The sequence below is a fragment of the Salvia miltiorrhiza genome, chromosome 3 (genome assembly GCF_028751815.1).
Source record: "Salvia miltiorrhiza cultivar Shanhuang (shh) chromosome 3, IMPLAD_Smil_shh, whole genome shotgun sequence".
Taxonomy (NCBI): Eukaryota; Viridiplantae; Streptophyta; class Magnoliopsida; order Lamiales; family Lamiaceae; genus Salvia; species Salvia miltiorrhiza.
In genome coordinates, this window is record NC_080389.1 from 20508193 (window position 1) to 20579492 (window position 71300).

Below are 71300 nucleotides of genomic sequence, written 5' to 3' on the forward strand. Positions count from 1 at the left end.
TTGTGAATTAAATTTTGGCTGTGAATTCGACTGATTGTGAATTCACAAACAAAAAATTATAGTTGTGAATTTGATTGGTTGTCACAACCTGATGAGGAGTAATATGTGCAGAGTAGAGAAAGGATACAAATCAGAGGAATCATCCTCACCAGAGGAATGGCTCTTGCTAGAGAAGTCACCCTCGTCAGAGAAGTCGTCTTTGACAGAGAAATCATCATCGTCAGAGAAGCCATCCACGCCAGAGAAGTCCTTCACGCCAGAGAAGTCCTTCACACCAGAGAAGTCCTCCACACCAGAGAGATCACCTCCATCAGAGGGATCGCCAGAAACGCGGAAGACTTCCCGCGTTTAGATGAAATTCCTGATATACCCTTCGACCACGCCAAATGCATGCGTTTACACCAATTTTACCATTTTATCCTTCCCTGTATTCTATAAATAGGCTGGGCACTCGTATTTTGTAAGGAGGCTATCTCACATCTTTGAATATAACAGCTATTTTCTCTCTCGTGCAAGATCTCCGATCACTTTACTTCGTCTTCTTCAGTCAATCGCACTAGGTATAGCTTACATTTTTCACTTGGTAGTTTAGGTGTTGGTTCCGTGAAATACCACAACCAGTGTGAATTCACAACCAAAAAATTTTAGTTGTGAATTCACACTGGTTGTAAATTGCGGGATTTTTTAAAGGGGTGATGTTTAAAGGATAAAATGAAGTGAATATTTTTTTATTTATTTTTAATGTGAAGGGTATTTTGGTAACACTGGCCATTTTTTTATATTTTTTATCTTAGTGGAAAATTTTTAATTTTACAATATGAAAGTGGCCATTTTAAAAATCCAGTCTATTATTATATATTGTGTTAATTTTATTTCATTCCTTAAAAATACCAACCATATGAATCCTATATTCCATTCCATTCCATTGCTATTGTCATTCCATTCCAAAATCCATTACATTCCCTTCTAATTCCATTCCTACATAACAGCCATCACCTTAGTGTTTTAAGTGTGTAGGTACGAAAGTATAAAATTAATAAAATGGGAGATGAAAGGTGATAAAGTAGAAGAGAGATGTGATGGGAATTGATTTGGACGAATCTACTGTAGGTTGTAAACAAGAGAACTCTGCTGTGAATGGAGAAGAAGGCTTGGGGGAAGAAGGCTTGGGAGTTATTTTGAGTGGCTAAGTAGGCGTGTTTGCCTATTGTATTAGGCGTGTTTTACTTTTCCATTTTATTTTCTTTTATTTCTTTTATTGTTTGGGAAGGAAGAAAACTTAGTATTTGTACTGCTGAAACTTGTGGAGGCGGGCAAGTAATGAATCATCTAATTCTCGTCTCTCTCTTCTCTCTATCTTCTCTCCTCCTTCAAATCTAAATTCTTGCTTTTCATCTTGCTGTTTACATTTATTATCCAGAACAATACCAAAAAATAGTTATATTCAAGTGGGCCCATTACAATTGGTATCCAGAGCACAGGTTTTGATTCATCTTAGCAATTCTTGGGCTATCATGGCGGACGGCACTCGACTGAAGGAATTACAGGAAGCGCAGAAAAGAATGGATCAGATCCTGCACACAGAAACAATGAAGAGAACAGCTGCTGAGGAAATGATCCATGAACAGATCTCCAATATCGATCAAAAGGTGGAAAACAAGATGCTGGGAATAGATTAAAAAATGTGAGCATCTATCAAATACTCTTGCTGAAATTAAACTACAGCTGTTGAATTTGAATAAGGGAGGCGGTGATCGGTCTATATTGGGTGGATTTCCCTTCTCTGAAAAAACAACAGGTAGTGGATCTAAATCTTCCTCTTTCACTTCCAAATTTAAGAATGATTACTCACAAAATGGGACGGGAAATTCTTTACATAAGGTTGATTTCCCAAAATTCGATGGATCTAATCCTAGATCATGGATTATCAAGTGTAATAGCTATTTCAAACTCACATCTGCCTTGAGTGATGAACATATGGTTCAAATGGCTATACACAATTTTGAGGGAAAAGCCCTACAATGGTTTCAAAACTTTGGTAATGAAAACATTATGGATGTCTCTTGGGATCAATTTCTGCAGGTGGTTTCAGCTAGGTTTGAGGATTTGAATGAGGGTAAGATTATTATGGAATTTAAAAATCTCAAGCAAACTGGTGCCTATATGGACTATGTGGAGAAGTTTGAGGAATTAAGGTCTTGTTTACTGCTCAGCAATGATATGAATTATTCAGAGGAATATTTTGTAGCAAACTTCATCAGTGGCCTTACTGATGAGATGCAAGACTTTATGCTGTTATTTAAACCCAAGTCATTACAAGAAGCTATTGAGATTGGGCAGAGGCAACTCTTTACCTTGGAAGCACTAGCTAAGAGGGTCAGACCTACCCCTAAAGTCTTCCAAAATCAGGGTACTGGGTACAAAAGGCCAGAGGGTACTGTGTTACATAAGCCAAATCCTTCTACTAACACTAGAACACATGTGAAGCTATTAACTAGTGCTGAGATGGCAGCTCATAGAGAGAAGGGCCTGTGCTATAATTGTGATGAGCCTTATGTTGTGGGGCATAAGTGCAAACACAGGGTTTTCTATGCCACTATGGATGAAGATCAGGAGCTATGCCATATCCAAAACAATGATGATGAAGTGGAGTTTATTAACGGGGAGCATGAACCTGTAGAAGAAATTCACATGACCTTGAATGCTATAATTGGAACTACCAACTCAAAAACAATGAGGGTGATTGGTGAAACTGGAGGAAGGCAGTTGAGGATTCTCTTGGATACAGGTAGCACCCTAAGCTTCCTACAAGAGGGAGTAGCTAATGAGCTAGGTGTTCCAGTGGAGAATGAACGGCCTATTCTGGTTAAGGTAGCTAATGGACAGAATTTAACTAGTACTAAAATAGCTCCAGACTTCACTTGGGAGGTGCAGGGCCACCAATTTACCTTCTCACCCAGAATTTTGGGAAATGAGGGGTATGATCTCATTTTAGGGAGTGATTGGTTGGAGTATTGTACACCTATTGGGCTGGACTACAAAGGGATGACATTCTCAGTTTTTTCAGGAGGCAGAAAGGTCAAACTTAAAGCTATAACAGATTCAGCCCAATTCCATCTCATTAACTGTCGAGGCTTATTCCAATTACTACACTACCATGTTGATGAGGTAGAAGAGATGTACCTGGTGGAATCTGAATCTGTAGCAGTTGATACAAAAGTACCAACCAGACTCACCAAACTTTTGGAAGAATTCCAGGATATTTTTGAAGAGCCACAAGAACTTCCACCTGCAAGGGAAGTTGAACATCAAATACTATTGAAACCTGGTAGCATACCAAAGCATCAATATCCTTATAGGACTAACCACATTCACAATGATGAAATTGAAAAAATTGTTCAAGAGTTATTAAATACTGGGGTCATTCAACACAGCAAAAGCCCCTTTGCTTCTCCGGTTATCTTGGTCAAGAAGAAAGATGGCACTTGGAGGATGTGTGTAGATTACAGGTACCTCAACTCCCTAACAGTTAAACATGATTACCCAATACCATTGATTGATGAACTACTGGATGAATTACATGGGTCTAAGTTCTTCTCTAAACTGGAATTAAGGTCAGGGTATTTTCAGATTCTTATGAAGGCTGAAGACAGATACTTAACTGCTTTTAGTACCCATCATGGGCACTTTGAATTCTTGGTTATGCCATTTGGCTTATGTAATGCCCCAGCAACCTTTCAATCTCTCATGAATCTGGTATTTCAACCCCATTTGAGGAAATTTGTCCTGGTTTTCTTTGATGATATATTGGTATATAGCAAGTCTTGGGAGGAGCATTTACACCAGTTGGAAGTGGTTTTAACTACCCTTAGAAATAATACTCTCTTTGCTAAGAAGAGCAAGTGCCAATTTGGCCAACAAAGAGTGGAGTATCTTGGCCATGTTATCACTAAAGAGAGGGTTTCTACTGATCCTGAGAAGATTAGTAGTATGAAAGAATGGCCAATACCTACTACCCTTAAACAGTTGAGGGGGTTTTTAGGTTTGACTGGCTACTACAGAAAGTTTATTAAGGGGTATGGTTTAATCAGTAAACCACTTACGGATATGTTAAAAAAAGATAATTTCAGTTGGACAGATGAAGCGACTCAGGCTTTTACAGAGCTAAAGACAGCTATGACTACTGCTCCTGTCTTAGCCCTACCATATTTTACTCAACCTTTCATCTTGGAAACTGATGCTAGTGGCAAGGGAGTAGGGGCAGTGTTGATGCAAAATAAACGGCCTATTGCTTTTATGAGCAGAGCACTTGGCCCTAGGAATCAAGCATTATCAGTTTATGAGAGGGAGTTTCTTGCTGTGATTATGGATGTGCAGAAGTGGAGAACTTATTTGCAAGGGACTAAATTTATTATCAAAACAGATCAGCAGGCCCTTAGGCATTTATTGGATCAGAAGACTATGAATCCTATCCAACAGAAGTGGTTAACTAAACTTTTGGGACTAGATTATGAGATACAATATAAAAAAGGGGTAGACAACAAGGCAGCTGATGCTTTGTCTCGGTATCCATTGTCTAGTGTGGATTGCCATTCTCTCACAACTGCTGTTCCCATTTGGATGCAGAGAGTGAAGCAGAGTTATACTGGAGATCCCTATTTTTCTCAGTTGCTTGTCACTAAATTAGTTGATCCTAGTTCTCAACCTGAGTTTACATTGGTAGCTGGGATTATCAAATTCAAGGGAAGGGTAGTAATTGGATCTGCTACTGATTTGAGGAGAACTATACTTAGTGAGGTACATGAAACTCCTTTTGGAGGACATTCTGGTGTACAGGGAACCTACTCCAGGCTGAAGAGTTTCTTCTATTGGCCTTACATGAAGGCTGATGTTGAGTCCATGGTGAGAGAATGTGATATCTGTCAACGCAACAAGTCTGATCACTCTGCTTATCCTGGGTTACTTCAGCCACTACCCATTCCGGATAAGGTATGGACACACATTACTCTAGACTTTATTGAGGGATTACCTAAGTCAACAGGAAAAAATGTGATTCTGGTGGTTGTGGATAGACTCAGTAAATACGGGCATTTTTTAGCCCTGTCTCATCCTTTCTCTACTCAGAGTTGCAAAATTATTCTTGGATAATATCTACAAGTTACATGGACCACCTATCAGTATTGTATCTGATCGTGACAAGGTTTTCACAAGCTTATTTTGGAGGGAATTATTTAAACTCATAGGTACCCGATTGGATATGTCGATGGCGTATCATCCTCAGTCGGATGGTCAGACCGAGCGACTGAATCAGTGCTTGGAATCATACCTTCGCTGCATGGTAGGGGCTCATCCGAAACAGTGGGCTAAGTGGCTACCCTTAGCCGAATATTGGTATAATACCAATTATCATAGTGGACTTAAACTTACTCCCTATCAGGCTCTATATGGCATTCCGCCACCCTATACAACATTAGGGGCTTACCTCCATTCCACTAATCAGGAAGTGAAAGAGTGGCTATCCCAGAGACAAGAGATAATCCGTATTTTAAAAGAAAATTTATCACAAGCACAAGGTCGTATGAAGTTTTATGCGGATCAGTACAGGAGTGAACGTACCTTCGAAGTTGGGGACTTTGTGTATCTCAAGCTTCAACCTTTTCGTCAAAACTCGGTTTCCCTGCAGAAAAACTTGAAATTGGCCGCCAAATATTATGGCCCATATGTTGTCCTGGAGAAAATAGGGAAGGTCGCTTACAAATTAGGGCTCCCTAATTCATCAAAGATTCACCCAGTTTTCCATGTATCTCTATTGAAGAAGTGCTTAGCCAAGAATGTTATACCATCCACTGAACTTCCGGATGTTGATGCAGAGGGACATTTCAAGGTTTCGCCTTTCTCGATTCTCGAGCGTCGCGTGGTCAGTCGTGATGGTAAGGAGGTTCCTCAGGCTCTGGTACAATGGTCTCATGACGGTGCTGATTCTTCGAGCTGGGAGGATCTTAAATTCCTTCATCGTAAATTTCCGGATTTCGATCCTTGCGGACAAGGATCTAAAATTGGAGGGAGTATTGTGATGGGAATTGATTTGGACGATTCTGTTGTAGGTTGTAAACAAGAGAACTCTGCTGTGAATGGAGAAGAAGGCTTGGGGGAAGAAGGCTTGGGAGTTATTTTGAGTGGCTAAGTAGGCGTGTTTGCCTATTGTATTAGGCGTGTTTTACTTTTCCACTTTATTTTCCTTTATTTCTTTTATTGTTTGGGAAGGAAGAAAACTTAGTATTTGTACTGCTGAAACTTGTGGAGGAGGGCAAGTAATGAATCATCTAATTCTCGTCTCTCTCTTCTCTCTATCTTCTCTCCTCCTTCAAATCTAAATTCTTGCTTTTCATCTTGCTGTTTACATTTATTATCCAGAAAAATACCAAAAAATAGTTATATTCAAGTGGGCCCATTACAAGAGAATGTAATTAAGAATTCTTATTGTTTAGCTAATTGTTACTATTTATAGAAATGAGACAAGATCAGTGGGACAAACAAAAAAGAAATACGGGACAAGATCAATGGAATGGAGGGAATATAATTTTATACTCCCTCCGTCCACAATAAATAGTCAATTTTTATCATTCTGTGACGCTCATAAAAATTAATCAATTTCTATTTTTGAACACTTTCTATTACATGATGAACCTTTTTTTCCACTCACAATACAATTAATTATCTTTATCAACACTTCTTTTTAAATGTTATTCTTTCTCAACTCATAATAAACTAAATTATTTTTATTAAAACACGAATCGCCCCCTTCTAAGATTATTTTTTTCTAAATTAATAAAAGAGGTAATTGCCTGTAAATTCCTAACGTTTACACGGAATTGGTTTTTGCACTTTTTTTTTATTTTTCTACTTTTAAATACCTAACCTTTCATTTTTGTCTTAAATTTGTCCGGTGATCGATTTTTACTTACACCGGCGCCGAAAAATGCCACTGTGGCAGCCGAAATTGATGAGGTGGCAGCCGAAAATTAACATGGTGGCACTTTTGTGACATATGAAAAAAATATATAAAAAAATTTAAAATAAAAAATACATGTGGAAAAAAAAATTAAAAAGAAAAAGAAAAGAAAACCCCCCCCCCAATCGTCTTTCCCCCTTCCCCCACCCGGCGCCGCTCCCTGCCACCTCCACTGCCGCCACCTCTCTTTCCCCCACCCTCTGCCATCACCACCACCGCCGCCCCCTCGCCTTCCCCCACCCTCCACCGCCACTCCCAAACAGAAGCACACAATTTGAGGGAGAAGAGTCGAGCCCCCTCTGTTTTCTTCGAATCCAAGCTCTGAAATTCGGACTTTAGCGACGCGGCGCACGAAATTCAGCGTCTGAGTTTTTGAAATTATGCAATTTTATGGTGAATTCGAATTTTTGGTTTTCTAAGTTTTTGGATTTTGGATATGTTGGTCCGGGTGGCGGAGAGGGAGTTGTACTGGTGTGGAGGGAGAGAGGCGGAGGTGCCTCTGTTGACTGTTGCTGAGGTGGGTGCCGGATTTGGGGATTTAGGGCTTTGGGTTGTAGGGCTGAGATAGGGTTTGAGGGAGAGACGATGGCGGCGGCTTCGCCGTTGCTGTCGTCGAAATTTTAGAGAGGGGAGGTCGACGAGATTTGGGGAGGGGAAGGAGAAGTCCGGCGAGGTCTGGGGAAGGGGAGGGAGCGGTTGGAGTATGCCATGGCGGTGGAGCGAGATCCAGTGGAGCGAGTGGTCACGACCTGGGGTTTTTGGTCATCTGCAAAGTCTACACCAGTGGAGTGATATCCGGCCGGCGTCGAGAGGCAGGGGACGGTGAATGGCGGCGGCGGCGGCGGCAGCGGGTGGCGGGAAGGGGGAAGAAGGGGGGAGAGGTGAATTAGGTTGGGGATGATGATGATTTGGATTGTTTTTTTGTTTTTTTGTTTTTTGTTTTTTTGCCACATGTAAAAAATATATTTAGTTGTCAATTTCGGCTGCCACCTCATCAATTCCGGCTGCCACAGTGGCATTTCCGGCGCCGGTGTAAGTAAAAATCGATCACCGGATAAATTCGAGATAAAAATGAAAGGTTAGGTATTTAAAAGTAAAAAAATAAAAAATGTGCAAAAATCAATTGCCTGTAAATCAATTCCGTGTAAACGTTAGGAATTTACAGGCAATTACCCCTTAATAAAAATAATATTATCTATTAAAAGTGAATAAATATATTATCATTTAAAATAAGCAAAATATGTAAATTGTGATCCCTAAAATCATACACGACCTAACATTAATCTCATTGATACAAGGCATTCACCACTTTTATATCTTAATCTAGTTAAGTAACTACTACTCCCTCAATCTCATTACACATGTCCCACTTTTTATAAGGAAATGTCTCATGCCTTTTTTGGCAATATATTTTCTATGTATACCTAATATTTAAATAATTTCCATCAACCCACTTTATATACTAATTACACATTTTTTAATCTTCATGCCCATTTGTAATGGGACATTTGTAATGAAACAGAGGAAGTACATTTTTTTAGGATGAATTCAATCTAGAATTTTAGCTTTCACGATAATATAAAATTCCTTGCACCGCAAAAATCCGAAAGTGGTGCAAAATGATGCTTACAAGTAAAGTAAAGAAGTTAATTAGGCCAATCTATTTTCTCAAAATATTCCACTCTAAGGATAATTACAAAGCAATATTCATCGTTTCATTTTTTTTTTCTTGTTTTTGGCCTGCAAATTTTTTTCGACAATCGATAATTAACCAGTTCCGACCAAATGCCACATTGGCAATACATGCGAAAAAAGAAGAAGAAATAACTAAAGAAAACCCAAAGGACATTATCTTTATCTATCTCTGCCCAGCACGTCGAACTTTCCCACTCAAATGCCGCCACGAACCTCCCCAGCTTGAATTCCTTAAGCATCTCCCACACTTCTACGTCCCCCAATTCATATCTGCCACCATGAAATTTCGATAAACACTCATTTTGCATAGTTTTTATGGCTTATATTCTGTGAATTATGTCAAACTTATGCCCATTGTGTTATCGTTTAGTGTTTATTTCCTATCTTTTCATGATTTCACGTTTGGGTATAGTTTTGGCTACTTTGATTCAGGAATGAGTGTTTCCGGAGCATTAGAAATCAAGGGAATGTGTCTAAGGGAAGAGTTGAAAGAGAAACAAGCTCGATTATCTAAAATAGACGAAGAAAAAATGTTAAGTGTGAGAAAACGGACAAATCAACGACATGCACAGTGGATCGCCGATTTAGAGCATTATGAAGAAAGAAAACGGTGACGGCGTTCGCCGAGTAGGTCGCCGATATCCCTAGAGGAGTTTTATGCTTTGAGAATAATATCGACAGTCGCCAAGTTAAGGGTTTTTTATGCTCTGATTCTAGGGTTTGTAAATACACTACGAGAAAAATGCTGACAGAAACCAATTTCTATTAGCACAAACCACCGGTTTCGTAGCTAGCGGTTTCGTAAGGGTAGAAAAAAAAAGGCGCTGATAGAAACCGGTTAATAATCGGTGTTGTAGGTATGTAAAACACCGGTTATTAACCGGTTTCTTTTAGCGCATTTTTTAGCGGTGTGTTTTGCAATGATAGACACCACTACAAAATAAGCTAATAGAAATCGGTTTTTAACCGGTTTTGTAGGTTATTTGTGGGGGGAAAAAATTATTTTGTAGCCCCTATAAAAAGGGCTTTTAATAAAATAAAATTTAATTTATAACAAAAATAATAAACAACAAATATCAAATCACATATAATCAATTATCATCTTCATTACAACTATTTAAAATATCTTGCACCAAGTTTCAAATATCAATCTAACAATTTTTCGAAATCTAATAACAAGACATGACAATGCCGTTAAGGTTACTTGTCATCAAATTTTTAGTCTTCTAACAGTAAACAAAGATTAGACTTAACCACAGTAGTTGCTTTTCTGCTCAATTGGGTGGCCCTTGATCTGGACCGTTTTCTCTGACGACTTGTTTGATGGCTGGACATGAGTAGGAACATTCCAGTGGAAGCATCTTCTGCACAGCATTACAAGATCAAAATTAGTTCTTTTTTAGCAATGATTGAAGCAAGTAATATGAAGCAGCAATACCAGTCTCAGATTTGAAAGTCCATGCTTTATCAATGGCTGGGATGCTTGTAAATTCTTGTAGCAACTTAGACATAGAAGCATATTCTTCTTCATCCATGGCTGATTGAACTGCTATACTTCTGCAATTGTAAACCAGTTTGGAATAACTGAGCAAAAGCAATAAGTCTCTTGAAAATGTGACTTGTGGTATATGCATTGATTAATTACATTCATTTCTATGGAAAAGAAACATTGAAAGATACAGAAACAAACACAATACAACTATAGGAAATCAATTTAATTTTCATCTTAGATCTAAAGAATTTAGGAGACTGAGAGTTAAATTTACACAGCTATGCATTCAAACTAACTCAAACCAATGAAAAGAGGAATCCCACGATACTAAAAACACAACATATAACTTTCCTCATGCAATCAATGAGTCACTTAAGATGGCAAAAATGAAGTCAACTCACATTACAACAGTTTTCTCTTAGAGAGAGAGAGTATAAACCAAATCTCACCTTGTATGGTTGCTCATTTCTAGCTCTTTCTACTCTTCTTCTTTGGAGATGGAATATTCTTATTATTGCCTCTCTTTTTTTGAACAAGTCGTCAGATATTGCAAACAAATAACATCAGCATTGCAACATCGGATACTTTGCCATCACAAACACGTCGTTTCATCCATAAAGTCAGTGAATAGATCAAGAATCCAACAAAACAATATGGAAAGAGCATGTGGGGCGTGTAGTTCAAGCTCACAGTGGAAAGAGCAAAACAATATATATAATCTAATTAAAAGAAAAAGAATAACGGCTTTTTGTGAAGAGAAGTAAAAGAATATTAAAGGAAATCATTTTAAGAGTATGTAATTTAAGTAAAGAATCCAAGAGCTGGTGTTATTCTTGAGCCTACACGCAGACACAGTTTAGATAGCTAAATATCAATGTTTATGAATTAATTGTTATACTTAGATTACATGTGAAATTAATTTGACTCATTGTTTTAATTAATTTTAACCTTTTATGAAATTCTAGCTATTATTAGCCCTCTTCATCAGATTGATGAAAATATAAACTATACTAGCTTGTATCATTTCTTTATCAATTCACTTCTCTCACACCTACTTCTGACTCCATTTTTGTCCACGGATTAATCAATTCGAGTATAAAATTCAGAGACAACAAAATTTGCACAAAAGCTCGAATCAGTCAACTCTTAAGTAAATGAGACCAATATATAAATCAATATCACGCCTAAACACCCATAAAACTCATCACAAAATAGGGCTAACCATAAAGATTGAGGATGGTTCTCCGTTCTCATTTTAAATCTAGCTCGGTTCTCATTTGAACCTCTCTCTCTCTCTCTCTCTCTCTCTCTCTCTATATATATATATATATATATATATATATATATATATATGGTACGGTTATAGTGAGAACCACAATTATCGTGAGAACATAAGAACCAATAAAATTACTGCATCTGCTATACAAATTAATGCATCCGCTATTAAATTTAATGCATCCGAAAAAAATAATTTTTTTGCTCCCTTCAAGATTCGAACCCAGCACCTGCATCCATCCACCAAGATGATGCATCCACCGTAGATCTTGATGATCGAATGGCTTAAAATGATTCTCCGTTCTTATTTTATTAGTGGTTCTTATTTGAACCTCTCCCTATATATATATATATATATATATATATATATATATATATATATCATGTAGAACTCACCCCTTATCATATACTCCCTCATATTCAAAATATAAATCTTCCTAAGCCTTGACACACATATTAATAAATAAATAAATTACCTAATTTAACCCTAATTAATAACAGCTAATTAAGGTTAAATACATCTAACGAGAAAACAAACGGTGGAATTTAAAATGAATGCACTTGTTATTGAGTTGTATCTTTCTATATCCAATTAATATCTCCTTAGTAAGTGAGGTTAATTGTGATATATTATAACAAAACGACTTATATTATAAAATTAATGTAAATGACCAAAACGACATATAATTATAATAGGAGGGAGTATAGTATATATATCCCAAATAGGGCTGGGAATCGGGTCGGGTTCGGGTACCCTACCCGAAAAAATCGGGTACCCGAACCCGAAAATACCCTAAATCTACTACCCGACCCCGACCCCGAATTTGAAATCGGGTACCCTAATACCCGATTTTAAAAAAAAATCGAAATGAGGAAATACAGCAGAAAACCAAGCCATTTCCCCAATTCAAAGCAGCAGCAAATTCTAATGAAGCTAAGCAGCAAATTCAGCCGAAATTCATACAAATCAAGAAATTCATACAAATCATAGAAAATCTGTATTTAAAAAAAAAAAAAAAAAAAAAAAAAAGAAGAAGAAGAGAAGGCGTAGGCGTTGTCGGAGCTCCACTGGCAAAGCGGGCAACTCGACTGAGTTGTGAGCCACCTATCGACGCACTCGGAGTGGAAGCAATGGCGGCAGCGCGGCAACACTTTGACCTTGTCGTCGTCGCCGAATATCCCAAGGCATATGCAGCACTCGCCGTCGGACATGGACTCCCGGTGCAGCACGATGGGGATGCTGCTGATGGAGGCGGCGTCCAGCCCCTGCCGCCGGGACAGCGCCGCGTGGGGGGGACTGGGAGTGGGGGCGGCGGCTGGAGGGAGGGGGGGAGGGATTACTTAGGGGTTAGGGCTGGATTTCAAATGGGGACGGCAGATTCAATCTGCCAGATTGGGACTTAAACTTTAATTATATAATTTAAAATTTATTAATTAAAAAATCGGGTAATTCGGGTATACCCGATACCCGATTTTTTCACACCCTAAATACCCGACCCCGATCCCGAATTTTTCGGGTATAGGGTACCCGATACCCGATTACCCGATCCCGAAATTCCCACCCCTAATCCCAAATATGGATCACACAATATATGTATGTTGCGCACTAGGAACGTGACACGTGGTAGATGCCTTATGAGGCCTTATAAGGAAAAATACACGCATGAGTAAAATAAGAATAACATTTTTGAAAATTAAAAAAAAAATTATTTTTATTTTATTTTATTTATTTTTTTTTATCGAGTTTTTTTTTTTTTTGCACGACCGCTACTATAATTAAGCCTATAATTGAACACACATTATGCATAAACAACGTTGGATAGAAAAATGCATGAGACTATACGACTATATGCATATTTGTGTGTAACTTTATGTATATGCATATTTTTATTCAACTATATGCATAGATTATGTGATCCAGAAGGTGCCTTTCGCCGCTGGTCATTTGACGGGTCGCATAGTGCTATGCATATTTGTGTGTAACATTATGCATATATGTATTTATATATATGCATATTTGTGTTCAAATATATGCATAATTATGGCGGCGGCGAGCAACAACGAGAGGCACCTGAGGGGTCGCATAGTGATATGCATATTTGTGTGTAATATTATGCATATACATGCTTATTTATATGCATATTTGTATTCAACAATATGCATAATTATGCCAGCAGTGTGGGGGAAAAAATTGACAATTTTATTTTAAGTTTCAAATCTATTTCACCCTTGCATGTATTTTGTCTTTAAAGGCCTCTGCCATGTGTTTGCGTGCTTAGTGCCCCACATAGTCAAAATATGTAGTAAAAAAATACTCTAGTCTAGTGAAGATAAACTAAGTGTTTTGGGATCATCAAAACTAGGATAAGGTATTTCTATTATTTTCCCAACACTAAAATGTATGAATTCTATGTAGAACACGTATGAGTTCGCTGTGTAATTGCATGAATTGCGAAAAATTAATTTTTTTGCTACCTTTGAGATTCGAACTCAGGAGCATAAATTCATCCAATAGGATGATGAATCAACCGTAGATCTTGATGATATATGGGTTGAAAATAGTTTATATTTTATATTCTAAGATGTATTTTTATTCTAACTCACCCCTATATATATATATAAGAAGACACAACATAACTTCAAAAATTAAGATGATTGAAAAGATTGCACATCATTCCGAAAACGAACTACGAAAGAATAAAAGTTATATTATTTGGGGACTATGGATTATAAAGTGATTAAGTTGAGGCTATGAGTTATAGGATAAAATAATAAATTTATAATTATTTATTATTATTATTTTAAATAAGAGGTTATACTGAGTAAAACGAGGGCTATTATTAGAATTACCCTTTATCTAATAGGCTGAACCATTTTTTCGAAGCCCATCCACCTTTTAAAATCCAATAGCCCAATAACACATTTTTCAACTACATCTCATTTTTGTTTTACATCGACAGACTCTAAATAGAATAAACATATATTTTTCTACAAAAGATTAAATATTTACATGAGTCATGGTCATTGATAAAACCACGTAGACATAGCCTTACTTCTCCTATTTAATCACCCCACTCTTCACCTCAGCTTTCACCTCTATTTCTTTACTCATAAGAGCATCTCCAAGGGTTCCTCTATTTTAGAGGGCCCTTCACTCTATTATAGAGTTGAAATATACAGTTTTGAATTTTCATCTCCAACAATCAACTCTACATTTCCCTCTACAATAGAATATTCCTTTTTTATGTTCTTTAGTATTAAATTATTTTATCAATTCAATTATTATATATCATATATATTTATAAATAAATATATTTATATTCAATTAAATGTAATTAAAATTAAAATTGAAATATAAAATAATTTAAATTTTTTTTAGAAAAATTAATTAATAAAGTGCTATATTTAAATATTATAGAACGATTAATTTATTTCAACAACATAAAAACTGAAATTACATAATACTCTTAGAATTAAACATTACACAATACTTAACAAAGCATCAATTACATGATAAAACTAACTAATTTTCTAAATTAGAAAACTCATCCCATATATGATCGACTAATGCATCACGAAGCGCAAAGTGAGCAACTCTATCTTTGATTTTTTATAGCGTCCAAGAAAATCTTGGAAATGGTTTGTTTCATTTGGCATTGTTTCAACATCTGGAATTGGCACTTCTCTTGCAATTTCAATTGGTGCAGACAGGTCACGTTCATCCTCAACAATCATATTGTGCATAATAATACACGCTTTCATTATATTATCCAAATGTTTCTTTTGCCAGTAGCGAGCTGGATTTGCAACAATTGCAAATCGACTTTGAAGAACTCCGAATGCACGCTCCACATCTTTCCTACACGATTCATGTCTCATTGCAAAAAACTTTTTTTTCACAGAGCGTGGCTCATAAAAAGTTTGTACAAGTGTGGACCACTTGAGATATATACCATCTGCTAAATAATAGCCCACATTATACTCTTTTCCTTGTATGACATAATGTGCGGGTGGAGTGATACCTCTAGCAAGGTCACTGAAAAGATGAGATCTTTCCAACACATTAATATCATTATTGGATCCTGGCATACCAAAGAATGCATGCCATATCCAAAGGTCATAATCAGCAACTATTTCAAGAATAATTGTTGGAGAGCCACTACGACCGGCATATGAGCTTGCCCAACCTGTTGGACAATTTTTCCACTTCCAATGCATACAATCAAGACTACCTAACATTCCTGGAAATCCACGTTGTTTACCAATATAAAGTAGTCTAGCAACATCACTAGCATTAGGAGATCTTAGATATTGATCAGAAAATATTTCCACAATTGCACGACAGAATTTCTTGACACATTTAATTGCAGTGGACTCACCAATATTTATGTACTCGTCAGTAGCATCTGCTGGTACCCCGTATGCCAATATTCGAAAGGCAGCTGTTATTTTTTGCAGTGTGGACAAGCCCCATCTTCCTGTGCAATCCATGCGTTGCTCGAAAAAACCATTATGATTTTTGACAGCATCAACAATACGGAGGAATAGACTTCGAGACATTCGAAAGAGTCTACGAAACATTCCTTCGTTGAATGTTGGATTTTCAGAAAAATAGTCGTTGAAGAGACGATGAGCTGCTGCTTCTCGGTCACGATGGATTACCTTGTGACCAAGAACTGAACCTCCATGAATTTTTGTAGCATTTTTATATTCAGCCAGTTGAGCTACAATAAGATTGTTATTCAAAATATGTTGACCCATCAATTGATGTTCAACATCACACTCGTTGATTAATTGTTCAAGCTCATCATCAGATGAGCTTGAACTTGAATGAGAAAGTAGTGAAGAAGAACCAATATTATGATGATTCATATTTTGTAAAGCGCTATTTTATGAGTGGAAGAGAAGAAATAGGTGTGGTGGTTATTGAAATCGTGTGTATGTCTTAAATAAGAAAAAAATTTCCAATATACTCTTATCTGAAAATCTTAAATATTGAATCGCCACCGTCCATTCAGATTTCATTAAATCTGAATCATCCACCTTATCACTCCCCTACTATACGAAAGGATTGATTTGACAACACCATTTGGTCCTACATGATATCAATCCATGCAGCTTGTGTCCTACATTTCAATCTACAGCTGTATCATGCAGAAAAAAGATAAAGCATTTGGTCAAATAATGCAGAGAAATAATGCAGCTGGTGTCCTACATATCAAATAATGCAGCTTCAATTCAATCACCATCGTCCTCTATATATATGAGCTATTTTTTCTATTTTAGCACACAATAACCCTCTTCCTTCTTTTACCAACTTGTCTTTCATTTAGCTGTTATTTCATTTTCCATGGCTTCTTCTCGACAGCCTAATTACACAATTGATGAAGATAAACATCTTTGTCGTGTGTATTTGGAGATATCTCAAGATTCAGAAACAGGAATACACCAAAGAAAAGAAAATTTTTGGGATCGTGTTAGGGAGGTTTACAACGAGGAGAAACCCAATCCAAATATGTATACTCGAAGTTCAAGATCACTTGAAACTCGCATGCAGGTTATTTTGAGTTCGGTTTCAAAACTCAAAGGGTGTATACAACAAGTGGAATATCTAAATCCAAGTGGTTGTTCTGAAAATGATATTGTAAGTAGTAGTTATCTATTCATTTTTTATAATTATTATTTGTCTTACTCATTATAACATTTTTATTCATTATGCAGTTCACTCGTGCAAAAGAATTGATGATGCTAGACACAAAATATAAGAAAGGCTTCAAGTTCGAGCATGTGTGGTCTATTATGAAAGATTATCAAAAGTTTGATTGTCCTTCACAAAACTCTCGACAACAAATGTCTGCATCTCAGTCAGATTCACTACCACAATCTCCTATCTCACCTGATGGATTGTCTAATTTTTCTATCAATTTAAGCGATGGTAGTGGCAGTGGTTCTGGATCGTCACACCGTCCAGATGGTGTGAAAAAGACCAAAAACAAAAGAAAAAAATGTGAAGATATGTCTAATTTTTTGAAAGTAATTGAACAAGGAAATAAACGAATTGGAGATTTAATGGAAAACTCATCAACCACAAAAGAGCAAATTTTGCAACTACAAATGCAGAAGATTGAAGCAAAAAACAAAGCTACTGAAGCAAAAAAACAAGCTATTGCATTCCAAATGTGGGAATCAGATAATAAAATTCTAATGATGGACACCGACAATATTTCTGATCCTGTTCGCCGAGATTATTTCAAAAGTGAACAAGCAAAAATCATTTTTAAAAGACAACAACATTCAAGTCCATATGATGCTTTCAATATGTTTGGAGGAAATTTTCATGATTTTGGAGGATCAGGAAGCGACATTGGAGGATCTGGAAGCGATGTTGGAGGATCTGGAAGTGATCTTGGACCTTACTAGCATTTATTGTATTATTAGTTTAATGTTCTTGTATTTTTATGTGGTTGTAATTTTATGCTATTGTGTTTTTATATTGTAATTTATGTTGTCGTAATTTTATGTTAATGTGTTTTTATATTATATTTCATGTTATTGTATTTTTAAATTTTATATAATATATTTTAAATATTATATATATTTATGATAATTTAAAAATATAAATAATATAGATTTTACAAATTAAATCAAGCAAATATAAGCATTTTCTAAAGATAAACGAAAAAAACAAATATAATAAAACAACAAATAAATAAAATGAAAAACAAAAAAAAAGGAAATACCGGAATGAACAGTGCCCGCTTGATGTAGCGGGACACTGTTCACAAACTGGATTTTAGCGTGGCGGACAGGGAATTGTTGGAGATGCTCTACACGCTATTCTAGAGTTGGCCGCTATTTAAGAGGGATTGTTGGAGTTGCTCTAAGGTGGTATTTTCTTCCCATTTATTCTCCAAATTAATTGTTTCTCAACCTCTCAACGAGCTAACTCCTTGATTTTTGTTTGTTTTATATCCAACTCCTATCATCTTCGAGCAAAGCAACAACAACCAACAAAGTTTCTGCAGCATCAAATGCTCCACCTTTAACCCAAATCCAAACACTCAACTTATTCACATCATATAGATATACAACACAAGTTCATACATGTGTTATACTTTTTCCGCAGCAGACCAAAATATTTCTAGTAAGCATTCATATACTCACACAGTTTGACATTCGAACAAAGTGGCACCAAAGACATATATGGACTATTATTTACTAACAAAATGGCACCAAAAACATATACTCCTTCCGTCCCACTCCAATAGGCTCATTTTCCTTTTTGGGTAAAAAAGTTGTACTACTTAATTAGTGTGGACCACATCATTTTACTACCACTTTCCTACTAAAAAGTAAGTTTTTTTAATCTCTGTGCCCAAAAGAAGTGAGCCTATTGGAATGAGACGGAGGGAGTATTAAATGTCATTGCATTTGATAGCGTGCAGATCAGCTGCAGATTTAGGATTATCTTTATTCTATTAATTTTTGTTAGTTTCATAGTTATCTTTTATTTTTCTTAATAGTTCAATTATTTAGGGTTAAGTTATTTAGGTTGGACTCATGGGCTCCAAGTTATTTAATGGGCCTCAAGTCATTAGGTCTTTATATAGTTCTTTAGGACTTAAGGTTAATTATCTTGGGATCATTGTTTAGGGACAACAATAGCTGTGGGACAAAGATATTTTTCTCCGAGGGCCCCGCAGGAGGAATTTATATATCGTATTTTTAGTTTCTATCTTATTTGTTCACCTTTACTCTATCAATTGATCCGACCTACCCGGAGTACTGAACAACGATTGGAGAGCTTAGAGAAGGCGATTGAAGACCTGACTATCGCCGTTGGCGAGACTCAAATTTCCAAAATCACGATCGAGACCCAGTTAGATATCATATTGCAGAAGTTGTCAACCTCCGGCGTTGATCGGAATGAAGAAGCATCTGAGGACAACCACGACCCAAACACCACGAACGAACAGACTGCCACTCCTTTGCAAGTCCTCCAGAAGATAGATTTGCCAAGCTTCGATGGTGTAACACTTTGGCATGGCTGGCGCGCGCAGAGCAATACTTTTGGGTACATGAGACACTAGTGGATCAACGTCTGAAGTTAGCTTTGATTGCCATGAGCGGCCCTGCAATGTCATGAATACAATTGTTGGTGCGATATTGCCCTAAGCTGGAATGGTCTCGTTTCTCGCGAGAGCTATTGATTCGTTTCGGAGATGGAACGGCTATTAATAGATTTGAAGCGCTCATAAATACAATAGTTAGATGCAGGTAGTTCGGATCTCTGGAGGATTATATCTCAGCGTTTAAGGGACAACTTTCTCAGTTGTCGGAGTTCTCATACAAGTAGTACCTACGGTACTTCCTAGGCGGATTGAAGGAGAATATTCGAGCGCAAATATAAGACCATACGATTTTAGATTATTCAGCCGCCATTCAAATGGCCAGAAGGTAGACGGTGCAATATCACCATCATCGAATTATACATCGCGCCCAATATTATTTTGTTATGATATTAGGCCTTTTAATTGGAACAGACCAATTGAAAATTAAGGCGTCTTTCAATACATTCAGATATACAATGCATATGTCATATTTAAATTTTGAAGGTTCATTTATTTTAATGAAAAATTAGAGATATATTTTCATCTTTTTTTTTTTAATTATTATTTTCACATATTTATTATAATGGTGCATTCTCTTTGATGGAAAAAGGTAGAATACATAGATTTTCCCTCTTTTTCCAGTTTTTACACATGTTCTCTTTGTTGGAAAAAATTTCCTCGAGCAGGACGAAAATTATTCTTGGGTTGCCTCTTTTCCCATCTTTTCACTTCAATTCATGATAATATTATCACAAGTTATAAATGTGATAATATTTTTTCTTATTGTATATTTTTATGATCTTTCAATTTTACCATTAAAATTTATACAACGTATCTCTCTATATTTCTCCTTCTCTCTGTTCTTTTACTCTCTCTCTCTCTCTCTCTCTCTCTCTATATATATATATATATATATATATATATCTTTTCTCTCTCTTTATAATATTTTAATATATTTTTCCACCAAAGAGAACATGAGATAAAAAAGAGTGGGGACTTCTAAAATGGAGCCCAAAATTTTTTTAGGCTTGTAACTTTGGTCGTTTTACAAATGTAAGACATATTTTTTTGGGATCGCAATTGCATGACAAATTTGCAAAAATTTAGCATCAGTGGGATAAATTTAGCCTGAAAAAATAATTTGTCATGCAATTGCAACCCTAAAAAATTTTATCCTACATTTGCAAAACGGTCAAAGTTACAGGCCTTACAAAATGAGAGATGAGAGATTTTTTTTTTAAAATTTTAATCTTTAAATAAGTATAACTTTTACATTTCACATCAAATATTTACACAAAATATATCAAATTAAAGCTTTTATCATTTAATGTGATATGCATATTAAATATTTTATAATTACTCGAATTTCACAATTTTATAACTAAACCTTCAATTTTATTATAACTACAAAATTGTCACTCAACTTTAAAATCATTTTGAATTAATTTCAAATTGAAATCTTGGCTTTTTAATATAGTATAGATTTTGACCTAAGTGAGTGTTTTGACCCTCATTTAGTGTATATATAACCTTTCTCCACATATATTAACTTTTTATAACCCCCCCCCCCCCCCCCCGCCTCTTTTTCTTACGTGTGGGCCAAGAAATTGAACAAAGTATTTTATCTATTTAACTTGGTCAGCATTCGAGATTTAAGGGTTATTTAAAAGTTTGTTAATTTTCCTCTATGTGTAATTGCATACACATATAATTGACTCTAATGGTAAAAGTAATGTATACATTTTAAACAAATTGCTAGTTCGGATGCCACCGCCATATGTCAAAAAGTACAGCTTCTTTTTTTCTTTTTCTTTTTTAAATTTATATTTTAGACAAATTACTTCCAATTATTGTTTTCTATCATATTTTATACTCCATCCGTCCACGAAATAAGTATTCATTTGGAAACGGCACGAGTTTTAAGAAATATATTGAGTGTGGTGTTAGTGGAATAAAGGTTCCACTTTTTGAGTGTATTAATTAAAAGATTGTGTTGGGTACACTTGCTAAAAAAGGAAATGGATACTCATTTCATGGAGGGACTAAAAAGAAAATATGAATACTCATTTCGTAGACGGAAGGAGTATAAAATAGTCGAAAATATATTTAAGGAAGATAACGAACTTTAAACGTTTACATAATATATTAGGGAAGAAAATAAAATATGATGAATTAAATTAAACGAAAGCCTAAAGTTTTGTAGGCCCGTAACTTTGGTTGTTTTGTAAATGTAGGATAATTTTTTTCGGGCTTGCAATTGCAGGACAAATTACTTTATCGGGCCATTTGTACTACACATGCAGAATTTTTGAAAATTTGTCTTACAATTGCAAGTCGGAAAAAATTGTCCCATATTTGCAAAACAGTCAAAGTTACGGGCTTAAAAAACTTTGGGTTCACTATAATGTGATAAAATTTTGTCATATTTTCCCTTCTTTTCTCATGATAAACTTACTATCAAATAGAGCACACTCTAATAGAAATATATTCCATATATGATGGAATATTTTTCAGGCAGGTCATTTTCACTCATTTGCTTTTCAATGTTAGATAATATTATCTTTGGATAGTGATGTGAAAATATTTTTGAACATTTTTTCATCTTTTCATTTTTAATAAACATATGATAAAAAAAGAAAAAGATAATATTTTTTCATTTTTTTCTTATTCGCATCTTTTTTCCAATAAAATTTTTACAATCAAAGTACGCACCTTAATTGGATATTAATAAATCTTAATTAGGATTGGTTGACTAATTGAATTTACTTAATGTAGATGCACCGCATATGGGTATAAAGAAGCTTTTGTATGAAGGGTGATTCTATTGATAACCCCCATTTTATTCTTTACATTCATTATCTAAAATAATAATTTCCATTCTTTACGGTCATTATCTAAAATAATAATTAGAAATTTACCTTATATTTTATCCTATATTTAAATATGAAAGCTATAAAGAGCAAAATGGGGCTACACATAGATAACAGATTCACCCTTGTCTTAAAAAGTTAAAATGGGCTGATGTCCAGGACATGTTCATAACCCAAGCCCAAATTATAAGAACATCACTAATTCAAAAACTCAAAATAGCCCGCTAAAATTTCATCCACTATTTTCCTCCTCCTGCGCATCGAGAAAATGGGAGACCTGCTGAAGAACTCCATATTTTTTTCAGATCAACACATTTGCTACGCCGATATCCTTCCTCCTTCTGAGGTTTTTTTCTTCTCATTTCTGTAGTCATTGAATTTATATTGTGATTCTTAATTTAATTTTTTTCATACATTTTTTATGCAAATTTCAGGTTCGGCTTCGGATCGAAGTTGCAATCCTTAGTTTCCTGAGAAACCTCAGTTCCTCAACTCCGTCAGTATCAGATATACCTTTGGTTCGTAATTTGTTCAGAATTTCCTGTAAATTCCGTGTTATCTGGAGTTATAGTGTTAGTACAAATGCAAGTAGGATCCACAGAGTAAAAGGAACACAGCGAAATCAGGTCCTAATTTGCCGCAGTTTATAATATTAGTTGTAAATTTCCAAACAGATTAGCAGGAAGATGAGCAATAGCAGAGTTAGTCGAGGATTACTGACCGAAAACACGAGGATTTTTCTTTCGGATTCGTTTTCTACGAAGTCTTTGATGAATGAGAACACTGCTAATTCACTAATTAGAGGTATGATAACTAAATTGCATAGATCCATGTTCAACATTAACATTGTGTTGTTGCTGATTTAAAACATTTTTGGCTGTTAAAGTGTGGAAGGTGATGGAAATGTGTTACCAGATTCTGGGTCAAGAGAAGAAAGTAACTCAGAGGGAGTTATTTTACAAACTGCTAAGCGATTCGCCGCAATATTTCACCTCTCAATTACAGGTTAACCGGAGTATCCAAGGTCAGGGCATTTTCTCCGTTTTTCTGTCGATTTTTCCAATTTTTCGCTAATGATGATTGAATGAATCATACATAATAGAGTAAAATTGTACAAACTTAGTAGCTGGATCAAAATTCTAGTACACATTAACTTTGATTTGTTCAGTTCCTATCGTTGTTCCACAGCGGCAAAGCCTAATGAATTACTGTTGTATTTTCATGCGTTAAAAGATTTGGTAGCATTGCTGAGATGCAGCCGTTATAGCCTCGGCATCATGGCTACGAGCAGAGGAGTAGTTGCTGGGCGTCTTATACTGCAGGCATGTAGTTGTAACATTTTATGATTATGGATACAAATAAATATGCACCACATTGATGCGATATATAGTCCTAATATTGGTTTATTTAATTGGGAAGGAGCCAAATCAAGATGTTATTGACTGTTCTGTTTGTGGATCGTCTGGTTATGCCATCTCCGGAGACCTAAATTTCCTAGAAAATTTGGTGATCAAGAGCGATGCTAGATACATAATTGTGGTAGAGAAGGTACATAAATTTCCATTTTCTGCTCCTTCTCTTGCAAACAAGCTATTGAAATACCAGACACGGGGTAGCATGCCGTATTCCAGAGGCTAGCTGAAGATCGCTTGTTCAACCAAATCCCGTGCATCCTCATCACGGCAAAAGGATATCCAGACATCGGGACCAGGTACGTTGAAGTTGTGATACGCGTCTATCGAGAGGTTAATCCAATGTCGTGAAGCTCTGCATTGCCAACTAGATTTCTCTTGCACCGGATGAGCCGAGAGTTCCCTCAGCTACCGATTCTAGCCCTTGTTGACTGGTAGGCATGCCTTATAAGTTGCCTGCATGTATGGAATGTGTTTCACCATTCTGTATTTGGTTGTTTAGGAATCCAGCTGGATTGGCAATACTGTGCACCTTCAAGTTTGGAAGTGTAACAATGGGGCTGGAAGCATACCGATATGGTATTGTTACTCCATTCTGCGTTAACACCATTTGTGCCTCATTTTAGTAAACCAAGTCATTTCGTTTTAGCTTGCAATGTCAAGTGGCTCGGGTTGCGGAAGGATGACATCGAGCAACTCATACCAGAGGAATCTTTGATTCCATTGAAGCCACGAGATTATCAAATCGCCAAAAGCTTGGAGTCCTCTGAGATGTTGCAGGTAACTGGATTCTAGAGAAGCATCCGCGTGCTTTTATTGGGTTTCTTCTTTCGCCCAAGTTTGTACAAAAGCCATGTTTTTTTCACAGGATACTTACAAGGAAGAGCTAGCCGCCATGATTCAAAGTGGTCGTAGATCAGAAATAGAAGCCCTTTACTTCAATGGATATGATTTCTTGGGTAAGTATATAGGGAAGAAAATTGTACAAGCCAATTACATATGAAGGCTATGAGCTTAAAATAAGCTTCTAAACAACTTATAAGATGTAAAATAAATTCCAACAGTTTATAAACTTCTCAAAAAACAAATTCTTCAATCTCATCTTAATTGTTTAATAATTAATTATAGTAACAATCATTTAACAAATAATCCCACTACATCTAACTCACAATTATCTCTCTTAACTTATAAACTCAATTATTCAAATAATTTTAGGGTTATTAGCACCTAAATACACAAATTTTGGAGGTAGTTTGGTTTTGCACATGAACTTTAAAAGGTGTAAAAAAATACATGAACTTTAATGTTGTAACAATTTTATCACAAATTCAAATGTTAGATATTCGAACTCAATAAAAATCTTACGATTTACAAGTTTAGAAATGTTTTATACGATATCTATTAGAAATTTCCTATACGATGTCACAAATTCAATTTTTGCTCAAATTAAAGCTGACGTAGTAAGTCGAAATATCGACGTGTATTCATCGGACATTTTAAAAAACGACATCATATAGGACATCTCTAAACCCGTAAATAATTAGATTTTTATAGAATTCGAATATCTAATATTTGAATTTGTGATAAAATTGCTACAACATTAAAGTTCATGTATTTTTTTTTACACATTTCAAAGTTCATGTGCAAAACCAAACTACCCTCAAAATTGGTGTATTTAAGCTCTAATAACAACATTTAAACATATTACAAGCTCTTAAGGTATTACATCTTATAAGTAAATTAAATTCTTAATAATATATTAAAACTTATAAACTCTGTAAAATAAACTTTTAAGCCAAAATCCACCTTACTTCAGTCCCTAGTTGGAAAAATTGGCTTCGGATCCACAGTGCGAATTGATGTTTTTCTTGAGAGCAGAAAATGTAGCTGATAAGTTGGAGAGCACATGTATTACAACGCCATTCTATTAAATAAAAATGGGCACTCGTCCTACAAAAATTGTTTCACACAAAATTATAACAGAGGACAAAGTCCTCTTGTCATGGTAATAAATCTAAAAAATCCAGCGCACCTCTGCTGCTAGTCAAAGAAATAGCTGATTTAACTCTCTTTCACACGACGCTTATCCTCTCCTTATCAACTCTCCACTTGTAAAACCCGCAAGATTATGCGACTCCTAAACTTCATCGATAAATAGTGTTGCTATCTGATAGCTGACAACTATATTTATATCATTTACTCTCAACAGCAATCTACACATTGTTACAGGTAGTAATTGGATACAGATTTTATCAAGTTCTTTTCACGAGCAAGACTTTCTTCCCCTTCACGGAAAAACTATCACTGTTTTCAAGCTGAAACAGAAGAAACCAGTAAGTGGTGCTTGCTCGACAGGAATTAAAAGATAAATCGCAAAAACAAAGTTTAGCTTTGTAATGGCCAAGAGAATCACAATTCTGGAGATATAATGTTATACCTTCTGCATTAAAAAGGTGAGAGCCTCCTCTTTTAATAAGTTGGACAATGTCGAAGGTGAATGTTCATCAACAAGTGCTTTGAGCTGCTTCAGCTTCAATGACTCCCCAGGTGCCTGGAGCAAGAACCAATTTAGCAGAGTAGATGCAGATTAGGCCTAAAGAAGTTTTGCAATATAAGGGGATGATACCTGTTCGAGAAGCTGCCTACACAGCTTCTTAAGTTTTGGCCTGGGTGTGGGACCTACACCCAAATCCAAATTTTCATGTTCTCTTTTCACTCCATTATGTGAATCAGAAGAACCTTCCCCATCGCTATCACCGAAAGTAGTCTTCTTCCCTTCAAAGTAGCAGCCTGCAATTTTCTTTTTACGATCCTTGATACCAATCCCTTGTTTTCCAGATGTCTTTGTGCCCTGAAAATGTAGGTCCAGAGAATTTATTCCTAGCAATCACATATCTTGCAAAATCAACTATCAAATACTAATGGCCTCCTTAAAGTCATATGCATAATCCAACTCTGAAAGTCTTCATGAAACCAGTATGATGGATAGATGCAAGGGTGTCGATAGGCAATAAAATATTCTCTATAGAAAGGTAAAAGGCGAAATAATAATGAAATAACAAGAAAACCTCAGATGAGTTCCCAGAGACCCTCCTATAAATGCCATCTCACAGAGTAGGCCTACCCAAGCAACTATTCTGAAGACTCAATAAAGTTACCTCCCTCCTACAATTGAGACTACTTTATTTAAATAGAGCTAACTAGTGCTTATCAAAGAAATCAGCATCCACACATGTTTCAATCTCTAATGACAAAAATATGGAAACAAAAAATCAACATCACAAAATATCAGGATCTCTAATCAACTTCTGGATGCAATCTGCATCTTTCCTAAACATCTAAACATAGAAAAATGTATTCATATCATGATGCATGCAGTATTGCGTGGCTACAGAACAAGTTAGTTCATTATTTAGTTGCGTATTGAGGATAACCACTGAAATCAACATACTACCCCTTCTAAGGAAATTATTTAATTTATACATCTAATATCAATTCCTAAAAACAATCCAGTGCAGAAATATATACTTGCATATTCATTAAACATAATGGAACCATATTTTAAGGTTAGCACATTTGCAGGTCTAAGTTTCATACTCTGGGAAAGGACACTTGCAAAAATGTAATTTTATATTCGACTTTCAGATTTGTGAAAAAACACATATTTTCTAGTGTACAAAATCCTTCACTAATTCGAGGTTTATACTGAAAAAAAAAAAAACAAGAATAGGACAATTACCCAACCATTCATGATCTTATCTCTGTACTACAAAAGAATGGAGATGAACTCATGGGCCATGTTCAGTCCCCATACTTGCCAAGCAGTTCAAACACTGGAATCTTGAAGTTCAGATATTACAGAAATATCAGATCCAAACATAAGAGCATACCTGAGCAAGGTTGTAAAGATTTTCTTGATCGTCCTCATTGAACATGGTCCTCTCAAGGGACTTCTTTCTCCGAGATTCGGCACCAAGCATACCTACAAAGACAAATCCAAGTTTGTGGCCCCACCAATCAGCTGGAAGATCTTGAGTTTTTTCTGCCAAGTGATACATAAGAGATCATAACATGAGGTCTGGGAATTTAGTAGTAGGTCTATACAGGATGAGATATGCACTAGATATAATTCTTCACCAAACAACAGTAAAAGGTTGACAACCAGTCGCTTTCTTACTAGTGATATGCTTCCTGCCTTCATTATTTAAGTGAAAACATTGTTAATAAGGTAATTCCAATTTCAAAAACTACAAGCAATACAAGTTTTAACTAAGCCAACATAATAACAAGTAACATCATCCCCAAGTTTAATTAATTTCTCTGACTTCCAGCTCAAGCTGAGTTAAACTATCTGCAACTTAAGCTTGGTAAGGCTGATAAACTGAACATTAGAAGAGAATGATGCTACGCTGCCAATATACTTCATCAATATGTAATGCAAGTTTGATTTACTATATGTTCTCTACAGACAAGAAAGAAAATATGCATTTGGTCAAAGTCGATTCAGAAAGTTAATGGGAAATACCAGACTATACAGGGTATTTCACAATCATGTACTTTTCAGCACCACAGTCGGGGACTTAAATAATAAAAACAAGTATCTGGAAAGTACTGCTATACAAAACCCATACAACAATATCAGAACATTGTAAAGTGCCTTTGAAGATATTAACCAGTAACAACAGTAAGCACCATGATGTTTCCAGAGTTCTATCAAAACAGAAGGAAGCTAGAAATACTTACCTTGTTTATCTGAAACACTGGATTCAATTGACTTTTCATCCTCTGATACTTCTGGAGCATTACAGGTATCTGGAGCCTTAGACTTGTTCACCTAAGGCAATAATTTCATTTAATATGTTAGTGAGAAAGGCTAAAGCTATACTAGATAAATCGATAGAGTATAAGATGTGACATTCACTAATCATAGCTTTAGGCCATTAAGTTTATGACGTTCAAAAGGCTTTACAATGTCAAAATCAAATCTATTTAAACTTAATCAACAGTACGAATAGGAAAACTCCAGGAACTAAGAAATAAAACCAAAACGAACAAGGAAATAGGAAATGCTCATCCCAGTTTCGAGTCTTCCCACTATAAAAAGGATGCAGCAATATGCTATCTCGACATATTTTTTACAAGATAACATAATCAAACTATACTTACGAGAATTCCTTCAAGATCCTGAGAAGAATATGAACGTACAGTCTTTCCCTTCTCTCTTCTTTTATACCTGGGTATATGATATCAGCTGAATCAATATGATATCTTTTAGGTATAAAAGAAAGAAAATTGGCATTGTTCATGAGAGCCTGACCTTCCTTGAGGTCGAGTAGACTTGGCGACTGGCTCTTTTTTGTCCTTAGAAGGGCTGGGTTGTTCAACAGCTTCATTTCTATCCGTCTCACTATCTATTAAAGGCAGTGGAATCACATGTCATGTAACTAGCATTATATCCAAACCCAAACCAGTCAAATTACATTTTCAATGTACCTTCATCCTTGTTTTTTTCAACCGCTTGCTGCCAAAGTATACAATGAAGAATATTCAAGTAAAAGTCGTGATATGGGACAAATTGCATCGAATAAATACAACAAAAGAGATAAGAGGCAGAACTTACCACTTTCAGTTTCTTGAGGATACTGTCAAATTGAGTTGTATCAAAAGCCCATGCATTTGGTATCTCTGTTCCTATACCTGTATGCACCAAATCCAAAAATTGCAGAATTTTATTATAAGAATTTCTATTTATCACGCTATTACAAGAAACAAGAGGGTGAAAAAGAAGGCAACCTAAATTATCCTGTTTGTTCTTTACCCTTACATATCCTTTGATGCCTTGCTTTTCCTTTCCAAGTCCTTCGCCTTCTTCCCATCCCTGAACAACCATTACATTAAGTGCTTGTTTGGTTCAAGTAGAGGAATGCAAAGGGAATAAAATCAAATAAAGGGAGGAATGGTAACAATAATTGTAGTACTTTAATTGAATGTTTGGTTCAACAATGGAAATGAATCACTAGTAAGGGATTCCCTTTCTTTTGTTTCTCCTCTACTTTTAGGGGTAACAAATTGGGCGATTGGATTAACCTCAAATAAGGGTAATGGTTAACTCATTACCCAAACCAAACAGCAAGTAATAGATTCAATTAATTGAACCCCTTTGGAAGCTCCAAAAAAGCCCAACCAAACATGGGCTAAGCAACAAACATTCGTCAACATTTTAACCAAATTGATCAATGTAGCCACAAAGTTCTCATCTTTGCACAAAAAGATTGCTTATAGATCAGAAGTGCAACTAGATTCATCGTTCCAAGAGAGAACATGCTCTTACAACACATATAAAAGCAGAAATTAGAACTATATTTATATGTAAGAATACAGTAATTTATACTCGTGAATTTTACAATGGGAGAAATGTGGAGCAGCAATGCAGCCTAGGAAAAAAAACGGTGTAGCTCAACAAATTCAACAAAAAGCACACGTCTGAGCTGCGGAACTACAAAATTCACGTTCTTTTCCAGTTAATTTTTGTCATTTGGAGAAAATTTGATAAAGAATGCATTAACATCGATAAATTCATGATTACGAATAACATAAAATAATTAAATATAATAAGCGAATGAATAGCTAGCACGGAAGAATTACCATTTGTTTCATGAGGCGGAAGGCGGCAGAGCTCCGATAGACTCCGACGTAGAGGAGAGGAACTTCCGGCGTCGCCATATTAACGGTCAAGTCCGGTACTCTCTCCCTCCCACTGACTGACCTCGCTGCGATTTCAAAGAGTTGAGAGAGAGAGAGAGAGAGAGAGAGAGAGAGCTAGGAAGAGACGGTTCTGTGAAGCGGCGGCAGGCACCTTAAAACCCTAGAATACAGAGATCACGATTTACGGTTAGAATCACACGTTTTCACTGGATCGACGGCTGAGAACGAAACCGCAAACCGAACCGAATTGAAATTTTTTAAACCGAACCGACCGACGTAAATTTTAAAACCAACTCAATACCGAACAAATTCGGTCGGTTTAAAACCGACCAAATTGTAAACTGTAACTCTTTTTTATTTATTATTATAAATATAAATAAACATGCTTTTTATAGATTAAGTTATGCAAGAGTGTGTGCGTGTGTTGGGCTTGTAGTAAGAGATTTGTGGGTGTGTTAGGCTTGCGGTAAAAGATTAATGCTCAAGACGTGAGATTCTAGGTTCGAGTCTTTCGTCGCGTGATCTTTAAATTTTTTTTGATTTATGAAAAAAAAGAGTTCTAAACAGTACAATTTCTATAAGAAATAAAAATTCAAATAGTTTGCACCTTCTTTTACAAATAAAATCATACGATGAATATGTTTGTGGTTTTCGGTAAACAGAAACTTTTTTTTCATGCTTTTTCAACCTTTTGTTTATGAAAGTTACTCCCTCCGTCCCTGAAATGGCTTCCTCTTTGGGGACGGGACGAGTTTTAATAAAAAGTTGTAAAGTGTATTGATAGTGGAGAAAAAATGATATAATTATTATTGAAAGTTGTGAAAAGTGTTATAATTAGTATTGGGAGTGGTGAAAAGTGAAAAGTAAGAATAAATAAAATATTATTAGTGGTGGGGTAGGTTTCCAAAAATGGAAAGAAAGAAAGAGGAAGTTATTTGGGGACGTCCCAAAATGGAAAAAGAGAAAGTTATTTTAGGGACGGAGGGAGTATAAAAATTGAATATTAATTAGATTTTTTTATTTATAATCATTTAGTTATTAAATAACTACCAATTCAGATTGAACCAAAATTATAATAGAAAATAATGCATATATATGCGTTTGTACATATACAATGGTCCAATAAATCATATCATAATGAATGTAAAAACTTGGGTGCACAAATTCTCATGGGTGAGACGGGTCAACCTGCGGCTCGACCCGCACCGTCTTTTCACTCTAAACCTTAATCTCCAGTCGCTAGTTTCCCTTCTCTTTTCTCTCTATTTCTCTCATTATTTTTCCTTTTATTGTTTCCCCGCTTTTCCACCTCCTCGGATCGTCATCCCCCCTCAATCGCACCGCGACAAAGGCGCCACAGTCGCAACTCAAAAAGCTGCTCAAATTCGAGAATGGATGGCGAGGTGCTCGAACACCACATAGCTCCAGAGACTACCGCCGCTTTCGGCCTTATTAGTGCATAGCTTCCTCCGGCGCTTTTGTCGGGTAATAGTCTTCCCTTGGTCCAAGACGTGCTTGATATACTCGGTGGTGACGAGGTGGCGGTATTTGCAGTAGAAAGTGAGGTGGAAATACTTCTTCTCATATTCCCTAGGCCTGAAGGAGATGGACTGCTTGGTGATGGGTTTGGCGCGATGCTGGAGACGGCGGCAGCGCCTATGGCTGAAGAGGGTGGCAGTGGTTTGGCGCAGTGGGCTGCAAATCGGTGGGGGCACACAGCGGTGGGCAGCAGCGTGGTTATGATTTGTAAAAAAAAATTACTCCACAAAATGATTTTGGGTATATGTTTGAGGTATATTGGGATGAATACCGTGAATTACAAATACTTAAAAAAATCATTAATAAGGACAATTTTGACCCTTCATGTCTAAAATGAGTACTTTTTATATGTTTTTATTTTTGTGTGCATAATTTGTTTTTGCTATTTCAAAAAGTATATTTTTTATGATTGGCTCTTAAAGATATAGCATAAAAAGCTTAAACCTCCCAAAATTTGCTCAATATTCATAATCCTTCATACTCACTTACATGAATATATGTCAACGTACATAAATATATGGTCTAAATTTAAATCTATATACTCCATCTATCCCAGTTTTTAGTATTTATATTTTTATTTTTGGATCTCCCATATTTTTGTATCTATTTATATTTTAGTAAAGTAGGTATGACCCTTACTCTATTTTAATACTAACATAAAAGGTGGGACCCTTATTTCACTTACAATTGATAGATATGATAAATATCATAAAATAGAAGAGATAATTTCTGGAAGTATTGAAAACTTTATTGATCAACAGCCTATTTATAGGCACCAAAGCAAATAACAACAAATCTTACGGCTAATGACTAAGAATAAGGAACAAACTCTAGTGATGGACTCAACTAACAAACTCCTCTAAACTAGGAGATAAGCATAAAGAAATAACAAACGCCCGTTGGACTTGGTCTAGTATTAGCCAAGTTAGATTATTCAACAAAATTCAACAAACCCTCCCTTAAACTGATATGGCTATAGCTGTTTAAAAATAAAGAGAACGTCATCATGGAACTCGATCCTCCAGTTTGCAAACACCAAGCAATTCCCTCGGCTTGAGGAATATGGGATATTTGAGAGATTTGGTCAATATATCAGCAACTTGATCTTCACTTCTGCAATAGACAAGCTCAAGTGTCCCATTCTTTGCGAGTTCGCTCAAGAAATGATATCGCACACCGATATGTTTGCTTCTTCCATGTAGAAAAGGATTCTTAGAGAGCTTGATTGTTGAATTATTATCGCAAAATATTATAGTAGGCCCTTCCCCTTCACAATGGAGCTCTTCAAGAATTTTCTTCAACTATATTGCCTGCGAAGCACATGAAGACGTAGCAACATATTCAGCTTCAGTCGTCGACAAAGTGATGATTGGGTGCTTCTTTGATGACCATGAAATAGCTTCTGAACTCAACATAAAAACGTATCCCGAAGTGCTCCTTCTATCGTCTTGATCTCTGGCATAATTATTATCCGTAAATTCGAGTAAATCGGTTTTGTCTCCACTCTTATAGAATAACCCAAAATCTGCAGTACCTCAATATCCTTTTGGCAGCAAAAAAATGCATCTCTGTAGGGCTTTCCATGTATCTACTGATAAGACTCACATCATACATGATGTCTGGTCTCGTCCGTGTTAAGTACATCAAACTTCCCACAATTTGCTTGTACATGGTGCTATCAACTTTCTTGCCATCATGGTCTTTAGTAAGCTTTAGACTAGGGATGTCAATCGCGCCAGCCCACTCAGTTTCGGGCCAGCCCATTCGATTTCGGGTTATTTTCGGTTCGGGCTAGTCGGTTTTTTTATTTTTCGGGCTAAAATTTTTCGACCCTAACCCTAACCCACTCGGTTTCGGGCTGGCCCGTTCGGGCCCGCAAGTTTTACGATTTTTTATATGTTTTTTTTTATATATAAATAATCATATTCTTTTAATAAAAATATATCGTATTTTTTAAATCAAGACAATTCGCTTTATTTTAGATACAAAACTTAGTATTTTTTTAACATAAGTTTACATAATATCTAACTTTAATTTTGTTTTGATAAAAATTGTATATAGATTTAATATAAATGACTATCTTTCTTTGACTTTTATATCATAGATGTTTGTTATTAACCGTTGGAAAAAATCAAAACATATTCTACAAGCATCAAAATGTTATTATTGAATTAAAAAGTAAAGTATTAAAGTTTAAAAATCAATTATTAAGAATGTGTTCGGTTAATCGGGCCAACCCACTCGGTTTTCGGGCCAACCCTATCGGGCTCGGGCTATTTTCGGTTCGGGCCATTCGGGCTAAAAAATTTCAGCCCTAACCCACCTTTTTTATCGGTCTATTCGGGTCGACCCGTCGGTTTCGGGCTTTTTTGACATCCCTACTTTAGACCAGGCTCCATCAGTGTGCTAACATATAGGGATGGCAATGGGCCGGATCTGGACTGGATCCTGCTTGGTCCATATCCAGATCCATATTTTTTTTACTTTGATCCAGATCCATTGGATCCAAAAAAAATGGGATCCAGACCTAGATCCATAAGATTCACAGGGTCTCGGGTCCAGACCCAGACCCAGATCCATATTATTTTCTTTTCTAAAATAAATTCTAAGCTAATTAAACATTGAATTAAAAATCATAAAAATCATAAATTAATTGTATTCTGCCTAAAACGAAGCCATCATTAGCAACAAGAACAGCTACAACCCCTATATAGCTTACTACTAATTGTATACTCCCTCCGTCCCGCTATTAATGGCCTAGTTCTTTTGGGTACGGGTATTTAGGAGAGTTAAAGTAAGGGAAAAGGTGGGTGTGGTCCACGCAATTAGTAATTTAATTAACACTAATTGGATTGTTATTATGATTGGCAAATAAAGTGAATTTCATTAACTTTTCATTCTCTTTTTATATTTCGATTAAATTAATTTAATAAAAATCACAAATTGAATTAAAAAAATTTAATTATCAATTCATCAACAATATGAGACGGCAGATTCAACACTCATGGGAGGTGGCTGAATGCATTTAATCAACAAATGAGGTGGCAGATTCAGCAATAAAAGAAATGAATTGTTCACACATTTTCATAAAATGAGGCGGCAAATTCATTAAAATTTCAAGGAGGTTCAAATTTCCCTCTAACATCATTTCTACACAATTTCTGAAGTCTATAAAACAGAAACAGTTCAGCTTTTAAAAGGGCAGATTGACCTACTACCAAAAACAAAAGAAAATGGGGAAGAAAGATCTATCCCCCTTTGAAAAAGCATCCATTCTTCCATTTCTTCAAAAAAGCAGCAAAAATGGCAAACTGGCACGAGGCAAGATACAAGCAGCCATTCTAAAATTCTCTAGCTCGAGAAGGACGATTAATCGCTTGTGGGCTGCATCAAAGAAACAACAAGCAGCAAGTGCTATGGTTAGTTACACAAGTGGAAAAATAAATGCTCCAAGAAGAAAAAGAATTGAAATTGATTTATACTTGATAGCATCTTCAGAGTTATGCGAGAGATCAACTATTATGAGGCTTGCAAGTGGAATTCAATGCAGTAAGAGCACTGTGGACAGATGGATATGTCAAGGGTTGATCAAAGCTCACACTAGTGCTATAAAGCCGGATCTAACATCTCATAATAAGCCGTTGAGACTAAGGTTTTCACTAGAGGCATTGGAATATGATATGATTATGAGAACTTTGAGGTTCAAAAACATGCAAAACATTGTCCACAGAGATGAGAAGTGGTTTTACATTACTAAGAGCTCTCACAGATTCTATGACTCCAGGTGAGGCTGAACCTCATAGAACATGCAAGAGCGAAAAATTCATCACCAAGGTGATGTTTATATGCGCTGTGTGCAGACCAATGTTTGGCCCGGATGGAAGTATTTTATTCGATGGAAAAATAGGGATATTTTCCTTAACGGAATGGGTTCCATCTAAGAGAACAAGCAAGAATCGACAGGCTGGTACTTTGGAGCAGAAACCTGTTGCTTCCATCACTAAAGAAGTGATAAAAGAGTAGCTAATCCATAAGGTACTGCATTTAATGAACTCAACATTCTTTTCTTTACTGAACTGATTTATTGCTTTCAACTACCACAGATTATACCAGCCATCAAGGCTAAATGGCCTGCATTTGCAAGTAAAGACATCTATATTCATCAAGACAATGCTAGGCCACATATAAAGGATAACAACCCTAATTTCAGGACGACAGCCAGTTGATTAAGGCCTAATTGTTCTTATTTTGGGGGTTTGCATGTGCTTATTTTAAGTTAAATATTCTAGAAATTGGTGCGTTTATGGGTTTGTTTTATGCTTTGCAGGAGATTTTGGTTTTATAGATGGAAGAGTGTGCTTTTGGAGATTTTTTGTCAGAATAGCGTATTCTGGCGCAAGCCAGAGCAGAGTTGAAAAGCCACATGACAGAGCAGAGCTCACATCGTCAGACCAGAACTCATATCTCCAGAGCTGAACTTCCCGAGTCAGAGCTAAAACTCTCCAGAGCAAAATAAACTCGACAGAGCATAACAGAATTACAGAGCTGACTTTCAGCTCTGCCTTCATCGGCGTTCCAGAGCGTACTTATCCAGAGTGTACTTTTCCAAAGCTGGAGCACCAAATCTGCTTACGTTGCCAGAGCTACGATTTCTCGCCAGAGCTAAGGTTACTTGCAGAGCACGATCCAGCTGGACTTACCTTTGAATGCACGATTCTATTTCCTTAAGAGTCCAGTTTTGCAAGGCGAGTTTGATGATAATTAGGGTTGGAAGGAAGTCTATAAAAGGGGCTTGAATGTGAATCAAGAAAATAATCTCCTGCCTCCGGCATTTAGTTAGAATAAATCCTTCTGCCTCCGGCACTTAGTTAGAATCAATCTTTGCCCTAATCTTTAGTTTTCGCTAGGTAGCCAAAGTTTTAGGTTTTTATTGCTTTCATAGTTCTTAATTTCGAATTCTGTTCTAGTTAGTTTATTATAGTTCTTTCAAGTTTAGTTTACTTTAGTTTTGTTTCGAAGATTGGAATTGAGTGACAACAATTTCATCTTTGCGACGTTTACGGTATTTCAGTATTTATTTTAATTTACTTGCTTTGTTTAAATTATGCTTTCCTTTAAATTATGCAATTTCAATTATGCGTTTTCATTATGTTCATGCTTTCTTTTAAATTCTGCATTTTAGTTTTATGCCTAGTAGGTTAGAAGCTTTAATTTACAAGTCTTTAAATTCTTAGTAGCGTTTAATTCTTAGTTGTTTTATTTTAAGTTCGTTTAATTCTTGCCTAGGGTTTTAATAGTTTAATTCGCCTAGATTAATTCCAAGTTTAAATTGACGTTTAAGTTTTAAGTTTAAGCTTACCGTTTTCAATCCAACGTTTATTGCTTTCTCGTGATATAATTAATGTTGGATTTGTATACTGTAAAGCAAGAACGTTTTATGCTTGTATACAATGTTTCCTGTTACCACTATCTAATCTCCTATCTGATTGTGTTCATGATTGCACATGTATGTCCCTTATCTCTTTATAAGTAGATTATATGGTGTGTTGTAGATCACATAAGATCATATAATTGGAATAACCTTAAGAGATATAAAATGATCATAGCCGAGATGACTTCAGGACGAGTCATTGGTTTAGGCTGCGGTATAGATGGAAGTAGTTTGTCTTGACTACTTGTCTATACTGGTACGTCATAACGTATTGATAGGACCACAGTGAGATGTATTCTTCTGTCTGACTTAAGTGAAGAATCAAAGATCTCGGTGACTTAATAGAATCTTAATACTAATAAGATTTCAAATATATATGTTGATTCGTATATCACTTTGACTTACTATGGGTGAGAGTTATATAGTAAATTGAGTACTCTGTATCTTGGGTGATAGCGGTCAATATATGATATTTGGTTATCTGTATTAGTACCCGTATCCGGTGTAGGATAATGACATCCCCTTAAGGAGCTCAATAAGGTTTATTTCGTCAAACCCTGCAGGTTGATTAAGTTCAGGCGCAATAATAAGGTTTGAGTGGTACTGCTTAAGGATTACAAAGAAATTAATTAATTGAAGCTGTCAGAGCTGTAATTAATTAATGGATGTCGGATATTTTAAATACGGAGATTTAATAAGTCTAAATACAAGCCCCGACTCATCACCGGCAATAAAGGGGTAAGTCAGTATTGGTTCTCTAGTGGAATGAACTAATATTTATAAATTAATTATGGTCTGGGCTGACCATGGAGAATTAATTTATTTGAGGCCCATCTTTATTCCTTGTATCTGGTCCCTGGACTGGCCCAAAGTCTCCTTGCCCTAGCAAAGAGAGAACACGCCTAGTACTAAGAAATTGGCGCCTCCTCGTATTTTTTTATATTTAAGTACAGCTGTCTACTCTCAGGAAAAATACACACTAATTAATTAGGGTTTTTTGAGAGAGCAGAGAGGCGCCAGAAACGTGCAGGCACATTCTCCCTTGGGACTTTCACAGCTCGTTGTCCATCCAACGGTGAAAGCTGAGCGGGATATAGTTAAGAAGATTTGAGCTGGAGTCAGATTTTCGCAAGAAGTCAAGTTCTGGCAGTTTCGGGAGAACGGCCATAACTTCCTCCACAGAACTCCTATTCAGGCGAAACAGGCGGCCCCGGAAAGCTCTCTCGAAGATGAAGAAGTCGTATTTATGGGAAAATACGATTTGAGGACGTTTGAGGCTTCAAACAAAGGCTTGAAGATGACTGGTCTGTTCAGCTGCGAATTTGACGAATTCTTCTGAATTCGTCAGGTATTTATGAACTCCAACGTGCAACAATTAAATTCATAGGAGCATGTTAGGATTAATCGTTGTATGATAAATTAATAATAATCCAAGAAACGATCATCGGGCAATTTGAGTATTAATTCAGTTTAATATTCCTTCAATTAAAGCCCTTAAAGATCTTCCTTGAGAGACGACATTGGGTTAGCTTACCACTGCTAGAGTGTCCTTGTTCTATTGCAAGTCAATCTAGAGGTGTTTCTAGTTGAGTCAAAATTTTGGCATCGTTGCCGGGGAAGGTTTTAGGCGTTTAGTTGTGTCACTTTTCTTTCCGTTTTACTTGCTTTCTTTACTTACGTTTTTGTTTTTACTTTTTCTCCCACCCGGTGCGTTTAATCCGTTTGTTTAGTGTTGTGCATGCAGGGACGCCGTAGTCTTAAAGGCAAACTTGTGTCTCCATTGCACAGTACGAGCGAAGGGATTTTCAGGAAGAACAGCTGCAAAGGAGTTTTTGCAGACGACAGAGCAGATGACTCTGAGTCTGACTTTGAAGGAAAGGAGTGTGCCAGAGCAGAAACATTCTACTCTGACTCTGGCTCTGGATCGAACGCTAACTCTGACTCTGATTTACCAGAGCAGAACTTAGAAGCGGAAGAAGACAAGCCTACAGAGCTGCCAGCTAGCTCAGACTCTGATCATTCAGAGCAGCCCGCAGAAGAGGAACCAGAAGAGTATATAGAGCAGACCATAGACACGAAGGAGAAAGCCAGCTCTGACTTTGCTGACCGATCAGAGCATAACACAAACAAGGAGAAGAAGGAGATGGCGCAGAATACTCCGACATATATGGGCGATTTTGCGCGACCCATCATTGAAGCTACCAACTCTACCATAGTTCTACCCACTGCAGTTCGCAACTACATCTTAAAGCCCAACGATGCCAATCTGTTGCCATTGTACCATGGGATGCCTAATGAGGATGCGCTGAACATTGTTTGAGATTTTTGCACCCAGGTACAGACGTTCCCGCTCCTCAACATCAAGGAGGACCAATTAAAGTTGAAGTGTTTCCAATATGCACTGAAGGATAGAGCACGAAGTTGGTTATTATCTCTGCCACCAAATTCGATCACTACTTGGAATGAAGCTTGCGAGAAATTCATGCTCAAATACTATCCAAATCATAAGACGCAAGAACTTCGTACCCAACTTATAGAATTTATACAAGGAGCGGATGAGCCTTTTCATGAGGCGTGGGACAGATTTAAGGAGCTACTATGGCAGTGCCCGCAAAATCAACTTGCACCGACTATGGTGAGTCAATTATTCTATGATGGATTGGGGCAAACTTTCCAATTTATAGTAGATAGCACTGCCGGAGGAAACATAGCCCGTAAGACTACGGAGGAGCTCAACCAAATCTTCCAAACTCTAGCCGAGAGTTCTCAACAAAAGTTGGTCCGTGGTAAAAGGGTCGAGGCCAGCGCTGTATCACAGAATGGAGATTTACAAAAACAGTTGGCCTCAATTATGCGAGAAGTACAACAGCTCAAGATGAGCAAGATGGAACCGCCCCCTGTCCCAGTGCAGAGCGTACAGCCTTGTGGAATTTGTGGTGATTTTAGCCACAGAGTTGATTAGTGTCACAGAATGGGCGAGTTCACGCCAGAAGGGCAAGCTGAAGTTCACTCTGCGCAAGGATTCCAGAGCAGACCGCAATTCGGGCAGAGCTACAACCAAGGCCAACAGAATTTCAATGGCAGCTGGAGAGGACAGCAGTCTTATGCACTGCAGCCAAACTACTCCCAACAATATCCACCGAGGTATCAGCAGCAAGGGAACTTTTAGCGCAATCAACAATTTTAGAATGCTCCACAGTTTCAACAGCCGATGCCACTGCAAAAACAGTCTTTGGAGGAGACTATGCAGGCTTTCATGGAGGTTAGTAAGCAGAACATGGAGTCTCAGGCTGCCACTATCAAACGGCTCGAGACAACTGTGGGGCAACTATCGGGAACCTTGAACCAATTGCAGCAGCAGTCCGAGAAAACAAATCAGGCGCTCGCTATTACAAGGATGCCAAAACAGACAAGGAGGCCAGCTCTGGCGAGGATGCCAGAGCAGACTAAGATAACAGCTCTGACGGGAATGCGAGAGCAGAGAAGAAGGCCAGATCAGAGAAGAAGGGCGCCAGAGCAGAGAAGAGGGCCAGAGTTGAGAAGAGCGCCAGAGTTGATAAGGCGGCCAGAGCAGAAACTTCACAAATCCACTACTCCATATCAACCACCGAATCCCAGCCCGCCTCTGCCACCATCAATTGTTGATCCAACCCAACCACTACCGAAGCAAGAAGATCCAGGCAGTTTCATTATTGGTATTGGTTTGGGTAGAGCTGGAGAGTTCTCGGGCATGTTAGACTTGGGTGCGGCAGTCAATTTGATGCCTTTTGATATATTTCAGAATTTGGGCAGGAAGGAAGATGAGCTTAAATGCACGAATATGAGACTTCAGCTAGCTGACGGAGCAATTAGCAGCACTTGTGGACTTTTAGAGGATGTCGAAGTCACGGTGAGAAGAATCAAGGTGCTGGAAGATTTTGTGGTGCTCGAGGCAGGGCAAGGTATTACAGGAGAGAACGGGCAACTTGTTCTGCTTGGCCGGCCTTTTATAGCTACTACCCAGACTCGCATTGATGTGGGTTCTGGAACTTTAAGTATGGCCAGGTCAGGTAGATCAGTAACGTTTTCAATTTTTGATAAGAAGCATGTTATTTCTAATTCTTCAATGCATATCTGTTCTTTTGTTGAGATCTCTGACCATGTGGAAGAAGTGGAAATTTTCAGCGCTAACAGTCTTTTGCCAGCTCTGCCTAGCACTCCAGCTCTGACAGTTCCTTCAGCTCTGATGTTGGACGTTAGAGCAGAAATTCTTTCGCCAGCTCTGATGAGCCCAATTCTGAATAGTCCGTCAGCTCTGGAGAACACTTGCCAGAATTTTGCTGAGGAAAAATTGATGAGCACCAGCCCGGAAGATGACGAAATAATGCAGGAGTTTCCGGATAACCTGCAAGATGAGGAGGCCATTGAAGATCAGTTCTTGGACAAGTTGCACCTCGACGTAAATGCAGTTCATGAAGTACCAACTACCTTGAAAGAAGAGGCCGCAGTTGAAGAAGAACGGGCTGATGTGCTGAAAGGCAATGATAATATTGAGCAAAGATTGCAGAGTGTACCGCCCTTAAAGAGGAGAGCTCTTGACCTAGCTCTTGGTTTGAGAGAGTGATGAATGTGATGAGCACTGCTTGCTCATTAAGAGGACTCGCGGCTGAAATGGAGGAGGACGTGCTTTCGCAAAGACTAATTCAGCTGACGTTTCATAGTGATTTTGGTTAAGGGTTCCTCTACGTCGGGCTGGCGACTTTAAAACTAGCGCTTGGTGGGAGGCAACCCACTGTTGGTTTGGTTTTTGTTTTTGTTTTTCTTGTTCTTTGCTTTCCATTTTTTTTATTTTGTGTTTTCCTTGTCTTTGGTTGCTTGTGCGAATGCTTTGATTCTGGGTGTTAATGTTTTTATTTCCAACGCTGAAGAGAGCCACCAGCTCTGAAATGCCAGCGCTGAACTTTCACTCTGACGTTGCCGCCAGCGCTGACATTTCTACTCTGCTGCAAACCCTACTTTTCGCTGCCTCTCACAATGCTTCTATTTTCCACTGCCTATGATCAGGGACGTATTCTAACTCTCTTTATTTTGTGCCTTGAGGACATGGCATGCTTTAAGTGTGGGGGGGTGTCTTGTTTTGCATGCTTTCAATTGGGCGATTGGTCCCTTTATTCATATTCTTGGATACTTGCGATATTTTTATGAATTTGTGGAAGAGAAGTTGGTTTTCGATGTGAATTTCGGGTTTGTGAATGAATGGTGGTTATTCTTGTTTTACTTTTGATATATGTTTCTTGTTTGTGCAAAGAATTATGAGTTTTGTTGCAACACGATTGTAAGTAAGTAAAACGTGATTTGTCCGGTAGATGCTAGGAGTGTTGTCATTGTGATTGCCTACAATCGTATCCTTATATGTGAAATGTGTAAAATGCTGGACGAATTGCCAGCTCTGAAAATGTCAGCTCTGAAACATCTGGCCAGCTCTGAAAATGACAGCTCTGAGTCTCTGCTCCTCTAGTTTAACTATGAGCATGGGAAACCACGTGAAAAGACTTTGGATTACATCCAAATGGTTTTTATTTCATGAATTATGGCTCAACTGTCGAAATTTAAGTTTTTAAGCACACAAAGTGTGAAAAATGGAGATATTGATTATAAAGGCGATCACATTAGGGAATTCACTTCTAGCGAAGAATTGGGTCTGATCGAATTACTTGCATTACTGTTTTGTTTCTTCGTAAACTTTAAGTTACTCGCATGATCGAGAAATATGTGTTAATTGAAAAATTTTGAATTGACTTGATGAATGTTTGGATGGAAATAAGCATCGTTGAAACGCTCTCTTCCTAGGATTCATACTGATTTTGCTTGAGGACAAGCAAAAGGCTAAGTGTGGGGGGGTGATTAAGGCCTAATTGTTCTTATTTTGGGGGTTTGCATGTGCTTATTTTAAGTTAAATATTTTGGAAATTGGTGCGTTTATGAGTTTGTTTTATGCTTTGCAGGGGATTTTGGTTTTATAGATGGAAGAGTGTGATTTTGGAGATTTTGGGTCAGAATAGCGTATTCTGGCGCAAGCCAGAGGAGAGCTGAAAAGCCGCATGACAGAGCAGAGCTCACATCGTCAGACCAGAACTCATATCTCCAGAGCTGAACTTCCTTAGTTAGAGCTAAAACTCTCCAGAGCAGAATAAACTCGACAGAGCATAACAGAATTCCAGAGCTGACTTCCAGCTTTGCCTTCATCGCCGTTCCAGAGCGTACTTTTCCAGAGCTGAAGCACCAGATTTGCTTACGTTGCCAGAGCTACGAAATCTCGCCAGAGCTAAGGTTACTTGCAGAGCACGATCCAGCTGGACTTACCTTTGAATGCACGATTCTATTTCCTTCAGAGTCCAGTTTTGCAAGGCGAGTTTGATGATAATTAGGGTTGGAAGGAAGTCTATAAAAAGGGCTTGAACGTGAATCAAGAAAATAATCTCCTACCTCCGGCATTTAGTTAGAATAAATCCTTCTGCCTCCGGCACTTAGTTAGAATCAATCTTTGCCCTAATCTTTAGTTTCTGCCAGGTAGCCAAAGTTTTATGTTTTTATTGCTTTCATAGTTCTTAGTTTCGAATTCTGTTCTAGTTAGTTTATTATAGTTCTTTCAAGTTTAATTTACTTTAGTTTTGTTTCGAAGATTGGAATTGAGTGACAGCAATTTCATCTTTGCGACGTTTACGGTATTTCAGTATTTATTTTAATTTACTTGCTTTGTTTAAAGTATGATTTCCTTTAAATTATGCAATTTCAATTATGTATTTTCATTATGTTTATGCTTTCTTTTAAATTCTGCACTTTAGTTTTATGCCTAGTAGGTTAGAAGCTTTAATTTACAAGTCTTTAAATTCTTAGTAGCGTTTAATTCTTAGTTGCTTTATTTTATGTTCGTTTAATTCTTGCATAGGGTTTTAATAGTTTAATTCGCCTAGATTAATTCAAAGTTTAAATTCACGTTTAAGTTTTAAGTTTTCAATCCAACGTTTACTGCTTTCTCGTGATATAATTAAAGCCCTTAAAGATCTTCCTTGAGAGACGACATTGGGTTAGCTTACCACTGCTAGAGTGTCCTTGTTCTATTGCAAGTCAATCTAGAGGTGTTTCTAGTTGAGTCACCAGTGGTGATGGCTTCAACATAAAGTTGGTACATCAACCACCTAACTTGTCGGATACCAATATTAATGACTTGGGCTGGTTTCGGGCAATACAAAGCATACAAACTGAATCCATGTGTTTCGACGTGGATTCACTTGTGAATGCAGTTGAGAAATCTTTTGAAGAACTCTTGACTCAACTAGAACACCTCTAGATTGACTTGCAATAGAACAAGGACACTCTAGCAGTGGTAAGCTAACCCAATGTCGTCTCTCAAGGAAGATCTTAAAGGGCAATTAATTATATCACACGAAAGTTGTAAACTTAAAATTATTAACCTTAAACTTGGAAAGTAAACTTACGTGAATTTAAACTTAACTAGGCGAAAAGGAATTAAACTAATGCTTGTAAATTAAACTTAACTGAAACTTAATCTCAAAATTAACTAGGCGAGAATCTATAAAACCCTATGCAAAATTAAACGCATAAAGTAAAGGAATTAAGTAGGCCAGTTGAATTTAAATAACTTTAAAAAGCTTCTAATCTAATCTAACTAGGCAGAAACGAAATTGCATAATTTAAAGGAAAGCATCATAAAAAGCATAATTGAAATTGCATAATTAAAATTGCAGAATTTAAAGTGCATAATTTAAAGAAAGCAAGTAAAAGCAAATAAATAAACTTGATTAAAAAAATACCGTAAATCGTCTCGAGAAGCAACCTGTCACATGATTACAACTCTAAACGGGAACTAATCTAAAACATGAATTGAAAGAACTATATTAAACTAACTAAGAACATAATTCGAAACTAAGACTAAGAAAGCAATAAACCTAAACTTTGGCTGCCTAGTGGAAACTAAAGATTAGGGCAAATGATTGATTGATTACAATGAATAACAAGGCCCTATTTATAGACTTCAATCCAATCTTGATCACCATCAAACTTGCCATGCAAAATTGGACTCTTAAGGAAATAGAATCGTAACAGTGAAGGTAAGTCCATCAAAATCGTGCTCTGCAAGTTATCTCCACTCTGGCGAGAATTGGTTACTCTAAACGTTCAGCTCTGGAAAGTATAGTGCAGTGCTAAAAGTCAGCTTTGGCATTAGCGCGCTCTGAAAAAGGCAGAGCTGAAAGTTAGCTCTGCATAAGTTCAGCTCTGCATAGTTCAGATCTGGCGAGTAGTGCAGAAAGTCAGCTCTGCATAAGTTGACTCTGGCAATCTTTAGCTCTGCTCTGCCGAGTTAACTCTAGCACGCTCTGATGATTTAGCTCTGCATATTTAGATCTGCTCTGACAAGCTTGTTCTGCTCTGGAGATTTTAGCTCTGACTAGGGAAGTTCAGCTCTGGAGACTTCATCTCTGACTCTGCAACGGGCTTTTCGGCTATGGCGCAGGCTTTTCAGCTCTGACGCGGGCTTTTCAGCTCTGTACACCAGAGTGTGCCTAAAAACGCCATTCTTAACCCAAAATCTCCAAAATTACACTCTTCCATCTATAAAACCTAAATCTCCTGCAAAGCATAAAACAAACCATAAAACACACCAATTTCCAGAAGATTTAACTTAAAATATGCACATGCAAACCCCTAAAATTAGAACAATTAAGCAAATCAACTCTCTGCTCAAACTTTGAACAAGGTGTTCTTGAGCCTACAAGGTTGTATGATTGAAATGATGAAGGTTAAGGGGCAAAATTGCTAGAAGGTACCCTATATGAAGAAGGATGCACTTACTGACATGGAATTCTTCCTTTGAATTTGGAAGTTTCTCTTGTTTTAGTAAGAGAATGCATCAACTACATTGTTGACCAAGGAATACAGGGACTGACTCAACTCGAAGACCTATCAACACAGCTAGGACAGGAACAAGAGGGAATGACAGGGCTAGAACGAAGGATGGTTGAACTTGGGCTGATGGCAAGAGGTTTGTAAGTTGTTCTATGGCTACGATTTTTGTGTTTTATGCCTAGAAAACATGTATAGCTTAATTTCAGCCATGTTTAAGGTGTAAACATTTTAGATCGTGTTTATATGAAATGAAAAGGACAGCCACACAAGGCTCTATTCTACACAGCATACAACCAAGAAACAAGCAACATAGGGGGCAACAATTAAAAACATCTCATACATGAATGTAAATTGTAATCATCGATGTGTAGGGGGGAAGCACCTAGGTGAGCATAATTTCATCATTTCAAAGCCCAGTTCATCACTACCACACAGTGCACTACTCACAGAAGGAATTCCACCATCAACAAAACATAATCAGACAGATATTACCGCAAATAATTGAGGTTAAAAGGAAGATCTCACCCAATTAAAATTAGGTAGCAGAATCCTCAACATACGGATTAGGGCTGGCGCACTACCGCAGGGGTGGCTTCCAGCTCCGCCACCAACTTTCAGCCACCAATCACTTCACTTTCAACTGCAGTTGTCATAGATTTAGGGCTACGAGTCATTCCCTTACAAGAGGCAGCGGCGGCAGATGGCCATAGGGAGGGGGCCGACGGTGGATCAGTAGCCGAGTGGGGCGGCAGTAGATCGGTCGCCGACACGCGTGCTGGTAGTCGAAGTCGCGCCCCTTCAAATCTCCACTCGTCGGCAGTAGATCGACCTTCATCGTGCGAATCAACCCCATATCCGAGTTCTTCGCGCTTGAGTAGTCAATAGACCACGGAAACTCAACCTCCGACGGCGCCGATCATTGGGAACAATCGTCTTCAGTATCGGGTATCTCCTCATCGCTCAGATACTTCTCCCATTTGGATTTCATCACCGCGGTGGGAGATGGAAGGGTATTAGCGGTTGACGGCGCCGCACGGTGGTAAGATTTGTGTCGGTGTAGGGTTTCAGTGGGCGAGAGCAATCGGGAGAGAGAGAGTCGCCGATCTAGGGTTTGAGAGGGATAGAGGCTATTGCGGCGCAAGTTAGAGAAAAGAGTGTTGGAAGCATTTCTTTTGTTTTAGGGTTAGGCGCCGATTTAGGTTAGGAGTAATTTGACCATTTTTTTAATTAATTAGTGTAACTAATTACACCCTTATTATGTCTAAAATAGGAATGGGACAGCCCAGAAAGGAAAATAGGCCATCAATAATGGGACGGAGGGAGTATATTATAATTGAAGAAATTTGTAGTTTCTTCTACAAAAGATAAATAAAAATTAAGCTCATAATTACCTAAGTGACTAACTATGGCGGCTGGATTTGATGGATGCTTTAATATCAATAAATTGACTACCATCACCTAAAAAAAAGTACCAGATCTGGATTATGAGCTTAGGAATTATGAATTCTGAAATTGACTTAGGAATTTAGGATTACGGTTGAATAAAAATAAAAATTAAAAATAATATATATTTAAATATATTCGGGTTGACGGGTCGGATTTGGACCGGATCTGAATTTTAAATCTACTACTCCAGATTAGGATTCGAAAAATTAGAGAGTGGTCTAGATTCAGCGGGTCCAAATTTTACAAGGTCCAAATTCGGAAAAAAATGGTCCGTGGATTTGGACCGGGTCTCGAATCCATTGCCATCCCTACTAACATAATTGCAATTCTGCATATCAAACTTTTTGAGAATTTCTCAAACATATTTCTTTTGAGAAATAAAAGTACCTGCGACTCCTTGTACCACTTTTATATCAAGAAAATAATGTGATTTCCAAAGATCCGACATCAAATTCAAGCATCATGGATTGCTTAAATTGTTCAAACATATTGGAATCATTTTCGGTATATAGTAAATCATCCTCATACAATAAACATCCTTCATTCATTTTCAAATTTTGTAAATAATGTATGCTCGTAAGGACATTTTTGAAAACCTTCCTTCAAAAAATAAGCTTCTATAAGACTATACCAAGCTCTTGAAGCTTGTTTTAGTCCATAAAGCGCATTTTTTAGTTTGTAAACTTTATGCTCATCGCCAATTTTCAAATAACCAAGAGGTTGATCGATGTATATCTTATTCGTCAAGTCTCCATGTAGAAATGTTGACTTCACGTCCAACTGAAAAATTGGCCATGAGTTTTGCGCTACTACTGCAATCACTAATCTAATCGTGTCATGTCTCACAACACGAGCAAAAACTTCTTCGTAATCGATGCCGTATTCTTGCTTGTAGCCCTTTGCTACGAGTCATGCCTTGAATTTGTCAACCTCGCCATTCTCATTTAGCTTCGTCTTGAAAACCCACTGCTTAATGCCTAATTGTTCTTAATTTGGGGGTTTGTTTGTGCCATGTTAGAGTTAATTATTCTGGAATTTGGTGCGTTTATGAGTTTGTTTTATGCTTTGCAGGAGATTTTTATAAAATAGGAGAAAGAATGATATTCTGGAGATTTTGGATTAGAATTGCGTATTCTGGCGCAAACTGGTGCCAGAGCTGAAAAACCCGCGCCAGAACTGACCACGCTCAACAGAGCTGAAATGCTATAGCCAAAGCTGACTTCCATAGTCAGAGCTTACTATCTCCAGAGCTGAACTTTATCTCCAGAGCTGAATGTTTCAGAACAGACTACAACTCTACAGAGCTGAACTTTCCAGAGCTGACTTAGTGTACAGAGTTGATAGTGCGCGCACAGTTGCCAGAGCTGGCGATCACGCGCAATGCGGCCAGCACGGTTCCAGAGTTAGCAAATATTCGCCAGAGCTGCCGTTACTTGCAGAGCACGCTGCCAGCTGGACTTTCCTTTGATTTCACGATTCTATCTTTAAAGCCCAGTTTTGCAAGGCCTTTTTGATCAGCATTAGGGTTGAAAGAAAGTCTATAAATAGGGCCTTAATGTTCATGTAATAATCATCCTTTGCCCTAATCTTTTGTTTCCGTCTTTGAGAATTAAGCTTCCGTCAAAGCAACCAAATACGTTAGGGTTTTTCAAGTTTTTTTAGTTCTTCAAGTTTTTGAGATTTTTGTTTTAGTTTAATTTCAAGTTTAGTTTTGCTTTAGTTTCCGATTGAAGTTGTAATCAAGTGACAGTGATTGCATCCTCAAGAAGTTCATGGTATTTCGTATTTACTTTAATTCGTTTGCTTCATTATGTTTACGTTTAACTTTCAATTATGTAATTTAGTTTATTTCCATTAGATTAGAAGCTTTAATTAAAGTTATTTAAATTCGTAGTTAGAAGCGTTTAAATTCTTAGTTGCCTTTACTTTAATCGTTTATTTCTGCCTAGGGTTTAATGGTTTCTTTATGCATGAGTTTTTACGTTTTGTTCTTTTTCGCCTAGTTAATTCTAAGTTCAATTTTAAATTAAGTTTTTAATTACAAGTCTTAGTTTAATAATCAAAGTTTACTGCTTTCATTGTGACATAATTAGAAGCCCTTTAAGATCTTCATTGAGAGACGACATTGGGTCAACTTACCATTGCTAGAGTGTCCTTGTTGTTGGGAACCTTGTGGAATATCCTAATCCTTGTTTTGATGATACCAAAATCCATAGGTCTTAATTGTAATAGACTAGAACAGTTTTGAACTCAAGTGTTAGAGTTCGTTTCTAGTTTAGCTTGCGGTTCTGAAGACTGAAGACTAAAGACTGAAGGACGAAGGATTGAAGACTGAAGACTGAAGATACCAACTGAAGTATCAGTTGAAGAATCAGTTCGGAACTGATTACTTAATGCGTGCTGAGTGGACTCAGCGGACTGATACTAAAGTCAAGTACCAGTTAAACATTCTTCCTCGGACTGAACTTCCAACGTTCAAAGGAAGCCACATACTCACAAAAGTACAGCCGCATTAAATGCAGAGATCTCAGGATCTCTTTATCTCTGCAGAGGTCATTCCTATTTGGTGGCTACTTTATCAGAGACGTCACATCTCTTGTCCTTCAAGAGAGCCGTTTCCACCAAACAAGGAACCTCGAAGATTGAAGCCTCAGCCCAAATTCGAAATGCTCTCCAACGGAAGAAATCTTGAAGACGTTCTCCGCCAACGGATCTATTCAAGACCTTTCCTATAAATAGCGTTTGAGGATCACTTCAATCTTCACCGATTCAACGACATAAGCTGAAGCTCTGCCAAAATCGCTACTCAGCCTAAAGCTTAACCTCCCCAAAGCTTGAATCGAAGAAGAGAATTCCAGAGCTAAAATCAGTCACTGCTGATTACATACATTCTCTTAGACCTTAGGCAAATCTCTGTTTACCCAGAAGCCAAGGTCAAACTTGCTCCAAAGAACTTGTTCTTTGAAGTACAGTTGGCAACATTCAAACCTCCTTTCAAGAATAAAGAGTAGAGTGTTTGAGTGATTCGGAGTTCAGGAAGGTACTCTGACTCTGAGAAGTCTTAGCGCGGGTTGTGCTAAGCGAGATAAATCCGACACGAGTGAAGTGTGGGTACTGAAGAAGTGGTTTCTTTAGTGGTACGGTTGTGTGCACCCGGCAAGCACACGGTTCGGTTTGCAGTGCACCAATTAAGCACTTGCAGAGTGGATTGTTGGTCTGATCAACCGACCGTGGATGTAGGAAAGGTTTTTCCGAACCACGTAAAAGTCTTTGTGTTATTTACAGCTTTCAGTTTTACATTCTTACTTGTGTTGTTTCAATCGATAAACTGAATACTGAATAACTGCAAAGAGAAATCTAAGACTAACAACGTGCTCAACCGAGGCTATTACGAAATTAAGTTTATTTCCGCTGCGTATGATATCAGTCTGACTGAACTATCTTCTAATAGTCAGGAAGAGTGTTATCATCTCTGTTTTTAGCAAACTCGACTGAAGCCCTTACGTGCATCAGTTAAGTTCCAGTAACTTAACTGATAACTCCTTACTGAAGAGTCTTCAGTATCAGTCGTCAACCCTATTTGGTCAAAACTCTTTTCAGTTAACAGGCGTCATAGTTTGCGTGTAAAAGTTTGATTTTGATCTCTATCTTGAGATCCCTCAGTTTTGAGGAAAGAAAAATAGCCCATAGGTGTATTCCCCCCCCCATACACGTATTCGAGACCCTCCGGACCTAACACTTGTTCTATTGCAAGTCAGTCTAGAGGTGTTTTAGGTTGAGTCACCCACGTCACACCTATTGTCTTTTGACCTTTTGGAAGCTCAGTGAGTTCCCAAGTATAATTTCTTTTAATGGTAGCGATCTCTGCATCCATAGCTTGACGCCATTTTGATTCTTTGACAGCATCTTCGAAAGCTATTGGATCACAATCTGCAAATAAGGCTAAATGAGCAAGTGAGTCTTCAGCAGCTTCATTGGTGATTCCATCAACATGGTAATCCTTCATCCATGAAGGTCGCTTGCTAACACGTAGAGGATCTTTGTTGCTTGCAGCATCAATATGTTGGTTTCTCGACGTCTCATCAACGGGCACTTCTTCAGATTGGTTTGGAATCTACTCACTTGACTGGTCTTCTTCATTATCTTCTTTGCCATCGAAGCTAGTTGGAATTTGTCGTCCAACTACATCACTTTTCCATGTCTAGAATCTGTCTTCATGAAAAACTACATCACAACTTACAATATTTTTTTTCTGTGATGTGATTATACAACCTGTGACCATGTGATTGATTGCTGACTCCGAGAAAAATACATTTTTCTCCTTTATCGTCGAGCTTTTTTCTCTTCTGATTTGGAACATGAGCATACGCGATACAACCAAAAACTTGAAAATGGTAATCGACATGTCTAGGTCTGCGTCTGCTCCAGGCTTCTTCGAGTGTCACATTTTTAACAAAAAGTGTAGGACTTATGTTCAAAATGTGAATGCTCCAAAGGACAACTTTAAGCCAAAACATTCTTGGAACGTTGCTTCTCGCCAAAATACTTCGAACCATATTCATTATCGTACGATTTTTCTTCTTGCACACACCATTTTGTTGGGGCGTGTAGGCAATTGTGCGTTGTCTTCAGATGCCATTCATCTCACATAAATTTCTGAATTCTTGTGAGTTGTATTCTCTTCCACGATCAGTTCAGAGAATTTTTATAGGGCTGCCAGCATCTTTCTCGGCAAGAGCTTTGAACTTTTTGAAGGATTAGAAAGCTTCAGATTTCTCCTGAAAAAGATATACCCATATTTTCCGAGAAAAATCATCAATGAAGGTAATTAAATATCGCTTGCCTCCAATGGATGATGGATTTATCGGCTTGCAAATATCAGAGTGCACCAACTCGAGCGGCTTCTTTGCTCTATACGATTTTTCCACTGGAAATTGGTTTCGTGGTTGTTTACTAACAACACAATTGATGAGGGGTGAAATATGTATTCATCCAGGATCGTGCCACGTGGTCTACTCAAATAAGCTAGAATATTAGAGGAGACGGATAGCACCAAAGAACACTCATCTTCAGACAATTTCCAGAGAAGACCGAAACAGAGAAGACCGAACCAGAGAGGACCGAACCAAAGAAGACCGAACCAGAGAAGATCAAGCCAGAGAAGTGGATATCAGAGAAGCAGCTCCAGACCAAGCCAGAGAAGCGGTCCCAGGGCTAGTATTAAAGGCAATACCACGACAAAGAATCTGACACATTTTCATGATATATTCGTTTAGGCCTAGATAGTTAGTGCGCGGAGCGCGTGTATCAGGATGAAATTACTGTAATACTCTTCTTGTAACCTCTATAAATAGTCCATCCTCATAATAATATACACACGATATTTACCACACCAAAACACTCTAAGGCTTTTCTCTCTTGTGTATGAAAACTCAAGTGAACCAAAAGAAATCTCTCTCCGTCCAAATATCTAGTTTAATTCTGTACTCATCAACAATCATCACAAATCTGAGAAGAAACTTCAATTGGAGGAAGGCCGGACACCATATTCTTTTGTTGTAGAGTTTTCAGCCCACTAGAACTTAGATATTCGTAGCGAAAATGCCACAACCATGTCTCGTCATTCATTCTTGCTGAGAAACATGCAGTTATCATGTTGGTTGTGTTGTGAAAGTATAGAGGAAACATCCGATTCATCGTCATCTTGACTTTAACAACCAAATCTGATTTTTTATCAAAAATATTGCAAACACCATCTTTAATGGAGATTGCAAATCCCTTCTCTTGCAATTGGCCAAGACTCAACAAATTCATTTTCAAATCTCGAACAAAAAGAACATCTGATATGATTTGAAAAGAATTATTGGTTTGGATTTTTACCTTCCATTTTCCCATCATGGAGATTCTGGAATTGTCTCCAAACTTCACTTTATCACGAAACGTTTCGTTCAACTCAAAAAATGCAGACTTGTTTCCACACATATGGTTGCTACATCCTGTATCCAAGTACCACATGTTCTCACAAGATTCTTCCTACACGTGACAGACCATCAACAAGGATAGTTCCTCCTCATTTTCAGCAAAATGAGATTTTTCTGGTTCTTTGGATAATTTGGTTCTACATTCTGATTTGTAGTGACCAAATTTGTGGCATCTGTAACACTCCACATTAGATTTATCAAATCTTGTGAACTTTTGTGGCATGCATTGCCATCGGCTCTTTGTTGGGAATTCCTCCGATCAGTGTTACCTTTGCCTCTTCCTTTTTGTGAGATGTTAGTCGAGGCTTGCAAAGCTTGCTCCTCAGTATCTTGTTGTGTCATTTTTTGTTCATGAACCTTGTAATTCATCAATTGAAAGAGCGTCAAGATCATTTGACTCCTCAATTGAACACACCACATAGTTAAATTTTGGTGTCATTGATCGAAAGATCTTCTCCAGCACCATTATGTCCTCTATCTTCTCTCCATGAACATGCATTTTGTTCACAATAGCCATCGTTCTGGAGAAAAAAAATCAGAAATGGACTCGCCAGATTTCATACGAAGCATTTCAAACTCCGTGCGAAGTGTTTGAAGTAATTGTCGTCTTGATTTCTTTGATCCTTGAAATTTCTGTTTCATGGAATCCCACATCTGCTTGGAAGATTCTTTACTAAGAATAGTTTCCAAAATGGAGCGATCAATGGCATGGAAAAGATAGTTCTTTGCCTTTAAATCTTTCAGCTCCATTGCTTCTAACTCGACCTTTTGCGCATTTGTCATCTCTGGCGTGACTGGTTCTAGTACTCCAGAATCAACAACAATCTTTGTACCTCAAGAAATTTTCCATCAACATGCTCCAATGGTCATAGTGGTCGTCAAATGCCTTGGAGTTAACTCTTTTTTTTTTTTTTGAAAAACTCTCCCCAATGAACACTCAAATTATGATAATCTGGCTCTGATACCACTGATAGATATGATAAATATCATAAAATAGAAGAGAGAATTTATGGAAGTGTTGAAAACTTTATTGATCAATAGCCTATTTGTAGGCACCAAAGCAAATAACAACAAATCTTAATCAATGGCTAATGATTAAGAATAAGGAACAAACTAACAAACTCCTCTAAACTAGGAGATAGACATAAAGAAATAACAAACACCGGCCGTTGGACATGGTCTTGTATTAGCTAAGTCAGATTATTCAAGTAAATTAAACAATAATACACTCAATTATTTTATTAAAACTCCTATCACTCTCAATTATATCTTAAAAATTGGGACGGAGTAAAAATTGGAATTGAGGGAGTATTAGTTAAGGTGAGGTTTCAAACTTTTCGTGATATATAGGACGCATATACTTTATGTAAATCGGTTGTCGCACGTGTTTCTAGAAGTCCTCAATTATATCAAACAAAATTTAAACTTCCATGATAAGAAAATGCATATATGATACCCAAAACATGAATCTTCATGCGTGACGACCAAACAAAATTTAGCACTAGTGTGAACAACTAAAGTGAAAGTACTCTGCTTATTTGAAATACCTCACAGTCCAAACTAATAAGTCGTACCTTTATTTCTTTTATAATATAATATTACAATTTACTCTCAAGACTTCTAATTAATTAACATCTTTTCCAATAACTTGACCAAAATAGTTCACAAAACTCAAACCAAACATACTTTACATCAAATATATATTTTTCATATGTACACAGTAAGAGTCAGAACTGCCATGCTAATTAATAAATTTTAAGTACAATAAGTGCAATAACAAAATAAACTTCATATTAATTTGCTTATGCTATAGTTACACCAATTGCTATCGTTTCTCGATCAACAACAAACAAATACTATCGAAACAGTACAAACAATACAAATTAAAACAGACAGTAATGCTCCAGGAAATCAATATCCTAGCTACCTAAACAAACTCCATATCAGACATATATCATGTCTCAAATGGACAAAAAATCATAATCCTCCCCAAAGCCAAACATTCAAAGTAAAAAAGAAAAGTTAAAAAACTGGCACATCTAAGGAAGAATATTATCATCTTCCTCGATCTTATTCATTTCACCACTACAATTAAACATGCATGCAACTCGCGACAATGGTTCAGTGTTCCACAAAATCCGCCTACGTCCTCGCCCTCACGAGGGGCGACGTCATTGGAGAGTGAGGCGACGACATCATGATCTCGTCCAGCCGCCGGAACGACAAGCTCACCTCGAGCTTGCTCCTCCTCCTGCATGGCTTCCTAGCCGCCGCCGCCTCCGAGTTGCTACTACTCTGTATCACCAACTTGGCGATCCTGTTCAGCGCGACGCGCATGGTGTCGTCGTCCATGTTGGCGAAGCAGACGCGGAACCACCCGGGCTCGGAGCAGTGGAACGACGCGCCGGGGGAGACGTTGATCCGGACGTCATGGATGACCACGCGCCACAGCTCCATCTCGGCCTCGAACGTCGCCGCCTTCAGCAGCCGCCGCAGGTCCATCCAGCAGTAGAGCCCCGCGCTGCCCCTGAGGCTGCCCAGTCCCATCTGGGCCAGCCCCCGGCACAGCACGCCTCGCCGCGCGCCCAGGCGTGCTGCGCTCTCGGCGAGGAACCGCTCCACGAAGGCCTCGTCCGACAGCATCGACGCCAGCATGTGCTGCGTCTGCGTGGAGACGAGGCCGAAGCTCGACATCTTCCGCGCGCAGGCGACCACGGCGTCGTTGTAGGAGTAGAGGATGCCGACGCGGAAGCCGGGGAAGCCGAGGTCCTTGGAGAGGCTGTAGACGATGTGGATGAGGTCGGTGTTGCAGTTTGGGTTTTCCTGCGCGATCTCGGCGATGCTGATGAAGCCGGGCTCGTCGAAGACGGTGGCGGAGTAGATCTCGTCGCAGATCAAGTGGATGTTCCGGTCGTTGGTGAAGCGCAGCGCCATTGTTAGAGCTTCTCGGTCGAGCACGGTGCCTAGTGGGTTTGAGGGGTTGTTGAGAAGCAGCCCTTTCACTTTCACGTTTGAGTCTTGAGCCGTTTTGTAGGCTGCTTCGAGGCCGGAGAGGGTCATCTTGAAGTCGTTCGAGCTGTCGCAGACGACGGGGACGAGCTTCACGCCCGTGCGCCACGTTAAATCGCGGTCGTTTCTGCATGCCGGAAATATATAATATTTAGTTTAAGATTTATTAAGGGGATGATAAGTTCAATTCTAATTATTATGATTATACAAACTAGATTTATCATATAAAATAAACGCTATGAATTTATTATGAAACATTATGAATTCGTTGTGAAAAATGATAAATTTTAAAAAGTAAAATTTTTGCCACATGAGATCAAACTCCAAACTATAAATTCATTCAACAAAGTGAATGATCCACTAAAGATCTTAATGATATACGAACTAAAAATAGTTCATATGTTAGTACAATATATAATTGAACATGTTTTCTTCCATATCTTGAAAAAGAGACAAACTAAATATACTTATTATTATTATTATTAAGTAAGATGCTTTAAAGGGGAACATGGAAAATGATAACTTAAGTAGCTGGAATAGTAGCAGATGTCGAAAAACAGTCATATGGTATTTGTCGTATTTATATCAAGTTCGAGAAAAGCGCTTTCAAATTTATTAGAGAGAGACGAATTAGTAATTGTGGTGCCCCCACCAATAATTTTTGATGAATTAATTTGCAACATGATGAATCAAATACATACAACTTAATTAAGAGATGCTTACGCTGGATAATATGGAGTGGGCACCAAGAGTGCGTCGCCGGGATCGGCCAAGCAGAAGGCCAGCGTTTCTTGAGCTCCGGTGGCGCCGCCGCTCATCACTATGCGGTCCGGGTCGAACCGGACTCTGTTTCCCCTCACTTTCTCCATGAATCTTGCAACAGCCTGCAAATAAATTCATTCAACATGTTAATATTGGAACTTGATGAATCTTGAAAATATTGTTGATATATACTATATGATAATGTGACATATATATATTGCTTACATTTCTGAATGCTGGCAAGCCATGATAATCTTGATAAATCGCTATGTCTTTGAACTCGCTCGCCCCTTCTGCCGTGCAAATGGAGGCCTTGGGATTGTTCCGCACCCACTCCTCTACTAAATCGAAGGATAGCTGCAGGAAAATACAAAATATTATATATATAAGACCAAATATAATAAACAAGAAAAGTTATAATTTCATTACAAATAATGAATGGTTACTTGGTTTTCTGCTAAGCCCATCTGAATAACTCCATTAGGATTCTGGGTGGGATGATAAGGATCGGTGTCGTACGCCTTCCAGCCGTCGAAAAATGCAGAGTTTTCGCCATGCCCGTCGTTGTTTGCAATCTTGGACAGAATCTGCTCTTGCTTCCTTAACGAGTGTTCCATTGTTTTTGTTTTTGTTCTTTTTCAGTTCAATGTCAAAAAGGAACTGTAGAAATGGAACAATATGAACAAAAGAATGAAGCAATGAAACGATGTTAATTAGATATGAAGTAGATTTGAAATGTGAGAATATGTTTAAGAGTAGAATATGGGAGTATATATATAGTAGTAGGAATTATGGTAGCATACTAATGTTCAAAATGAAGCTTCCTATGAAGGATACGCGAAAGGACTTGTTGAAGATAGGAATAAACAATACTCATCTCACCAAGGGACGGAGCAAAGCTCCAGGCATGACCTCACGATAGTTCGATTTCTTCTTAATAATTACTCTCTCAGTCCCATTAAGTATGACTCCTTACTTTTGGGCATAATTATTAAGTACTATAAAAATTATTAACAAATAAAAGTGATTGAGCTACAATTTTTTATGAGATAAAAGTGAATTCTTTAGAACGAGACGACCCAAAATGACAAATATTGAGTCGTATTAAATGGGACAGGGGGAGTATATTTAGGTTGAATTTTATTATACTATATAAATATTATGATTTCGTCCTTCCAAACTTGTTACTAAATGTAAAAAAGTAATTTTTGACTGCACATTTTTTGGATTCTATATGTATCATGCTAACAGTATTTAAGTTCTTAACAATACTTCAATATTGTATGTGAGTCATATATACCAAAAATTTCCACATGCACAATATACCAATATGTTTTTTTTTTCTTTGAAAATAAAAGCATTTTTTGAACATTGGCAGCCGGCTTTGAACTTGAATTAATCTCGAACAACCTTTTATCCACATATTACATATATCTATATATACTGTGAAGGCAAGAAAGACATGAAATAAATTCAACAGTCATTTGTTTGAAAAAAGTTAACTCTCTAAACATTGTCAAACTGCCAGCTCATCACCATGAATGATCAACCTAATAGTTCGTCACGCTTCAGAATTTTTATTTGCATTTAGTTAGATAAATAATTAATGGCTCAGAATTTTTATTTGCAATCTATATATAAATATATAATATAATGCATTAAAAGTAACAATTTCTATATTTTGGTTACCGCAATTTATATTTGCTTAGATTCCAATTTCCTGATTTGTGAAACAATCTGCCGTCCCAGTTTGATTATGTGACCGTAAGATCTAATTAAGAAAATTAATTGTGATTTTGGCAACGCAGAACTTCATTAGGTACAATGTGAACAGCACGATACGACTCATACTAGCATAGATATGTGTGAGAATTTTGAAAATTACACCCAAAATTCATCACTTTGTTTTGTCATCTTCTGAAATATTTGTAATTTTTTTTCCTTTCTTTTTTGTTTTATTTAAAATAAAGAAAATTTGGATATTAAATGACACGGCAACGTGTGCTAAGTAGGTTCCAAAATAAGAACTGGACCCGAGTTGTCTCGCATCAGGCATAACCTAATCTCATATAGAAAATTCATTTATTTATTTAAAAGGTCTTATTTTTAGCTTCTTATTTAATTTTCAAATCCGAACACTATCTTGATCTGTTTATAAAAGTTAAGCTAATAGTTAGGTAAAAGATATATTAATTATTGATATTAGACATAACAAAATTTCATAATATACTCCCACCTAATGTTTTTTGAAATTAACAATCCTTTTATTTTGGACGAGTGGGTGATATTATAGAGGGATACTGTTTTATATAATTTTGTGTTTCCAGATATACAATTCGGTGGGTTAATGATCAACACTTTATTCTGCTCACAATCCCTAAATTTATCAATTATATCTCAATTTAATATAATATTATTAATTTTATTTCAACCTTTGAATATGGCTGTAAACAAATCAAGCCGCTCGCGAACTATTCGGAGCTCGCTCGACTCGAAAAAAGTTCGTTCAAATTCGTTTAAAGAAGTTCGATAAATAAACAAACCAAACTTGAGCTTGGTAGTATTAGGCTCGTTAGCTCGTGAACACGTTCGCTAATAAGTTATTCAGCTTAAAAAATATAAATTATCAGTAGGTACAACTTATATTTATTTACTAAAAATAATAATAATTGTATTAAATCTTCAATAAACTCTTTTTGTTATAAGAAATTAATTAATATATTTATTATTTTGAATGAAATAATATATTTTCAAAAGAAAATAATCAATATTTTGAACATAAGTATAAATTTAGAAAGTTAGTGTAGGTTCGATTAAGTTCCTGAGCCACAAAGTATTCGACAAATAAAGTTTGGGATTCGATTCGATACTTAACAAACCAAACTTGAACACACCACTATTTGGTTCGGCTCGGTTCGATTACACCCCTACTTATTAATTCTATCCCAACTTTTTAAAATTATATCGATTTATCATCGAAATTTCACTCTAACCAGGGGCGGATCCAGGATTTTGAGGTTGGGGAGGGGAGGGGGCTGAATTCATTGATTTACAGTGTCCGAAGACATTTACACGGGGATTCGGGGGCGGGAGTACCCGTAGCAAAAAAAAAATTAGCATTCCGTACACTTCATTTTCATGCATTTTTTAAACAATCACTTAATATAACTAGCAGAAAGAACGTACATTGTACGTGTAATTAATGTTATTTTATTTGATAATCTATTATTTTAGAAAATCTATTTATTCATTACTTTTGTTAGATAATTTATTGAATGGATATATTTATCTATAAGCCTTGTCAATAGCTATAGATATATATTACATAAATTAAGTGTAATATCTAATGAATTAATATATTCTTATAAATATATAATATGTAAAATAACCTTAAAATAAAATATGTAATAGAGGTAAAATAGGCAATCCACAAGTTGTGCCTTAGGATGCCTTATGATCTTTTTCTATTAGTATAGATAGATAATTGTTTGCAATTCATGAAATAAATTAATTCAACATCGAGTAGAATGAAAGCATGTAAAAACATACTTTTATGCAGGACGGAATGGAGAGTGAGTGGAGAGAGGTGAGGAGGAGAGGGGTAGGCCGACCTTTTCCCGAGCGTTTCCCGGTGAGGCACAAAACATATCCAAACCCTAGGAACCCAAGCCAACGGTGGAGGAAAGTTGACAGTGGATTCGGCTTCGCAAGGGATAGAAATAGTTCGAGATGCATGGAAGTGAACGGAAAGGACTTGGAGATCTCCACCCTTTTGTTTATAACTTGCCAGAAGGATGCAGTCCGGATTTCCTAAAACGAAAGTTCGGTACGGTATTGGAACCTCTCGACGTGTTTTGTCCGAGAAAGAAAGATCTTCGAGGGAAAGCTTTTGGCTTCGTCAGGTTTGCGGGGGTGACTGACATGGTTTGGCTTCTTGAAGAACTGAACAAGCTATGGATTGGCAGTTATAAAATAAGAGTATCCAAACCGAGATTCGAGAGAGAACCGATGAGCGATAGGAGGATGCCTGCGAGAAATGAGGGTAGGGTTGAAACGAGTAAAGAGAAAAGGAACCGCCAGGAGGAAGCAAAAAGGAAGGTTGGAGTTTCTTTTAAAGAAGCACTTACAGGTATTAAAGGGAAGGAACCTTGTGCAGATGAAATCTTACTTTTCAATCCAACAAAGGAGGAGATTGGTTGGCTTGATGGGGTTTTTACTGGTTTTCTGAAAGAGGACTTCCTTTGGGACGAGATCAAGGATGAAATTAATGGAGAATGTTTTGGAAAATTGAGAGTTACTTCGTTAGGAGGGAGCTTGGTGCTCATCCGAAGTGTCTGCGAGACGCCTACTGAAGAAGTTCTCAAAGAGATGAATGAATGGCTTGCGTTTTGGTTCTTGTGGAGTCGGAAAAGGCAGCACGTCGACGTTTTTCAGCAAAGAGTGATTTGGACCAAATGGATCGGAGTGCCTCTTCAAGCGTGGATTCCTCGTTTTTTCGACGTTGCAAGTGCTAGTTTTGGCCTTGTCCTTAAGTTGCATGAAGAGACCAAGTCGAGAGAAAAACTCGACGTTGCTTTTGTTCAAGTTTCGACGGGCCTGTGTTCTATTGATAGGGTGCTGGATTGTGGCATCGAGGGGGCTAGCTTCAAAATTCGTATTGAGGAGATCCATGAACCTTTCAATCCTCTGATGGATATCCAGAGGGAGGACGATGATGTGGAGTCGGAATCCGGCTGGTCGTGGGAGGAAGATTCTTTGGCACCGGCAGACGCAATTATCGAGGACAAGGCGAAGCAAAGTGACGATGAATTTGACGATTCAGTTTCTCAAGACATAAACCTTCCGATTTCCGGTAAGGTTTCCATTGGGGACACGGTGGCAATGATTCCATTGGTGAGGGAGGTGGTGGATAATGTTTCAAATTCTCTTCCCCGATCTGGAAGCAATCTGGGGGCTGAAGGGTCCGAGCGTCTATTAGAAAATCTGGAAAAGGGGCCTGTTTTGGGCCCAAATCAAGCCCAGTCTTTTGAAGTGGAGTTAGCCCATTCTAGCCATGCGTTAGGCCTGATGGCGAATTCTACTACTTTGGCCCAACAATTTCAGACTTTGAATGGTCCAGCTGGCAGAAGTGTTTTATCAGATGGGCTAAGGTCGCCTCTTTCAGAAGAAGAAGAATTTCTGAAGGACAGGGGCAAAGAAATCGAGATTGAAAAGGAGGAAGAGAGAAACATGATCGAAAAGGAGGAAGAGAGAAACATGCCTTCGGCGGCGGTCAACATCGAGCTCCTTCCCGCTGATCCTGTTCCTCAGTCCGATCATGACTTTGTCGACAAGGTCTCGGTTCCGGGAACAGGGGAGAATCTCGTTTCCTTTCGGGATGCGATCGGGAAGGAAAAAACAGGTAACAAGGCTGGTAAGAGCAATAAGAAAAATCTCAAGAAGTTGAAGAAGGCGCGGGAAAGAGAGGAAGTAAAGAAAAAATGGGGAAGCTTTATTGCTAATCTGGATTCTGAGAGCTCGAACATTTGGCAATTGGGGAAAGATTTAGGGTTTTCGAGCTCCCTATCAGATCAACAAATGGTTGAGCAAATTGTTTTCCAAGAGAAAGGGTTTTTGAAGAACGCAGCTGTGAGTCATCAAAGTAAGTTTTCATGAATATCTTATCTTATAATATTAGGGGTCTTGGGAGTTTGGCGAAACAGAAAGATGTTTGTGATATTATACGTTTGCAAAAAATTGACTTTTGTTGTCTTCAAGAAACAAAAATGACTGAATTCAATCTTTCGATTTGTAACTCTTGGTGGGGAAAAGATAATTTTGGCGTTGCTGTTAGAAACTCTGATGGAAGGTCAGGTGGTTTGGTTTGTGCGTGGAATGAGGAGGTCTTCCAAGTGTCCAGCAAGTGGGAGATCAATGGGGCGGTTATTGTGAATGGGAAGTGGATTTTAGAAGATATTGGGTGTTGTTTGATCAATGTTTATGCACCTGCTGGTGCGGGGGAGAAAGCTATCCTCTGGGATCTTATCAAAACAATTGTGGAACAAAATGAAGATCGATGTGTGTGTGTGATGGGTGACTTCAATGCAGTCCGGAAACGGGAAGAAAGAGCAGGAGATGGGGACTCGTTTGGGGCAGCGGAGGCTAGAAATTTTGACCGTTTTATCTGTGAAAGTGGCCTGTCGGAAATCAGATCTCAAGGACGCAAGTTCACCTGGTTCAAACCGAATGGAAAGTGCAAAAGTAAACTGGACAGATTTCTGGTCAACGACTCTTGGTTATGGCAGTGGGAGGGGACGACTGGACGTGGTCTTCAACGAACCATTTCCGATCACTGTCCCATTCTTCTGATGTCAAAAACAGAAGATTGGGGACCACGTTCGTTCCGCTTTCTCAACGTATGGATGTCTCACCCGGAGTTTGATCAAAAGGTCAAAGATGTGTGGACAGAGAACAGACCGACGGGGTGGAGATGCTTCGTGGTCAGTGAAAAATTGAAGAAATTGAAATCGGAGCTGAAAGCTTGGAATATATCGACATTTGGAAATATTGATGAGAGAATCAAAGATCTTAAGGCTGAATTGCTGAACCTTGATCAGAAAGATGAAAGAAACGAGATGGGGAAGACCGAGATCATCCGAAGAAATGAGATTCAAGCAAACCTTACCCTTCAATTGAAGGACAAGCTTAGGGTCTTGCATCAGAAAGCTAAGGTTCGATGGCTCAAGAATGGCGATCTCAACACGGGGTTTTTCCATCGGGCAATTCGGGGAAGGAGGAAAAGGAACGAAATTGCAGGATTAGTCTTCGAGAATCATTGGGTGTCTAATCCTAGTGAGGTCAAAACCAATGTTCGGGAACACTTTGAAGGCTTTTTCAAAAGGAAGGAGAGACATTTGCCAAACCTTCCCAATGACTTCCTTAAGAAAAAACTTTCTGATGATGAACGGCAATGGTTGAGTAGGGGGTTCGAGATGGAAGAGATTAAAGAGGCAGTGTGGAAGTGTAGTGGAGACAAGAGTCCGGGACCCGACGGGTTCAACTTTTCGTTCTGGAAAAACGCATGGCCGACGGTCAAGGATGATCTACTTCAAGTCTTGGATGAATTCCATGAGAATGGGAGAATCCCAAAGAGAAGCAACACCTCTTTCATTGTTCTTATTCCAAAGAAAGAAGGGGCGGAGAAACTTGATGACTTTCGACCGATCTCATTGATTAACAGCTTATACAAGATCATTGCGAAGACCCTCGCGGAGAGGATGAAGAGGGTGATGGACTCAATTATTTCGGATAAGCAGAGTGCTTTTGTCAAAGGTCGGTACATCCATGATGGACCGGTTATTCTCAACGAAGCAGTTGCGGAAGCAAAGAAAAAGAAAATCGGTCGGATTTTTTTCAAAATTGACTTTGCAAAAGCGTATGATTCAGTTCAATGGGATTTCTTAGATGCCCTACTTGAACTTTTGAACTTTGATCACAAGTGGAGGCTTTGGATTAGGGGATGTCTTTCTTCGGCGTCAAGTAGTGTGTTGGTGAATGGCTCTTCTACGGGGGTTTTCAGTTTGCAGCGTAGCCTTCGACAGGGAGATCCGATCTCCCATTTCCTCTTCTTAGTGATTGCAGAAGGGCTCAACGCTTTGATGGAGAAAGCAATTGAACGACAAATGTTGGTTCCGGCAGAGTTGGGGAAGGATAAAGTCCCGGTTTCTCATCTGCAATATGCAGATGATACAATCTTTCTTTTGACAGCTGAAGAACGGAATGTGGTTGGTATTAAAAGGATTCTCCGATTTTTTCAGTTCGTGTCAGGATTGAAAATTAACTTTGACAAGAGCAATCTAATGGGGGTTGGAGTTGAAAACGCCTTACTTAGAAGATGGGCAGAAGCACTTAACTGTAAAGTGGGCACTTTCCCCTTCAATTACCTCGGGATTAAGGTTGGGGGAAGAATTAACTGTAGTGTGGATTGGAAATTCATGGTGGACAAAGTTTTGAAGAAAATTAGGGGATGGAAGAAGAATTCTTTGTGTCTAGTGACTCATCCAAAAACACCTAACGGATGGACTCGAATTTATACGAGGTCGTCCTAGGGTGGTAAGGTGACTCAAGTCGTCTCACAAGGAAGACTTAGCAGGGCTCTAATCGTATTGCTCACAAGAAACTTAAAAGAAACCTAAACACTCTAATCGGGTAATTGGGTCTGACACTTTCTCTCCGATTAACTAATGCGTAATTAAAATAAAGCATATAAGTTAACTAGGCAAAAGATAGGAAGCCAATAAGAACGCAAGAAGGAAAACAAAGCTAAGGTTCTAAACTAGCAATCTAGAAAGCAATCATCAATTCAACACCATAAACAATGATTATCTAGGCGAAATAACATATTAACATTTAATCAAATGAATGTAAAGCAAACACACACAATCCAAGAGAATTCCGCAAGCAACTCAACAACGAACTAACTAGAACATGGTATTTGAACATTAACGAAATCAACAAGAGTTTCCAACTCCAACACTAAACCAAACGATCATAAACTTGTAAACATCAAAGATTAATAACTACCTAGGCAAGAAACTAAATCAAGCATAAGATTCGAATGCAAAGAAAATCTTAATCTCCATAAAAAGAAATCTCTAAACTTTCACCAACAAGAAGGGAAAAACGTAAGCAATAGCAACGAACTACGAATCACGTAGATTATCTAAACTCAACAACAATCATCTCTAATCCTTACATCCATCAAAAGTATAAAACAAGGATTCAATTAACGAACAGGTGTCGTCTTTTGATGCTCGGTTTGGCGAATACAACCTGGGCCTCACTGACGCCAACCACGGACTAACCGACACCAACTACTACCTCGCCGACCTAGAGAGACAGTGGGCCGCTTTCTCGTTGCAGAACCAGGACCAGTTCTGGCACCCTCCCCCGGGCCCCCCGCGGGGCCCCAACTGAGCACTCCTTTTACCCACTTTTGTACATTTTGTTTTATTTCCTTTTACTTTGTTTTCCTTTCTTTCTCGTTTTATGCTGTCTTCTTTTGTGGGCCTTTTTCTGGTTGCTCGTTTTACAGGTTGTGGTCGCCGCCCTCTCTTCCGCCGTCGCCGTGTTGGCTGCACTCCTATCCAGGGATGTTCTTAACCTTTCTCTTTTTTGTGCCCTGAGGACAGTGCATGTTTTTCTCTGTGGGGGAGGGGCATGATTTATGAGTTTTGGGGGTCGTATGGTCCTGTCTTGGTTGTATTGTTGGTTGTGCCGCATGCGGTCTTTTTGATGCTTCTTCAATTCGTTGCATGCTTGGTGGTGGTGCCCTGTTTAGCTTGTCTTGGGGCGAATGGTCCCCTTCTCTTTTATTCTTGCCTGTTTTTAAGTACATCACATGATTGATGGTGACTTATTGGCGATTCTGGTTTGTGTCTGTTTGGATTGTTGTCCTCGTTTTTCTTGATTGATTTGCTCCCTAGGAAGTGTAATAAGTTTAAGGTTTTGGTGCAACACCCTGATGAGCAACTCGTGACGTGATTTGTCCGGTAGATGCTAAGGGGAGTGTTTTCAGTGCAATTTCCTAATATCTGTCTCTGTTGTGAAATGTTTGGTTGGTTGTTGAGCTTCTGATAGTCTGGGTCTCTGCTCCTCTAATGATTTCATTATGAGCATGGGAAACCACACGAGAACATTTTGGATAACCTCCAAAAGTGAAATCTCGTGAATTATGGCCCATCTATTAAGAGCGAAAATAACTTAACCCAAAAAAAAAAAAAAAAAAAAAAAAAAAAAAAAAAGCTCTGATTCGAATAGTGAAAGAATATGAAAGGGAATGAGACATGATTGTAAAGGGAATTGCATTAGGAAATTCACCCTTAGCAGAGAACTGGGTCTGATCGGATTGAGTTGTATCACCTTGTTGTTGCACTTTTAAATCTTAGCTTTGAACACTTGATTGGGGGACATTGATTTCTTGGAAGGCTTGGATTGGCTTGAGTTTGATTGGTAAGAAGAATTGCCTGTGGGTTTCCTTTCGATTGTGTGTTTGTTGCTTGAGGACAAGCAAGGATTTAAGTGTGGGGGGGTTGTTTACCTCGTATTTGGGCAGTTTTTGCGTATGTTCTGCTGTGCTTACGAGCGTGTTTTCATGACTTTTACCTTCTATTTCACGTGCTCGATGATCTTTTGGGTATGCTACTGTCGTATGCAGGAATTAGGAGTTACCGCGCGTGTTGACATCGTTTGGAGCAGTTTCGGAGGAAAAGCTCACGGCCGCCGCCGTCCCACGGCCGCCGCCGTATACGGCGCCGCCGTCCCACGGCGGCCGCCGTCTAGACGGCGCCGCAGCCCCACGGCGCGAGCCGTGCATGTTTTTGGAGATTCTGCGAAAGGCCATCACGGCGGCGCCGTCTCACGGCGGCCGCCGTCCACGGCGCCGCCGTCTCACGGCCGCCGCCGTGTCTGTTCAATTCCGGGAGTTACGGATTTTCGTATAAAAACCCATTTTTAGGGTTTTATTATGAATTCACGAACCCAGCAGCCTCCATAGGCGATTTCCACCTTCTTCTTAAGGTTTTTAGAGTTTCAAATCAATTACTTTCGATTGTGGATTCATTGGATTGCTTTGGATGTCAATTAACATTTCATCCGATTGGATTTCCTTGGATTGCTATGTTTTGTAAGAACTCCCTTTGATTCTCTTTGTTTATGAATCTTTTGGTTAATTAAGTTTTGTGTTTTATGCTTTGATGAATGTGATGATTGGAGATTATTATTGTTGAGTTTAGATAATCTTGATTATATGAATTCAACAATAATAATCTCCAATCATCACATTCATCAAAGCATAAAACACAAAACTTAATTAACCAAAAGATTCATAAACAAAGAGAATCAAAGGGAGTTCTTACAAAACATAGCAATCCAAGGAAATCCAATCGGATGAAATGTTAATTGACATCCAAAGCAATCCAATGAATCCACAATCGAAAGTAATTGATTTGAAACTCTAAAAACCTTAAGAAGAAGGTGGAAATCGCCTATGGAGGCTGCTGGGTTCGTGAATTCATAATAAAACCCTAAAAATGGGTTTTTATACGAAAATCCGTAACTCCCGGAATTGAACAGACACGGCGGCGGCCGTGAGACGGCGGCGCCGTGGACGGCGGCCGCCGTGAGACGGCGCCGCCGTGATGGCCTTTCGCAGAATCTCCAAAAACATGCACGGCTCGCGCCGTGGGGCTGCGGCGCCGTCTAGACGGCGGCCGCCGTGGGACGGCGGCGCCGTATACGGCGGCGGCCGTGGGACGGCGGCGGCCGTGAGCTTTTCCTCCGAAACTGCTCCAAACGATGTCAACACGCGCGGTAACTCCTAATTCCTGCATACGACAGTAGCATACCCAAAAGATCATCGAGCACGTGAAATAGAAGGTAAAAGTCATGAAAACACGCTCGTAAGCACAGCAGAACATACGCAAAAACTGCCCAAATACGAGGTAAACATCTAGCAGGTCGCATCGTCCTTGTGAAGTCGGTTCTGCAAGCCATCCCTGTGTTCCAGCTTTCCTTCACGGTCATCCCTAAGTCAGTTTTGAACGAGCTCAAGTCGATCTTTGGGAGATTTTTGTGGGGGGGAGCGGGGTGTCTAAATCTATTGCGTGGTTTAAATGGGATACTCTTTGCCAGGATAAAAATAAGGGGGGTTTGGGGTTCAGAAATCTCGAATGGTTTAATAAGGTTCTTGTCTTTAAATGGCTGTGGAGGTTCTTGGTGGAGGAGAAGGCGTTGTGGGTGAGAGTGATCCAATCCTTGTACGGGGAACTGTCAAGAGGAGAGAGGGGGGAATGGAGGCTGGATTCGAAGGGGAGGGATGAAGGGGTGGTGGTCTAAAATTGTGGGGAAGACGGGAGAGGGAAGAGAAGAGTGGTTTGCTGGTAACATTCAGAGGGTGTTGGGGAATGGGAGAGATGTCAATTTCTGGAGTGAGGTGTGGGTCGGGAGAAGTCCCCTCAAGGTTTTATTTCCTAGACTTTTTCAGTTGAGCGTTGATAAAAAAAGTCAGTGTGGAGGGAATGGGGAAGTGGGAGGGGGAAGGTTGGGAGTGGTACCTCAAATGGCGAAGGGATTTGCGCGAGAGGGAGAAGGAGATGGTGAATGAACTGATGTCTGTGATTGGTGGTTTTTCTCCTTGCTTTGATTACAGGGACGGCTGGAAATGGTGTGGCACAGCAGATGGTGTGTTCTCAACAAAAGCAGCTTATGAGGAATGTGCTAAAGCTAAAGGTGTCCAATCGACGGAGTGCGCAGAGGAGATTGCTCAGATTTGGTCGGCTTTGGTACCACATAAGGCAAGAGTGACGGCATGGAGAGTTGTATGCAACAGATTACCAACTTGTCATAACTTGATCAAAAGAAGAGTCCCGATCGGAGAGGAAGAGAAAGGATGTAATGCGTGTATGACGAGGGAGGAAACTAATGATCACATTTTTCTCCATTGTCCGAAGACCGATCTGGTTTGGGATCAGATTCAACAATGGATCAAAATCGAGACGGCAAAGCTAAAAAGTATTGTTGATCATTTCAAGTCGTTCATCGGAGTGGGTAAAGGTAAGAATAACAGAAAGTTTCTTCTTGCTCTTTGGATTGGAACTATTTGGTTGATGTGGAAATATAGGAATGATAGTAGATGGGAGAACAAACATTGGGGAGTGCTCTCTCTGGTTAATGATATCAAAAGTAGCATGTGGAGTTGGAATAGGTTGTATCACATTGTGGAGGTAAACGTTCCTTTTTCCATGTGGTGCTCTAATGAGTATTCACCTCTGGCTTGATGTTGTATGGTACTTCTGGTACCGGTTTTTTTCTTGAATAAAACTTTGATTGATCAAAAAAAAAAACATACTTTTATGCATGTTTTTAAAAGAATATTCATTTTCTGAACAAATAAATTAATTTTAATTGTTAATATAATTGGTAATTTTACTTTTAACTTTAGAACTGACTCAAATTCAACATTAAAATGAAATAAGAAAAAAATGAGATAAAAATAACATAAATGTAACAAAATCAATGTACAATGTCAAGCAATTAATATGGATGATGGGTATATTTTTTCTTATTTATATACACATATACACATAGGGAGAGGTTCAAATAAGAACCACTAAATAAAATTAGAACGGAGAACCATTTTAAGCCATTCGATCATCAAGATCTACGGTGGATGCATCATCTTAGTGGATGAACCAAGATGATGCAGATCCTGGGTTCGAATCCTGAAGGGAGCAAAATTTTTATTATTTTCGGATGCATTAAATTTAATAGCGAATGCATTAATTTATATAGCAGATGCATTGATTTTAATGGTTCTTATGTTCTCACGATAAGTGTGGTTCTCATTATAACCACACCCCACATATATATAGATATATAAAATAAAATATATCTATTTATATATATATTTTTTAAAACCTCAAAAAATGGGAGGGGGCAGCCCCCCTGAATCTGCCACTGACTCTAACAGTTGTGTCGTGACATGATATGCCGGAGATGACCTATTATTTTGCATGCGAAAAATAAATTGTATATAAGAATTTTACAATAATGATTTAATATACAATTGATATAATTGACAGAACTTGATAAAAGTAAAATAAAATTGATCAATTG

At 38.0% G+C, this 71300-nt stretch overlaps 7 protein-coding genes across 8 annotated transcripts; 3 read left to right on the forward strand and 4 right to left on the reverse strand.

Moving 5' to 3' along the window:
- Window positions 1-9770: 9770 nt before the first annotated feature.
- LOC131018065 (acylamino-acid-releasing enzyme 2-like) lies at window positions 9771-10853 on the reverse strand. Of its 2 annotated transcripts, none has more exons than XR_009100008.1 (3): window positions 10601-10643; window positions 10146-10264; window positions 9771-10071 (listed from the first exon to the last, which is right to left on the reverse strand). XR_009100008.1 is itself a non-coding variant. In XM_057946793.1 (3 exons), the coding sequence occupies exons 1-3, from the start codon at window positions 10663-10665 to the stop codon at window positions 9926-9928; spliced, it is 282 nt and encodes a 93-aa protein (XP_057802776.1). In that variant the 5' UTR covers window positions 10666-10853; the 3' UTR covers window positions 9771-9925. The 2 variants fall into 2 exon arrangements, 1 of the variants encoding a protein (XP_057802776.1); XM_057946793.1 differs by lacking the exon at window positions 10601-10643 and adding an exon at window positions 10649-10853.
- Window positions 10854-15038: 4185 nt separating this feature from the next.
- On the reverse strand, window positions 15039-16346 carry LOC131018514 (uncharacterized). Its single transcript, XM_057947231.1, has one exon. The coding sequence runs from the start codon at window positions 16344-16346 to the stop codon at window positions 15039-15041; it is 1308 nt and encodes a 435-aa protein (XP_057803214.1).
- A 478-nt stretch (window positions 16347-16824) lies between these two features.
- LOC131018515 (uncharacterized) lies at window positions 16825-18001 on the forward strand. The gene is made up of 2 exons (XM_057947232.1): window positions 16825-17118; window positions 17196-18001. The coding sequence occupies exons 1-2, from the start codon at window positions 16825-16827 to the stop codon at window positions 17892-17894; spliced, it is 993 nt and encodes a 330-aa protein (XP_057803215.1). The 3' UTR covers window positions 17895-18001.
- Window positions 18002-22690: 4689 nt separating this feature from the next.
- LOC131018068 (meiotic recombination protein SPO11-2) lies at window positions 22691-24955 on the forward strand. Its single transcript, XM_057946795.1, has 11 exons — window positions 22691-22801; window positions 22890-22973; window positions 23130-23259; window positions 23342-23479; window positions 23689-23777; window positions 23875-24003; window positions 24072-24166; window positions 24239-24301; window positions 24370-24446; window positions 24517-24647; window positions 24736-24955. The coding sequence occupies exons 1-11, from the start codon at window positions 22724-22726 to the stop codon at window positions 24868-24870; spliced, it is 1149 nt and encodes a 382-aa protein (XP_057802778.1). The 5' UTR covers window positions 22691-22723; the 3' UTR covers window positions 24871-24955.
- Window positions 24956-25776: 821 nt separating this feature from the next.
- LOC131018066 (G-patch domain-containing protein 1) lies at window positions 25777-30764 on the reverse strand. The gene is made up of 11 exons (XM_057946794.1): window positions 30513-30764; window positions 29661-29745; window positions 29488-29564; window positions 29361-29388; window positions 29185-29278; window positions 29034-29100; window positions 28611-28701; window positions 27758-27909; window positions 26494-26718; window positions 26305-26418; window positions 25777-26182 (listed from the first exon to the last, which is right to left on the reverse strand). The coding sequence occupies exons 1-11, from the start codon at window positions 30588-30590 to the stop codon at window positions 26120-26122; spliced, it is 1074 nt and encodes a 357-aa protein (XP_057802777.1). The 5' UTR covers window positions 30591-30764; the 3' UTR covers window positions 25777-26119.
- Window positions 30765-55645: 24881 nt separating this feature from the next.
- On the reverse strand, window positions 55646-58467 carry LOC131018069 (1-aminocyclopropane-1-carboxylate synthase-like). The gene is made up of 4 exons (XM_057946796.1): window positions 58094-58467; window positions 57873-58004; window positions 57609-57769; window positions 55646-57012 (listed from the first exon to the last, which is right to left on the reverse strand). Exons 1-4 carry the CDS (start codon window positions 58262-58264, stop codon window positions 56019-56021), a joined length of 1458 nt encoding a protein of 485 aa, XP_057802779.1. The 5' UTR covers window positions 58265-58467; the 3' UTR covers window positions 55646-56018.
- Window positions 58468-69703: 11236 nt separating this feature from the next.
- Window positions 69704-70462, forward strand: LOC131018516 (uncharacterized). Its single transcript, XM_057947233.1, has one exon. It carries the CDS (start codon window positions 69704-69706, stop codon window positions 70460-70462), a length of 759 nt encoding a protein of 252 aa, XP_057803216.1.
- Window positions 70463-71300: the final 838 nt, after the last annotated feature.

Coding starts and splice junctions, on each gene's coding strand:
- LOC131018065 (XM_057946793.1), bottom strand. Junction 10,072..10,145: donor GACTTTCAAATCTGAGACTG/GTATTGCTGCTT, acceptor AATGCTGTGCAG/AAGATGCTTCCACTGGAATG.
- LOC131018514 (XM_057947231.1), bottom strand. CDS start 16,346: ATGAATCATCATAATATTGGTTCTTCTTCACTACTTTCTCATTCAAGT.
- LOC131018515 (XM_057947232.1), top strand. CDS start 16,825: ATGGCTTCTTCTCGACAGCCTAATTACACAATTGATGAAGATAAACAT. Junction 17,119..17,195: donor GTTGTTCTGAAAATGATATT/GTAAGTAGTAGT, acceptor TTCATTATGCAG/TTCACTCGTGCAAAAGAATT.
- LOC131018068 (XM_057946795.1), top strand. CDS start 22,724: ATGGGAGACCTGCTGAAGAACTCCATATTTTTTTCAGATCAACACATT. Junction 23,260..23,341: donor TGCTAATTCACTAATTAGAG/GTATGATAACTA, acceptor TGGCTGTTAAAG/TGTGGAAGGTGATGGAAATG. Junction 24,648..24,735: donor AGTCCTCTGAGATGTTGCAG/GTAACTGGATTC, acceptor TTTTTTTCACAG/GATACTTACAAGGAAGAGCT.
- LOC131018066 (XM_057946794.1), bottom strand. CDS start 30,590: ATGGCGACGCCGGAAGTTCCTCTCCTCTACGTCGGAGTCTATCGGAGC. Junction 28,702..29,033: donor AGGATCTTGAAGGAATTCTC/GTAAGTATAGTT, acceptor TTATTGCCTTAG/GTGAACAAGTCTAAGGCTCC. Junction 26,183..26,304: donor TCACCTTTTTAATGCAGAAG/GTATAACATTAT, acceptor CTTCTGTTTCAG/CTTGAAAACAGTGATAGTTT.
- LOC131018069 (XM_057946796.1), bottom strand. CDS start 58,264: ATGGAACACTCGTTAAGGAAGCAAGAGCAGATTCTGTCCAAGATTGCA. Junction 58,005..58,093: donor TGGGCTTAGCAGAAAACCAA/GTAACCATTCAT, acceptor ATTTTCCTGCAG/CTATCCTTCGATTTAGTAGA. Junction 57,013..57,608: donor CCCACTCCATATTATCCAGC/GTAAGCATCTCT, acceptor TCCGGCATGCAG/AAACGACCGCGATTTAACGT.
- LOC131018516 (XM_057947233.1), top strand. CDS start 69,704: ATGGGGAAGTGGGAGGGGGAAGGTTGGGAGTGGTACCTCAAATGGCGA.